Source organism: Grampus griseus (assembly GCF_964374135.1).
Source record: "Grampus griseus genome assembly, chromosome: 14".
NCBI classification, from domain to species: domain Eukaryota; kingdom Metazoa; phylum Chordata; class Mammalia; order Artiodactyla; family Delphinidae; genus Grampus; species Grampus griseus.
In genome coordinates this window covers 19495256-19567344 of record NC_139008.1, presented here as the reverse complement: position 1 = coordinate 19567344, position 72089 = coordinate 19495256, and the positions used below count along the sequence as shown (strand labels likewise).

The 72089-nt window shown below is 39.4% G+C and overlaps 1 protein-coding gene across 4 annotated transcripts; it reads left to right on the top strand.

Moving 5' to 3' along the window:
* The first annotated feature begins 35217 nt into the window (after window positions 1-35217).
* RBBP6 (RB binding protein 6, ubiquitin ligase) lies at window positions 35218-67394 on the top strand. 4 transcript variants are annotated; one of them, XM_082669522.1, is made up of 19 exons: window positions 35218-36450; window positions 41093-41192; window positions 43463-43499; window positions 47897-47941; window positions 50028-50116; window positions 50231-50327; window positions 50680-50819; window positions 52477-52590; window positions 53552-53724; window positions 55159-55262; window positions 55381-55715; window positions 57914-58010; window positions 58110-58188; window positions 58299-58353; window positions 59669-59737; window positions 61795-62157; window positions 62446-62547; window positions 63385-65142; window positions 65444-67394. In XM_082669522.1, the coding sequence occupies exons 1-19, from the start codon at window positions 36285-36287 to the stop codon at window positions 67023-67025; spliced, it is 5505 nt and encodes a 1834-aa protein (XP_082525648.1). In that variant the 5' UTR covers window positions 35218-36284; the 3' UTR covers window positions 67026-67394. The 4 variants fall into 4 exon arrangements, with proteins under 4 accessions (XP_082525648.1, XP_082525650.1, XP_082525649.1 ...); XM_082669524.1 differs by lacking the exon at window positions 52477-52590; XM_082669523.1 differs by lacking the exon at window positions 62446-62547.
* The last annotated feature ends 4695 nt before the right edge of the window (window positions 67395-72089 follow it).

The following is a 72089-nucleotide window of genomic DNA, read 5'->3' as shown; positions in this document are numbered from 1 at the left end:
GGCTGCTCCTTGCCTGTCCATTCAGAGAAGAGCTCAGACTGGACCCAGCCTGCCCACGGCCCTCTCTCCAGCGCAGCCTCAGAGACGCTCCCGGTTCTTGACATTTCATGGCACCTGCTGAAACTGTCCAGCCCTAGTGCTACTCTTCCCTTAACCAAAGAGACAACTGATGAGTTCTGCTTCTAAGTGGGCGAGGGTCAATACACAGGAAATGTCTAAGGATGGTGGATCCAACAGGGGACTGGACTGCAGAGACCTGGACTCATAATCGCCAGCTTGTCTCATCCTGAACTTGAAGCTCTCAAGAGTAGGCAACTTATGCGTCTCTGTAGTCCCAGAACTTGTCAGGAGAGAAGCACACGTGTTTGCGAATGAATGAATGAATGGCTTTAACAGTCATTAGGAAATTATTGATGTCCTGTTGTCTCAGTGGGAATATAGAAAGGGGGGAATACTCCCACTTCCAGGGACATCCAGTGGGAAGAGTCAAGCAAATATCAGTAAGTATTTCTTGAGCACCTACTATGTGCCAGGCACTGTTCCAAGCATTAGAAAGAATGTACTAAACAAGGAGTCTTCCCTCCAGGAACTCACATTCCAGCAGAGACAGAAGAGGAGTCAGAGAGGTTGGAGGGTGACCTGTGAGGAAGGTTCTACACTTGACAGAGGGGAAAACTGAGGCCCAGCGAGGTCCTACTTGCCCAGGCCACATAGCTGGCAAGCTGCAGGGTCAGGATTGGAACCTATGTCCGTGTGATCCCCAAAAAGCCACAGACAGGAAAGGAGGAGGGAGCGATCAAGGGCCCTGTCTGGTCCAACACGCCTGAAAGATTTGGCCCAAAGATGGGAAGAATCAGCACCTGGAAATTGCTCAGAGCCTTTAGTGGTTCATAGCTCCAGGCCTGAAATAAGTTAGCTGGCTCTTCATGGCAGTAAGTCCTGGGCTCAGGCCAATCTCAGTCGTTTATGTCCCTATGCCAGCTTTACATGTGTAAAATGAAACTAACCATACCCACCCCATAGACTTTTATAGGCATTAAATCAGTTAATATGTGTAAAATTCTTTTAAAAGTTCCCCACACATAGTTAGACTCAGAAATTACCCCTGCACCCGCACCTCGCGGCATGTGGGATCTCATTTCCCCGAGCAGGGATCCAACCGGCGCCCCCTGAAGTAGAAGCACAGAGTCTTAGCCACTGGATCGCCAGGGAAATCCCTTTTTTTTTTTCCCTAAAGACTCAGAAATTATTATGACTTCCAGCTTTCTCTTTCTTTTGTCTCCTTTTTACCCTGATGATTTCTCAAAAGTAACTCAACTCATTTGCCCCGTTTGGCCGTCTCCATCCTCTTAGCCTAGGGATGAAATCCAAGCGCTGGTTGCGGGGGACACAGGCACACCTGGGAAGGCGCATGTGTACACTTTGCACAGGCCAAGTCCGCTTTTGCCTCTGGACACAGTTAAGGTGCTTTGAACTTTGGGGTTAGCCTGACCTCTAGTGGTCAAACAGAGAACTGAGCAGAAAGCTCGTAGGAGAGGTTCAAATGTCCAAACACGAAGGGGACCCAGCAAGGTGCTTTTTGGGTAGCTTTTTCCGAGAGCTTACTAAATGCTGAATTGTGCTAATCCACAGAAAAGTTACTCCTCGTGGTGACGTCCACACAGTTTATAAGTGGAAGTGGAGGGAAGTTTCACCTAATCCCGTCTGGCTTGAGAACCCTCTTGTTTATCCAGGACGCAGAGTACCTGGCCATAAAGGGTCATCGTCTCGTATTCAGAGACATAATCCCACTTATAAAGCCCTTCACTAACATCACTGGAACAACGCAAACATCCTGTGAAGAAGGCTTTTACACCTATTTTTCACGCCTAGAAGCTGCAGTTCTAAGGGGCCTGCCCCCCAATTTATAGGCATATGTATGCATCCATGTGGGGCTCTATGCTGGACTCTGGCGATAAATGGAAAGCCAAAGACAGGATCCGGGTCCTCGAACTTAGAGGCTACCGCGTAGGTACCAGAACGGAGATCCCCGCTCACCCTCCAAATGCTCTTTTGTCTGGGACATAAGAAAACCCGCCATGGAAAGCCAACTCGTTTCAGGGCACCTGGCTTCCCACCCGGACTAGCAACTCAGCAAAGACAGGGATGCCACAGTTTTATTTCCTTTTACCCCAGCCATGGAGCTCCGCGTAGGACCTGGCCTGCAGTCGTCCCAGAGCTCAGGCTGCCCTCCAGTTACGTGGGTTAGAGGGACTTAGGTGTCATGAACACCATCACTACTAGGATTAGCTGCTGCTGGTTAAGTGTGGACCCTCCTGGCAGGCGCTAAGCATGCCTGACATGCCTCCTCTCAGGCCATCCTCCCAGCACCCCAGCGAGGCAGATACTACGGTATCATCATTTTACAGAAGAGGAAACAGGCTTAGAGAGGTTAAGCGACCGGTCCAAGAGACTGTAGAGCCAGGATGTGAGCCCAGTTCTGTCTGATTCTAAATCCCACACATTTTTTGTTTTTTTTTTGGCCGCACAGCACAGCATGCGGGACCTTAATTCCCCGACCAGGGATGAAACCCCTGTGCCCGCTGCAGTGGAAGTGTGGAGTCTTAACCACTGGACCGCCAGGGAAATCCTAAGAAGTTACCTCCACCCCGTTTCTTTTTTTAATTGAAGTAGAGTTGATTTACAATGTTGTGTTAATTGCTGCTGTACAGCAAAGTGACTCAGTTACACACATATAGACATTCTTTTTTTATATTCTTTTCCATTATGGTTTATAACAGGATATTGAGTTCCCTGTGCTATACAGTAGGACATTGTTTTTTATCCATTCTAAATGTAATAGTTTGCATCTACTAACCCCAAACTTGTTGCCATTTGTTTTTAAGCTCCCCTTCCATCAAAACCAAACTCCCAGTCCGTCCCTCTCCCTCCCCCTCCCCCCAACCACAAGTCTGTTCTCTATGTCTATGAGTCTGTTTTTGTTTTGTAGATAGGTTCATTTGCGCCATATTTTAGATTCCACATCCCTTTCTTTTAAACAAAAAAATTTATTTAAGCCACACCGCGCAGCATGCAGGATCTTAGTTCCTGGACCAAGCGTGGAACCCGTGGCCCCTGCAGTGGAAGGGCAGAGTCCTAACCACTGGACCACCAGGTAATTCTCCCCAAATCCACACTTAACCCCTGTACTCTATTGCCCCTGGACACAGTTAAGGTACTTAACTGTGCTTAATAATTTCCTAATGACTGTTAAAGCCATTCATTCATTCATTCGTGCCCCTGACTTCTGAGCATTGCAGCTTGATCTATAAAGCTCCGTACACTCAAGGACCTTCTCATCACTGGTCTGAGAGTTGGGTACCTGAGACAAAGATTTGAGTGCAAATTATCTATTTGGGAAGTGGTCCCAGGAGGCACTGGGAGAGGGCTGGGGGAATGTATTAGTCTGCCGGGGCCGCCATAACCACATTCCACGCACTGGGGGGCGTAAACAACAGAAATTTATTTTCTCACAGTTCTGGAGGCTGGAAGTTCAAGATCACGGTGCCAGCAGGGTTGAATTCCTCAGAGGCCTTCGCTTTCTTGTTTCATTTTCATATGGTTGTCCTTCTGTGTACACCCCTGCTGTCTCTCTGTATGACCTAACTTTTCTTATAAGAACATCAGTCAGATTGGTTTAGGGCACACCCTAGTGGCCTCATTTTTTTTTTTCTAAATTGAAGTACAGTTGATTTACAATGCTGTTTTAGTTTCTGGTGTACAGCAAAGTGATTCAGTTATATATATGTACATATTCTTTTTCAGATTCTTTTCCATTATAGGTTATTACAAGATATTGAATATAGTTCCTTGTGCTATACAGTAGGTCCTTGTTTTTATCTATTTTTATATACAGTAGTGTGTATCTGTTAACCCCAAATCGCTAATTATCCCTCCCCCCCTTTCCCCTTTGGTAACCATAAGTTTGTTTTCTATGTCTGTGAGTCTATTTCTGGGTTTTGTTTTGTTTTGTTTTTTTACTTATTCCTTTATTTTCTGTGTGTGTGTTTATTTTTTATTTTTTTAACATCTTTATTGGAGTATAATTGCTTTACAATGGTGTGTTAGTTTCTGCTTTATAACACAGTGAATCAGCTATACATATACATATATCCCCATATCTCCTCCCTCTTGCGTCTCCCTCCCACTCTCCCTATCCTACCCCTCTAGGTGGTCACAAAGCACTGAGCTGATCTCCCTGTGCTATGCAGCTGCTTCCCACTAGCTATCTATTTTACATTTGGTAGTGTATATATGTCAGTGCTACTCTCTCACTTCATCCCAGCTTACCCTTCCCCCTCCCCGTGTCCTTAACAGTATACATTGTGAAAGTCCTTCTAGATCAGTTGATATCATTTTTTTCATGAGAAAATGGAAAATTTTAGTATTTTTTTCTCTTCCTATGCCACACATCATAACATAGAGGAAATTAAAGGAAAATATCATTGTATACATAAACTTTAAAAGTAACAACTCTATAAGTGTGAATATGTAGGTGTGTCTGTTTTTTTAATTAATTAATTTTAACTTTTTATTTTATATTGGGGTATAGCCGATTATTAATGGTGTGATAGTTTCAGGTGCACAGCAAAGCAACTCAGCCATACATATACATGTATCCATTCTCCCCCAAACTCCCCTCCCATCCAGGCTGCCACATAACATTGAACAGAGCTCCCTATGCTATACAGTAGGTCCTTGTTGTTTATCTATTTTATATATAGTAGTGTGTATCTGTTAATCCCAAATTCCCAATTTATCCCTCTCCCTCTTTTCCCCTTTTGTAACCATAAGTCTGTTTTCTATGTTCATGAGTCTATTTCCATTTTGTAAATAACTTCATTTGTATCATTTTTTTAGATTCCACATATAAGTGATATCATATGATATTTATTTTTCTCTGTCTGTCCTACTTCACTTAGTATGATAATGTCTAGGTCCATCCGTGTTGCTGCAAATGGCATTATTTCATTCTTTTTAATGGCTGAGTAACATTCCATTGTGTATATGTGCCAAACCTTCTTCCATTCCTCTGTCAATGGACATTTAGTCCATCAATAGATAAATGGATAGAGAAGATGTGGCACATATATACAATGGAATATTACTCAGCCATAAAAAGAAACAAAATTGAGTTATTTGTAGTGAGGTGGATGGACCTAGAGTCTGTCATACAGAGTGAAGTAAGTCAGAAAGAGAAAAACAAATACTGTATGATAACGCATATATATGGAATCTAAAAAAAATGGTCATGAAGAACCTAGGGGCAAGATGGGAATAAAGACACAGACCTACTAGAGAATGGACTTGAGCATACGGGGAGGGGGAAGGGGAAGCTGGGACAAAGTGAGAGAGTGACATGGACATATATACACTACCAAACGTAAAATAGATAGCTAGTGGGAAGCGGCCACATAGCACAGGAAGATCAGCTCGGTGCTTTGTGACCACCTACAGGGTGGGATAGGAAGGGTGGGAGGGAGGGAGACGCAAGGGGAAAGAGATATGGGGACATATGTATATGTATAACTGATTCACTTTGTTATAAAGCAGAAACTAACATACCATTGTAAAGCAATTATACTCCAATAAAGATGTTAAAAAAAATAAAAATGGACATTTAGGTTGCTTCCATGTCTTAGCTATTGTAAAGAGTGGTGCTATGAACATTGGGGTACATGTATCTTTTCAAATTAGAGTTTTTGTCTTTTCTAATGGCTTCATTTGAACTTAATCACCTCCTTAAAGGCCTTATCTCCAAATAAATACAGTCACATTCTGAGGTACTGGGGTTAGGGCTTCAGCATAGGAATTGAAGGGGGCACAATTCAATCCATAAGTAAGTAAGTACAGGAAGTGAGACAGGGAGAAGGAAAGAAGCAAATGAGGGGAACTCTGGTTGCTGCTGTGGGTGACTGGGGACAGTGGGAGACAGTGTAAAACGCTCAGAGTTACTCCCAGGCACTGACTCTCCAGCACTCCTAGTCCACCAGGAAGTACTCAGACTGAGCTGCAACCGCGTGCAGTTAGATGCAGTCAACATGCAATGGAATGGAGTGTGCCAGGGGCATGTGGGTGGGCGCTGAATGTCCACTGTGCCATCCCCCATCTGCTCCTAAGTCCGTCAGATTCTTATGTTACAGTACTTGGCTCCAACCCAACTCTAGTTGGTTTCAACAGCCAATCTCAAAATGATCTTTATGTTTACAAATGGCAAAGTCAAGTTAGAGCCCTTCCATCAGAGCCTGCTCAGTTTCTACTTTCTGCTGCTCGTCCCATCCCATGGCGGGAACCATTGCATTTTCACGCCTTCTGGTTCAACCTTGTAAGAGTCGGGACTCTTGCATTGCAAATGGCAGAAACTCAGTTCAAATTGGCTTAAAAATAAGGAGGGAAGGGGGTTAGTTAATAGGCTCATGTAACTGAACATGCCAGCACTGCTGATTCAGGAGTTCAAAAAATAACCTTGGGAGCTAACACAACATTGTAAACCAACTACACTCCGATAAAATTAAAAAAAGAAAATAGCCTTGGGAATTTGTCTTTCTGAACCTTTTGGCTCGGTTTTTCTGTGTTGGCTTCTCTTGAAGGTAGGTTCTCTCTATGTCATGGCACAAGTGACCTCGAGCAGCTCCAGGGCTACATCCTACCAGTAGCTTTATCCATTAAGATGCTTTTGGCTACTAGTAACAGAAAAACTGGCTCACGAATAAGGACAGCACCCAGGGTCCAGAGGCGGGCTGGGCGTTCACTATTTCACTTAGCTGTTCAGCGAATACCGCCAAGTCCACCAGGCGACAACTCCAGATATGCAAAGGGCACAAAACATGAGCTCTGACTGCATCTATTCCTGCCCCTCTCCTCCAATCTATTCCCTATACAGAATCCCAAGTGACCCTTTACAGTGCAAATACAACTATATCACTCCCCTGATCAACACCCTTCTGTGGCTGCCTCTTGCTCTTTGGAAATCTTCACCAGCAGAGGTGAATGCAGCCTCTGCACTGGGTGCATCTTTGACCTGGCAGATGAGTTCTTTTCAATCCTCATCAGAAAGGAGGACCCTGAGGAGTTCCATCCACTTGTTCACGTTCGTGGTCTTGTCCAGAGTGATACCAACCCTCCCGCTCTTTGTGGCAATGTAGTCCCAAGTGATCTCAATCTTTTGGACATCCCACTGGTCTACTATACCTCTCACTCCGGTTCACTATACTGATGACACCATGCTCATCAGACCTAGTGAGCAGGAAGTGGACGATATCTGGCCATTCTGGCGTACAACAGGAGAGGAGGTAAACTCTACAGAGATTCAGGAGCCTGCCACGTTGGTGAGGTTTACCTTCCAACCTTGTGGTCTGGGGCACAGCAAGACATCGCCTCCAAGATAAAGGGAAGGATACTGCATCTTGCATTTCATATTACTAAGAAGACAGCACAAGGTTGGCCTCGGGCTTTTAGAGACAATTCATACTTACTTGGGGATGCTGCTTCTTGCTAACTTAGAAAGCTACTGATTTTGAATTAGGCCCAGAGCAAAACAGGGTTTTATAGTAGCATTTGCACATTACAGGGGGTCCTGCAACTTAAGCCATATAACATGGCAGATCCCATGGCAGAGAGGTACCCATGGTGGAAAATGACATTGCGTAAAATCTCTGGCAAGACTTGGTAGGAGAATTGCAACACAGACCCCTAGGGTTCTGGACAAAGGCCATGCCACCTGCATCAGAGAACTCCTCAATATTTGAAAAATCAGCTCCTGGAATGCTACTGGGCTCTGGTAGAGACTCTAGTAGAGACTACCTAACCATGGGACACCCGTTATGAGCTGGGTATTGTTAGACCCACCAAGTCATAAGATTGGGCAAGTGCCTTAGAAACCCATAGTACACTGGAAATGGCACATTCGGGATCAGTCTTGAGCAGATCCAGAGGGCTTCCTTAAGTTATACAAACATGTGGCCCAGACCTCCCCGTTATCTACCTCTGTTGTTCTGATACTCTTCCTCAGCTCATACCTATGTCCTGATGAAGGGTTTCCTACATACCTGTTGGAGAAGGAGAAAAGCCAAGCCAAGTTCATGGATGGTTTGGCTCAATATTTTGGTGTGATCTGAAAACGCACTGTTCCTGCATGACTTCCCCACTCAGGGGCAGCTTTGAAAGACTGGACAGAGCTTTGGGCAGTGTATTTTGTGAAAAAGGAAAGTGGCCTGAGTTAAGGATCTACACTGACTTCTTGGCAGTGGTGAGTGGCTTCAATGATTGGTCAGGAGCCTTGATGAAGGAAGATTAGAAGATCACAGATCTTAAAGCAGAAGTGTGTGGATGGATCTGTGAGAGAGGCACAAAGTATGTAGATCCTTGTGTCTTGTGTTAATAATCATCAGAAGGAGAACAACTGAAAAACTGGGTGCGCAGGGCGACTTGTTCAGTGGAGATTGGCCAGCCTTTTTTTTTTTTTTTTGTGGTACGCGGGCCTCTCACTGTTGTGGCCTCTCCCGTTGCGGAGCACAGGCTCCGGACGCACAGGCTCAGCGGCCATGGCTCACGGGCCCAGCCGCTCCGCGGCATGTGGGGTCCTCCCGGACCGGGGCACGAACCCGTGTCCCCTGCATCGGCAGGCGGACTCTCAACCACTGCGCCACCAGGGAAGCCCCAGCCTTTTTATTCAGCTGTAACTGTGTCATAACTGTGAGCCCTTGAATGGAATAAGCACAGCAGAGTTAGAGGCTCAGCAAGGACCCAACAGTGTGGGCTCCCTCCCACCAAGGCTGGTCCAGTCACGGCTGCTGCTGGACATTTAGCCTGTCAGCATCACCTGTTGACACTAAACCCTCAGTATAGTGCCATCCCTGGAGGAACCCAACCTGCTCACTGGTGGCAAGGTGATTGATTGCATTGGACCATTTATACCCTGGAGGGGCTAGTGGTTTGTCTCTACTGGAGTTCATCTGGATTCCAAGTATGGGTTTGTTTACCTTTCCTGTCCACCCAGTACCTTGGCCAGCACCACTATCAGAAGACTCACAAAGTGTCTGACTTTCCATCATGGGATCCTGTGTAACAAAGTCTTAGACCGAGGGCCTCCCTTTATGATGAAGGACGTGGACATGATATTCCACATCACTCAGAAGCTGCCTGTCTGAAAGAATGCTCAAATGGCCTCTTAAAAGCACGGCTAAGACACCAGCTCCAGGATGATACCGTAGGGGGTTAGGATGCAGTCCCTCAAGACGCAATATATAATTTGAACCAACAGCCATTATATGATGGTGTGTCCCTAAAAGTTATAATGCATGGATCTGAGGACCAGAGACATCACTACCCCTCCACCATCACTCCCAGCAACGCACTTAGGGAATCTGTATTTCCTCTCCCTGCAACTTTAAGCTCTCCTGAACTAAAGGCTCTGGTTCCTAAAGGAGGGTGACACAGTAACCATTCCACTAACCTAAATCTAAGCTGCTATCTGGTCACTTTGGACTCCTTATGCAGGCAAAAAAAAAAAAGAAAGAAAGAAAGAAAAGAAGAAGCAGTTACTATATTAGCAGAGTAATTGACTCTCACTATCACAAGGACATAGGATTGCTGCTATATAATGAGGACAGAGAAGAGGATTCTGAAACTCAGAGGATTTCCTGGGGTGCCCCTTGGTCTCCTATGCCCAACTTTAACTGTGAAGAGGCAATTACAGCAACCCCAGCCTCCTTCTGGTGTGGAAACAGGGGGCTCAGAGCCCTCAGGGATGAAGTTCTAGGCTAAATCATCACACCAGCAGAATTGGTAGCCAAAATAAGTCCAGGAAAATATGCTCAACGTCATCCGTCATTAGGGAAATACAAATACAAACCGCAATGAAATATCACTTCACACCCACTGGGAGGTCCACAGCCAAAAAGAAGAACAAGTGTTGGTGAGGAAGTGAAAAAATTGGAACCCTCATCATTGCTGGTGGGAAAGTAAAATAGTACAGCTGCTTTGGAAACAGTGTGGCAGTTTCTCAAAAAGTTAAGCTTTGAGTTACCATATGACCAAGCAATTCCACTCCTAGGTATATACCCAAGAGAAATAAAAACATGTCCACACAAAGACTGTACATAAATGTTCATAGCAACACTGTTCATCACAGCCAAAAAGCAGAAACAACCCAAATGCCCACCTTGAATGGACAAAGAAAATGGTATATTCATGCAATAGAATAGTATTCAGCCATCAAAGGAATGATGTACTGATACATGCTGCGACGTGGATGAACCTTGAAAATACTATGTTACTATGGAGAACAGCATGGAGGTTCCTTAAAAAACTAAAAATAGAGTTACCATATGATCCAGCAATCCCACTCCTGGGCATATATCTGGAAAAGATGAAAATTCTAATTCGAAAAGATACATGTACCCCAATGTTCATAGCAGCCCTATCTACAATAGCCAAGACATGGAAGCAACCTAAAAGTCCATCAACAGATGAATGAATAAAGAAGATGTGGTATATATACACAATGGAATACTACTCAGCCATAAAAAAGAATGAAATCATGCCATTTGCAGCAACATGGATGGACCTAGAGATTATCATACTAAGTGAAGTCAGAGAAAGACAAATATCCTGATATCACTTATGTGGAATCTAAAATATGACACAAATGAACTTATTTACAAAACAGAAATAGACTCACAGACATAGAAAACAAATTTATGGTTACCAAAGAGGAAAGGAGGGGAGGAATAAATTGGGAATTCGGGATTAACAGATACACCCTACTATATATAAAATAGATAAAAAATAAGGAGCTACTATATAGCACAGGGAACTATATTCAATATCTTGTAATAACCTATAATGGAAAAGAATCTGATCTGTACATGTATATATACATATATATTATATATATATGTATATATATATAATATATATATATATGAATCACTTTGCTGTACACCAGAAACTAACACATTGTAAATCAACTATACTTCAATTTTTAAAAATTAAAAATTTTAAAAAAGAAAATACTGTGATAAGGAAAAGAGGCAAGGTGGAAAAGACAACATATTATATGATTGCATTCATAGGAAATGTCCAGAACAAGCAAGTCCACAGAGACAGAAAGTAGATTGGTGGTTGCCAGGGGTTGGATGGGGCGGGGCGGGGGGGGAGGGGTTGGCGGTGAAGGGAGTGGGGCGTGGCTGCTAATGGCTATGGAGGGGTGAAAGTGACCTGAAATTAGATAGTGGTGATGACTGAACAAATTTGTGAGGATACTAAAAACCACCGCACTGCCCACTTTACAAGAGTGAATGTTATGGTTTGTGGATTTTATCTCAATAAAAAGAAAGGTATGAGAAAAAAAATTGCTGGCCAAAGTTGAGGAGAGTTGAGAATGGTGATTGGAGATAAATGACGGCCTCAGGACCAAATGAAAGAGCAGAGATGGAGCTTATACCACGGACCCTCCTTTTGGCAATCTTTTTTTAAAGAAATTGTCATGATAGGCCACCACCCAGAAGGATCGGTGACAGGACAGAGGGAAGAACACAACGTGAAGCATGAGGGAATCCAAGCACACACCCTTCGCTGTAGCTTCGGCAGCAGCTAGTTTGGCCTCAGGGCTCTCTCTGGCCACAGGCAAGGAAGCCCACTATGTCCACCTGCAAGGAAAGCCTGGAGTGCCCTTAACAAATGCTGGTAAGAACTGATGGGGGACTTCCGTGGTGGTCCAGTGGTTCAGAGTTCCCTCTTCCACTGCAGAGGGCATGGGTTCGAGCCCTGGTCGTGGAACTAGGATCCCGCATGCCGCGCGGCGCAGCCAAAAACGAAACAAAAAACTGATGGATTACCCAGCAATTACATTTATAATACTTTATACTATGAGACATTCTGATATGGTGTGTACAAAGATACAGTGTGTGTAGGATGCTAATAATAGCAGTGACGACAGCAACAAAAAAGGAAAACAACCAAATGTCCATAATAAAGGATGTAATAAATATACAGTAAAAAAAAAAAAAAAAAAAGAATTGATAGATTAGCAGCCCATCTCTCTCTTTGGGTTGCCTTAACTCTGTGGTGCGTGTTCTATACTATCTCCCCGAGTTCCCCAGTGGGGCTTGCACCCCAGTTGCCCACAGCAGTAACTTGTTGCACAAAACATTTTTAATTGGCTTCCTTCCCTTCCCTGTCTTGTGACTCTAATGCCCTACTGAGGCTTCCTGGGATCAACTGCCCAACAACCTACTTGCATTCACACCCTTGTCGCAGGATCTGCTTCTAGGAAAACTCCACTGGTGACAACTCCATTCCAGGCAGGGTCTCCCCAGTTGCCATCAGTACATTCAAGTTTATATTTTATCCTTTCCTCAAACTAAACTGGGAGGAGGGGTGTAGGGTGGAGATAGATTGTTTCTCCTGAATTACTTTATGGCCCTGGGAGGAGGGTAAAGTGAGGATCTCTGAGAGCACTAGGCATTTTCAAGGAAAAGTGACAACTTTTTTTTTTAACACCTTTATTGGAGTATAATTGCTTTACAATGGTGTGTTAGTTTCTGCTTTGTAACAAAGTGAATCAGCTATACATATACATATATCCCCATATCTCCTCCCTCTTGCCTCTCCCTCCCACCCCTCTAGGTGGTCACAAAGCACCGAGCTGATCTCCCTGTGATATGCGGCTGCTTCCCGCTTGCTATCTGTTTTACATTTGGTATATAAGTCCATGCCACTTTCTCACTGCGTCCCAGCTTACCCTTCCCCCTCCCTGTGTCCTCAAGTCCATTCTCTACATCTGCGTCTTTATTCCTGTCCTGCCCCTAGGTTCTTCAGAACCATTTGTGTTGGGGTTTTTTTTAAGATTCCACATATATGTGTTAGCATACAGTATTTGTTTTTCTCTTTCTGACTTACTTCACTCTGTATGACAGACTCTAGGTCCATCCACCTCACTACAGAAAACTTACTTTCGTTTCTTTTTATGGCTGAGTAATATTCCATTGTATATATGTGCCTCATCTTCTTTATCCATTCATCTGTTGATGGACACTTAGGTTCTTCCATGTCCTGGCTATTGTAAATAGAGCTGCAATGAACATTTTGGTACATGACTCTTTCTGAATTATGGTTTTCTCAGGGTATATGCCCAGTAGTGGGATTGCTGGGTTGTATGGTAATTCTATTTTTAGTTTTTTAAGGACCCTCCATACTGTTCTCCATAGTGGCTGTATCAATTTACATTCCCACCAACAGTGCAAGAGGGTTCCCTTTTCTCCACACCCTCTCCAGCATTTATTGTTTGTAGATTTTTTGATGATGGCCATTTTGACCAGTGTAGTTTTGATTTGCATTTCTCTAATGATTAATGATGTTGAGCATCCTTTTATGTGTTTGTTGGCCATCTGTATATCTTCTTTGGAGAAATGTCTATTTAGGTCTTCTTCCCATTTTTGGATTGGGTTTTTTTGTTTTTTGATATTAAGCTGCATGAGCTGCTTGTAAATTTTGGAGATTAATCCTTTGTCACTTGCTTCATTTGCAAATATTTTCTCCCATTCTGAGGGTTGTCTTTTCGTCTTTTATATGGTTTCCTTTGCTGTGCAAAAGCTTTTAAGTTTCATTAGGTCCCGTTTGTTTATTTTTGTTTTTATTTCCATTTCTCTAGGAGGTGGGTCAAAAAGGACCTTGCTATGATTTATGAAGAGTGACAACTCTTTGAGATTTCCAGGATTCCCTTGGACCCCAGCAAATTTTCAACAGTTGCCAGTGTTCCCTATTTTGTCATATTAGAAGCTACTCCCACTGTCTTGAAAGAATCTTGGTGATCCTTTCCACTGGAGTGGAATCATGCCCTGTGAAATTTCCTTAAGCTTTTCTTTCACGGGAACATTTTAAGATGTCTCTGCACGCTGACAAGTGTTTCTAGATGTAGGCACGGCACTTTCACTAGCACAATATACGTGATCTAAAAGAGGTACTTCAGGAATTCCCTGGCGGTCCAGTGGTTAGGACTCCACGCTTCCACTGCCGGGACCCGGGTTCCATCCCTGGTCGGGAAATTAAGATCCCTGCAAGCCGCACAACTCGACCAAAACAAGGGTGGGGGTGGGGGGTAGTATTTTAAGTGGAGGAGCAAAGTAAGCCTTTGCATGCCACCCCAGAAGCTTAGATTTTCAATGGTCCCACGAGGTTCATCTGGGATGTAGGGCTCAGGGGACCTGAAAGCAGACTTGATGGAGGCTGCTATGAGGCTATACAGGTCCTGGTGGACAGAGAGTCCTGCTATTTTTCTTTCTTTCTTTCTTTTTCTGTTTTTAAGTGGGGTGGGTGGGAGAGAGGTGCATGAACAGTGTCTCTGTTGGGAGAGGAAGCACTTAATAAACCAACTCTAATTTGCTGGGTAGGGTTTGTGGCAGCGTAAGTAAAGGATTAATTAGCTTCAGGCCTGGGCTGGGGCAGGTCTACCTGAGAATGACCCCAGGTCTCTGAGTTCTCACAGTGCAGTTTCCTTGGAAAACAAAGAGTTAGGGTGAATATGGAACGTCCTGAGTTTTTTCTGCTGTGTGGGAATGCAGGAATGCACCTGTATTGGAGGCTCTCTGAATCTGCATGTGAGCCTTAGGGCCGTGTGACTAACATGGTATAAAAGATGGGTAATAAGTCAAGGCTGAGGCTTCTCTGTATAAAGGTGATGTATACACACTTTGGCTCTTGTCAGGGCAACTGGACACAGGTGTTGGATGTCACAACTAGGAGAAGGATGCTACTGGTATCTAGTGAGTAGAGGCCAAGGATGTTGTTAAATATCCTACAATACACATGACAGCCCCACAACAGGAGATTATCGAGCCCAAAATGTCAATATAGTGCTGAGGGTGGGAAACTAGTAAAGTCTGTGATGCCTCGAAAGTCTGATAAATAGCCAACCCAAACTTGTAACCAAAGCTGTGATGCTACAGGGTGACCTCGATCTTGGTCCCCAAAAGTGTGCTCATGCTGCAGGGGTAAGAATGTTACTTCTTTACACCCTGGCCACACTGAGGATTATCAGTTTGTTTACTCTCTCCTGGAAGCAGAATGCTAGTACAGAACAGAGACCTGACTTTCATCAGGAGAGTGGTGAGGGACCCAAAGGGGGTTTCTTACCCTCCAGTGGGAGCAGTTTTGAAAATTTCCACTAGGGGGCAGCTATCAGCAGCATCCCCTCTTAAAGGTGGCTTAAAATTAAATCAAAATAAAACAAAACAAGAAAAGACCTGCTACCTGTCACCATGCTCTCCTAAAGAGAAGTGAAAGAGCCTGGAATAAGAGAGACACATGGCTTAAAATCCCAGCTCTTCCATTTACCCATATTTGCCCCAAAAATAAGAGATGCTGATGAATAGCACATTCTGTTTTTCCAAGGAAATTTTTCAGTGAAAAATATATGTAAGCACTCTCAACATATTTGTATGGAAAGTTATTTTTTAAATGACTTTATAAAGACAAATTTGCTTTTAAAAATATATAGTAAAAAAATATATAGTGTAACTTCTATAGTTGAACATACACATGGAACAAATGTCAAAATGTGCAAAAGAATACACAACGGAAAGTAGATCTCTATCATGCTTTTTATTTTATGCCATATCATTAAATTGGCAAAAAATTAAGAGTGTTGTCAAAAATAAATTTTAAGTGGATCAAAGACATGAATGTAAGGCCATACACTATAAACTCTTAGAGGAAAAGCTAGGCAGATCACTCTTTGACATAAATTGCAGCAATGTCTTTTTGATCCACTTCCTAGAGTAATGAAAATAAAAACAAAAATAAACAAATGGGACCTAATTAAACTTAAAAGCTTCTGCACAGCAAAGGAAACCATAAACAAAATGAAAAGACGGCCCACAGAATGGGAGAAAATATTTGCAAACGAAGCAACTGACAAGGGGTTAATCTCCAAAATATAAAAACAGCTCATGCACCTCTATATCGAAAAAACAACCCAATCAAAAAAAATGGGCAGAAGACCTAAATAGACATTTCTCCAAAGAAGACATACAGATGGCCAAGAAGCACATGAAAAGATGCTCAACATCACTAATTATCAGAGAAATGCAAATCAAAACTACAATGAGGTATTACCTCACACCGGTCAGAATGGCCATCATCAAAAATCTACAAATAATACATGCTGGAGAGGGTGTGGAGGAAAGGAAGCCCTCCTACACTGTTGGTGGGAATGTAAATTGGTACAACCATTATGGAGAACAGTACAGAGATTTCTTAAAAAACTAAAAATAGAACTACCATGTGATCCAGCAATCCCACTCCTGGGCATATATGCAGAAAAGACGAAAACTCTAATTCAAAAAGATACATGCACCCCAGTGTTCATAGCAGCACTGTTTACAGTAGCCAAGACATGGAAGGAATCTAAATGTCCATTGACAGATGAATGGATAAAGAAGATGTGGTACATATACACAACGGAATATTACTCAGCCATAAAAAGAATGAAGTAATGCCATTTGCAGCAACAGGGATGGACCTAGAGATTATCATATTAAGTGAAGTAAGTCAGTCAAAGAAAGACAAATATCATATGATATCACTTATATGTGGAATCTAAAAAAATGATATAAATGAACTTATTTACAAAACAGAAATAGAGTCACAGATGTAGAAAACAAACCTATGGTTACCAAGGGGTAAAGGGGGGGGAAGGGATAAATTGGGAGATTGGGATTGACATATACACACTACTATATATAAAATAGATAACTAATAAGGACCTACTGTATAGCACAGGGAACTCTACTCAATACTCTGTAATGACCTATATGGGAAAAGAGTCTAAAAAGGAGTGATTACGTGTATATGTATAACTGATTCACTTTGCTATACAGCAGAAACGAACATGTTGTAAATCAACTATATTCCAATAAAAAAAATTTAAAAATTAAAAGTGTTGTGATTCTATGTGTTGGTATGAATGGAGATTCATAGACACTCCTTTACTGCTGGTGGAAATATGAGTGGGTACAACCACTTCGGAAAACAGTACGACATTATTAAAGTTAAAGATGTATAATTCCTCTCCTCGTGTATATATGCAATACATGTATACATCTGAGAACATTCATAAGATCATTGTTCATAATGCTGTTGGGAACATCCCATATGTCCATCTATGGTAGAATGCATAAATAAATTATGGTATATTCATGCAATTGATACTATACAGAAGTAATTATCTTTTTGATCTCAGGACTCCTTTACACTCTTAAAAACTACTAACCACCCCAAAGAGCTTTTGTTTACATTTATACCTATACGTATTTACCATGTGGGAAGTTTGAACTGAGAAACTTTTTAAATGTTTGTTAATTCAGTTAAAAATAATAAATATATACCATAACATAAATAATATTGTTACGAAAAATAACTTTTTTTAAAGCCTAGCAAAAATGGCGACATTACATATATGCAAATCTCTTTAATGTCTGCCTTAATAGAAGGCAACTGCATTCTCATATCTACTTCTGCATTCATTTGTTGCAATATCTCACCTCACGTAGTTCCTGGAAAGCTCCACAGTACATTTTTTTTCTAGAAAGCTACACAGTACTCATGAGAGAATAAAGATAAAAAAGGCAAATCTCTTCTTACTATTTATATGCTATGTGTGTATACTTGGTACTATGAAAACAGTTTTGACCTCTTGGATGGTCTGATTTTAAGAAGCACCACTATATAGCGATGAAAATGAATGAGCTACATCATAATATGCCTCGTCATAGAGAGTTCTCACAAACATATGGAACAAAGGAAGCAAGACACAAAAGAATACGCTCAGGGGAAGGGGGAGAATGGGGAGTTAGTGTTTAGTGGGTACAGAGTTTCAGTTTTCAGTTTTGCGAGAGTAAAAATGTTCTAGAGATGAGTGGTGGTGATGGTTGCACAATATTGTGGATGCACTTAGTATCAGTGAAATGTACACTCAAAGCTGGTTAAGATGGTGAATTTTATGTTACATGCTGTTTTCCCCCATGGTTCCTTAGATATGACACCAAAAGAAAAATTTGATACATTGCACTTTATCAAAATTATAAACTTTTCTGCTTCAAAGGACATCATCAATAAAGGGAAAAGGCAAACCATATAATGGGAGAAAATATTTTAAAATTATATACCTGATAAGGGAACTATATCCAGACTATATAAAGAACTCTTAAAACTCAACAACAAAAAGACAAATAACCCAATTTTTAAATGTTCAAGGACTTGAATACATATTTCTCCAAAGAAGATATACAAATGGCCAATAAGCACATGAAAAGATGCTCAACATCATTAGTCATTCAGAAAATACAGGGACTTCCCTGGTAGTCCAGTGGATAAGACTCTGCGCTCCCAATGCAGAGGGCATGGGTTTGATCCCTGGTCAGGGAACCAGATCCCACATGCCACAACTAAGAGCCCACATGCTGCAACTAAAGATCCTGCACATGGCAACGAAGATCCCGTGTGCCACAACTAAGACCCGGCACAGCCAAATAAATAAATAAATATTTTTAAAAAAGAAAATACAAATCAAAACCACAATAAGATACCACTTTATATCCACTTGATGGCTGTAATAAAAAAAGAGGCAATAACAAGCCTTGGTGAGGATGTGGAGAAACAGGGACCCTCATACATTGTTGATGGGAATGTAAAATGGAATAGCTATCAACTGTACTTCAATTAAAACAAAATTAAAAAAATAAAAATAGGGACTTCCTTGGTGGTCCAGTGATTAAGACTTCGCACTTCCAATGCAGGGGGCGTGGGTTCAATCCCTGGGCGGGGAACTAAGATCCCACATGCCGTGTGGCATGGCCAAAAATATTTGTTAATTTTAAAAAATAAAAAATAAAAATAAATAAAATGGAATAGCTGCTATGGAAAATATTTTGGTGGTTCCTCAAGAAGTTAAACATAGAATTATCATATGACCTTGCAATTCCATTTCTATACTCAAGAGAATGGAAAGCTCTGTCCACACAAACACTTGTGCATGAACATTCATACAGCATTATTCATAATAGCCCCAAAGTGGAAACAATCTAAATGTTCATCAGTTGATGAATGGGTAAACAAAACTATACAATGGTGTACTATTCAGCCATAAAAAAGCTGGACAGGGGACTTCCTTGGTGGTGCAGTGGTTAAGAATCCGCCTGCCAATGCAGGGGACACGGGTTTGAGCCCTGATCCAGGAAGATCCCACATGCTGCAGAGCAACTAAGCCCGTCATGTGCCACAACTACTGAGCCTGCGCTCTAGAGCCCGCGAGCCACAACTACCGAGCCCGCATGCCACAACTACTGAGCCCGCGTGCCACAACTACTGAAGCCCCCATGCCTAGAGCCCGTGCTCCCCAACAAGAGAAGCCACCGCAATGGGAAGCCCACGCACCGCAATGAAGAGTAGCCCCCGCTGGCCACAACTAGAGAAAGCCCGCACGCAGCAACGAAGACCCAAGGCCGCCAAAAATAAATAAATAAATTTATTTTTAAAAAAGTTACAGAAATTACTCCAGCCTCAATTTTTATAACACATTGTCTTAGAGACTTCTTTTTTGTTTTTGCGTTACGCGGGCCTCTCACTGCTGTGGCCTCTCCCGTTGCGGAGCACAGGCTCCGGACGCGCAGGCTCAGCGGCCATGGCTCACGGGCCCAGCCGCTCCGCGGCATGTGGGATCTTCCCGGACCGGGGCACGAACCCGCGCCCCCTGCATTAGCAGGCGGACTCCCAACCACTGCGCCACCAGGGAAGCCCGAGACTTCTTTTAAGAATGATTAGCTTCTGTGTCACAGAAATATTTTTATTAAAGTATATTAATTCCTTTCAGTTTTTCTTTGTTAGTAAGTCCAAGTAAAATTAAATGTAAAACTTGTATTAAAAAACAAAAAAGAGAGAAGCCACTGCAAAGAGAAGCCCACGCACTGCAACGAAGAGTAGCCCCTGCTCGCTGCAACTAGAGAAAGCCCGCGCGCGGCAACGAAGACCCAACGCAGACAAAAATAAATAAATAAATCTATTAGGAAAAAAAAAACAAAACTGGACAATTATTTGGCAAAAAGTACTAATACATGCTACAACACGATGAACCTTAAAAACATGAGCTAAGTGAAAGATGCCAGACACCAAAGAGCACGTGTTGCATGATTTCATCTATGTGAAATGTCCAAAATAGGCAAATCCTTGAAGACAAACTATGGTTTGGGGCAGGGCTGGGGGAGGGGAGGTGGGGTCAGGCAGGCATGCATGGGGAGTGACTGCTAATGGGTTTCTTGTGGAGGTGACAGCAAATGTTCTAAAATTAGTGGTGATGGCTGCATAACTCTGTGAATATACTTAAAGCCACTGAATTTATATGTTTAAAAGGTAAATCTTATGGTATGTGGATTATACCTCAATAATGCTGTTATAAAGATATATGGTGGCAAACAAGCATGTGAAAAGATGTTCCTCATTGTTAACTATTAGGGACATATATATGAGATACTCCCACATATCTGTTAGAATGGCCAAAAAGAGGAAAAAGACGGACAATATCAAGAACTGACAAGGCTGTGGACACACTGGAAATCTCATACATTGCTGGTGGGAATGCAAGATGGAGCCACTTTGGAAAACGGTTTGGCAGTTTTTTTGTAAAGTTACACATACACGTACCATAAGGCTCAATAACCTATTCCTAGGTGTTTACCAAAGAGAAATGAACACATGTTCATACAAAAACCTAAACATGAATTTTATAGCAGTGTCATTACCAGAACAAGAAAACCCAAGGACTTCCCTGGCGGTCCAGTGGTTAAGATTCTGTGTTTCCAATGCAGGGGGCGTGAGTTTGATCCCTGGTCAGGGAACTAAGATCCCGCATGCCGCACAGCACAGCCAAAAAAAGGAAGGGAGGAAGGAAGAAAGGAAAAAAAGAAAGAAAGGGATGACCCAAATATTCAAATGATGAATAACCAACCGTGGTTCATCCATGCAATGCAAGAGGAGTCCGCAACAGAAAGGAATGAACTGTGGCTATAACAGCGTGGATGAATGTCAAATTAAATAGGTTAAATGAAAGAAGCCAGCCCCAGAGGGCAACATACAGTATGATTCCATTTATAGGATGAGCTGGAAAAGGTAAAACTGTAGGGATAGGAGACAGGTCGATGGTTGGCAGGGGCTGGAAGTAGAGGGAGGGGTTGACTGCAGAGGAGCACGCGGGAATTTGGGAGACGACGGAAATAGCCTACATCTTGACTGTGGTGGTTGGTACGTGATTGTATGTGTCTGTCAAAATTTGGAAAACTGTAAACTAAAAAGAGTGAATTTTTATGTATGGAAATTATACTTCAGTGATTCTGACTCAGAAAAAAAACAAAACCAAAGGGGGAAAGAAAGTGGTTCTTACTCTCATATGGTTGGACCAATCTAATTCCATTTTCCCTTCCGAGAAAGCAATCACTGTTACCAGTTTGTGTATCCTCTCAGCTTCTCAGAAATACTCTAGATATATACAAGTGCATATGTATATATGCATGTATATATATATATATGCATGTATATATATATATACATGCACAGATATGTATACACACAATTTTAGAAGCCTATTATACACTGGTTTTTACTGTGCTTTGCACTTTATATATTTTGAATATCCTTCCATATCAGTACAGAGCAGGCTGTCTCATTCCTTTATTTATTTTTTTAAATTAATTTATTTATTTTTATTGGGTTGTGCTGGGTCTTAGTTGTGGGCAGGCTCCTTAGTTGTGGCATGCGAACACTTAGTTGGGGCACGCAAGCGGCATGTGGGATCTAGTTCCCTGACCAGGGATTGAAGCTGGGCCCCCTGCACTGGGAGCGCAGAGTGTTAACCACTGCACCACCAGGCAAGTCTTTTTTTTGAAGCAGGCAGATAACTTGACTGAACTCAAGCTACAGGCTGCCCCCCGCCTCACCCCGGGTCTTAGCTGAAGTATATCCGTTCACTTTGTTTAACCGCAGCTGGAGTTGCCCTGTATACAAGTGTTCTGCTAGAGATTGGAGCAGGGCTCACGTATAGAATGGGGGGGGGGGGTTCCTCTTCTCTGGATCTCCCTTTCCAGGATTGCCCCCTCAATTTCCAGAGGCCGTGTTCATGCACACTTAGCTCTCTGATTCTTCAAGCCAGTAAACCAGGCATTCTGGCAGAGATGCAGCCACCCCCACCCCCACCCCCTTTGCCCTGCCTTTGAAAATGGGACATACACCCGGGTCCTGTCCCTTTCTTCTACGTGACAACACCCCTTCAGCAACGGTCTGTTTTTGGTCATTCTCCAGTGCCCTCAGGTAGTTAAGTTTTTTACATTTTATCCAGCATTTACAGCTGTTAACTGCACAGGATTGCTCTGGGGAGGTGCTCGGCCATGACTGGGAGAAGGATTTTGCCTCACTCTTTCTAATGGCCACATTGCACCTTCAGGACAACCCTGCAGGAAAGGTAATATTATTGCCCCCTGCCTGCAGAGCAGTGGGTCATATGGGCCCATTAGACCCCAGATCCTTTGAGCATTTTGGGATCGAGTGTGACTCTTTTTCCAAAGATTTTATTTTATTTTTTAACCATCTTTTAAAATTGAAGTAGAGTTAATTTACAATGTTGCATTAGTTTCAAGTGCACAGCAAAGTGATTCAGTCATATATATATTCTTTTTCAGATTCTTTTCCATTATAGGTGATTACAAGATATTGAATATAGTCCCCTGTGCTATACAGTAGGTCCTTGTTGTTTATTTATTTTCTATATAGTAGTGTGTATCTGTTAATCTCAAATTCCCAGTTTATCCCTCTTCCCCCTTTCCCCTTTGGTAACCACAAGATTGTTTTCTATGTCTGTGAGTCTATTTCTGTTTTGTAAATCAGTTCATTTATATCATTTTTGTTTAGATTCCACATATGTGATATCATATTTGTCTTTCTCTGTCTGACTTACTTCACTTAGTATGATAATCTCTAGGTCCATCCATGTGCTGGAAATGGCATTATTTCATTTTTTATGGCTAATATCCCATTGTGTATATATACTACCTCTTCTTTATCCATTCATCTGTTGATGGACACTTAGGTTGTGTCTTGGCTATTGTAAATAGAGCTACTATGAACGTTTGGGTGCATGTATCTTTTCTAATTAGAGTTTTTGTCTTTTCCAGATATATGCCCAAGAGTGGGATTGCAGGATCATATGGTAACTCTATTTTTAGTTTTTTAAGGAACCTCCATATTGTTCTCCATAGTGGCTGCACCAATTTACACTCCCACCAACAGTGTAACAGGGTTCCCTTTTCTCCACATCCTCTCCAGCAATTTTTATTTGTAGACATTTTGATGATGGCCATTCTGACCAGTGTGAGGTGACACCTTGCTGTAGTTCTTTGTGGGTTTTTGTTTTTGTTTTTTGTTTTTTTTTGTTTTTCCCATGCTACGTGGCTTGTGGGATCTTAGTTCCCCAACCAGGGATTGAACCTGGGCCCTTGGCAATGAAAGCACAGAGTCCTAACCACTGGACCACAAGGGAAGTCCTGATGCCTCATTGTAGTTTTGATTTGCATTTCTCTAATAATTAGCGATGTTGAGCATCTTTTCATGTGCTCGTTGGCCATCTGTATGTCTTCTTTGGAGAAATGTCTATTTAGGTCTTCTGCCCATTTTTTGATTGGGTTGTTTTTTTGACAGTGAGCTGAATCAGCTGTTTGTATATTTTGGAAATTAATTTCTTGTCAGTTGCATTGTTTGCAAATATTTTCTCCCAGTCCATAGGTTTTTTCATTTTGTTTATGGTTTCCTTTGCTGTGCAAAAGCTTTTTTTTTTTTTTTTTGATTGACAATGTTTTATTTCTGTTGTGCTGCAAAGTGATTCAGTTATACATATATATATATATATATATATATACATTCTTTTTTACATTCTTTTCCATTATGGTTTATCACAAGATATTGAATATAGTTCCCTGTGCTATACAGTAGGACCATGTTGTTTATCCATTCTATATATACTAGTTTGCATCTGCTAATCCCAAACTCCCATTCCACCCATCCCCCACTCCCCCTTCCCCTTGGCAACCACAAGTCTGTTCTCTGTGTCTGTAAGTCTGTTTCTGTTTCATAGATAGGTTCATTTGTGTCGTATTTTAGATTCCACATATAAGTGATATCACATGGTATTTGTCTTTCTCTTTGACTTACTTCACTTAGTATGATAGTCTATGTCCATCCATGTTGCTGCAAATGGCATTATTTCATCCTTTTTTATGGCTGAGTAGTATTCCATTGTGTATATGTACCACATTTTCTTTATCCATTCATCTGTCGATGGGCATTTAGGTTGTTTCCATGTCTTGGCTATTGTGAATAGTGCTGCTGTGAACATAGGGGTGCATACATCTTTTTGAATTATAGTGTTGTCTGGATATATGCCCAGGAGTGGGATTGCTGAATCCCACTCTATTTTTAATTTTTTGAGGAACCTCCATACTGTTTTCCACAGTGGCTTCACCAACTTATATTCCCACCAACAGTGTAGGAGTTTTCCCTTTTCTCCATACCCTCTTCAGCATTTCTTATCTGTAGACTTTATAATGATGGCCATTCTGACCAGTGTGAGGTGGTACCTTATTGTAGGTTTGATTTGCATTCTCTAACAATTAGTGATGTTGAGCACCTTTTCATGTGCCTGTTGGCCATCTGTATGTCTTCTTTGGAGAAATGTCTATTTAGGTCTTCTGCCCATTTTTCTATTGAATTGTTTGGTTTTTTGTTATTGGGTTGTATGAGCTGTTTGTATATGTTGGAAATTAAGGCTTGTTGGTCATATCATTTGCAAATATTTCCTTCCAGTCTGTAGGTTGTCTTTTCATTTTGTCTATGGTTTCCTTTGCTGTACAAAAGCTTGTAAGTTTGATTAGGTCCCATTTGTTTATTTTTGCTTTTATTTCTATTGCCTTGGGAGACTGTCCTACAAAAACATTGGTATGATTCATAGCATACAGCTCTTAGAGTTTTGATATGCAGTCTGTAACCACCACCATGATCAATGTATAGAACAGTGTCATCACCCACAAAAGTTACCCCATGCCTCTTTGTAGTCACCCCCTCTTCAAACCTCAGCTTTTGGAAAGCACTGAATTTTTTTTTGTCCCTATAGTTTTGCTTTGTAAGAATGTCATATATATATATATTTCTTGACTCTCTATTCTGTTTTATTGATCTAGATATCTACACTATCTCTAGTACAGTGCTTTCTGGACTATTTTTTTTAACATCTTTATTGGAGTATAATTGCTTTACAATGGTGTGTTAGTTTCTGCTGTATAACAAAGTGAGTCAGCTATACATATACATAGGGATATATGTCTGGACTTTTTAGCTTTTATAGTAGGTCAGAAAATCAGGTAATGTGAATCTTCCAACATTGTTCTTCAATTTCAAAATTGTTTTGGCTATTCTAATTCCTTGAATTCTACAAATAAATTTTAGAATCAGCTTGCCAATTTCTACAAAAGTCCTGCAGGGATTTTGGATCAGAATTGCACTGAATCTGTAGATCAGTTTGGAGTGATCAGCTTTAAAACAAAAGCTTTTAAGTTCACTTAGGTCCATTTGTTTATTTTTGCTTTTATTTCCATTATTCTAGAAGATGAATGCTAAATGACCACAATTCATGTCAAAGAGTGTTCTCCTAGGAGTGTTCTCCTAGCATATGTTTTCCTCTTGGAGTTTTATTGTATCTGGTATGACATTTAGTCTCTAACCCATTTTGAGTTTGTTTTTGTATATGCTATTAGAGAATGTTCCAATTTCATTCTTTTATGTGCAGCTGTCCAGTTTTCCCAGCGCCACTTATTGAAGAGACTCTTTTCTCCATTGTGTATTCTTGCCTCCTTTACTGTAGATTAATTGACCATAAGTGCATGGGTTTATTTCTGGGCTTTCTGTCCTTTCCATTGATCTATATGTTTGCTTTTGTGCCAGACCATACTGTTTTGATTACTGTAGCTTTGTAGTATAGTCTGAAGATGGGGAACCTGATTCCTCCAGCTCCGTTTTTCTTTCCCAAGATTGTTTTGGCTATTTGGGGTCTTTTGTGTTTTCCATACAAATTAAAAAATTTTTTGTTCTAGTTCTGTGAAAAATGTCATTGGTAATTTGATAGGGATTGCGAATGTGGTTTTTTGTTTTGTTTTGTCTTTTTATTTTGGCATCTATGCACTTAACCACGTGCAACCTAGAATGTGGTGGTTCTTAATCCTGGCTGTGCATCAGAACCACCTGCATATCCTGCCAAGCCCTGCTGAATCGGACTCTTTGAGCTCTACTTTGGAAAGAAGCTCCATGCCTCAACACAGAGTCAGGGCTCAAATATGGGCATGCCTTTCCCCTCCCGTCTCCCTTTTTCTGCCTCCCTGGGGAAGATTTCTACCGCCAGCCTCTTCCTCAACCAAGTCTCAGACCTAGATAATTAGGGTTACCTTTGACCCATTCCTGCCAGATCTATGTCACCAGCCTGCACAACAGGTGGAACAGGCTCCAGGAGCTGCAGGAAGAAACAGCTATCCTTTGGATCATCCTTCTCCACCTGTCAGAAGCCATAACCCTGATTACGTGACTGCTGGGAAGGATGCTATGAGCCATGGTGTATGTGCCACCCAATCTCTGCCTTTAAGTAAACCACACCTGACAGCCCCATGCTATCCTGAGCCCCTTCAAGTTCCTGGAACCACCCAGATGCTTCTGAAGGTAATTGTAGTTCAGCTGTGGTACCAGCCATACTTAAATTGCCCTGAATGTTAACATGGGAGGGAGTTCTCATACACCTCTAGGACATTCCTCTCTAAGTCAAAATTTGTTCATATGGCTTTTATGGTCCTATGTGATTGGGCCCCTGTGTATGCCTCTGGCCTAAGCCCTGTCACTCCCCATCGTTATCCATACCTCAGCCGTCCCAGCCTTTTGACTGTCCCTAGATCACACCTCAGGACTCTTGCACATGCCACTCACCCCAGCTAGAAACTTCTTCCCTTAGAACCTCACACTCAAATGTCACCTCCTCACAGAGGTCCTTCCTGACCAGCCAGTGTTAAGTCGCCCTCACCCACCGCCCTGTCACTCTCCATCTCCCTAACCCGGTTTAATTTTCTTCATAGTACTTATCACATTCTACTGTTATCCTCTCTCTGCTTGTCTAGTTGCTTATTGTAGCTCTCCCCCACTAGATCGGAAGCTCCAGGAGAGCAAAAGACTTGCGCATCACTGCTGTACCCTGCATGCCTCGAGCAATGCCAGGAACAAGCCGTCACTCAATAAGCAACCGTGAGAGAATGATACCTTTGTCATCAGCAGCAAACCAAAGACAGGTAGACACCTGAGGCAGGCACAGGGGACAGACACAGCGAGGAACCCCACACAGAGTAAGTCAGCTCACCCACTGGGTTTGAATCCCAGCTGCATCACTACTAGCTGTGACCTTGGTCTCACCTCTGGGGGATGTAACCTTGGGCTTCCTTCTCTGATCCTCGGTTTTCCTCCCGCATAAAACCGGGAAAAGAATCAGACCTACCTCACAGTGTCATAGTAAAGGTAAAGGAGACACTACACTTTCAGCATGCAGCACAGAGCCAGGCCCATTGGATCAATAATACTGGATGCAGAGTGGGATAGGGGCACGCACAAAGCCTGAGAGATGGCCTGTGTACCTAAAGGCGCCCCTGTTTGCACTTCCTTAAAAGGCAGATTCAAGGCCACTGCCCTGTGTTAATCTACCAAGCTTGTTACTGCTGGAGAAGCCAGACAGCACCACTTATCAAGCGTCCTTTTGGGGCTCCACAAATAATTATCTGGGGCACCTGCCAGGTGCCTGAGGGAAGACAGATGAAGCAGATGAGGTCTGTGCCCTCTGAGAACTTAATCCAGGAGCAGAGACAAGATAAAACACAGGATCAAAGATAACAGAGGGTAACTGTGAGACGGAAGAAGGCCGGGGACAGTCTGTTGGCAGTGGGTCAGCCTTGCTCCTGGTACACGAAGATAGGATGCCCCTCCCCGTGGGCCCCTCCATAGGATGCCTCTGCTGTCAAATAGAGTCGTGGTTAGGAGACCGTCCTCCCCAGCCAGGCACACCCTGTTTTAAATCGTGGATCCTGTGTGACCTCAAGCACATGACTTCACCTCTCTGAACCTCATCGCCTCGTTTATAAAATGGGGATAATATTAGGACCTATTTGCAGGGTTCTTGGGAGAATTTAAGGAGCTTTGCATTAAAAATACTTGGCATGGGGCGTGGTGAATAGGAAAGGGGTGGCAAATGCCAGCCAGAGTTGTGGTGGTGGTGTTATGTTTATCCAAATGGGAAGCGCGTCAAAGAAACATCTCTAGCGTGTGCCACTTGAATTTATTTACATGGTGCTTGTGTGCTAGACAATGTCAGGGAATTGTCTTGACAAACATACGAGGAAGGTACTATGGTTTTCATCTTTTTTTTTTTTTACGCATAACATAAAATGTATCATCTTAACCATTTCTAAGCGTACAGCTTAGTAGTGTTAAGCGTATTTACTTTTGTTGTGCAACAGATCTCTAGAACTTTTTCATCTAGCAAAACTGAAACGCTTCCCATTTCCCCCTCCGCCAACCCCTACTTTCTGTTTCTAGGAAAACACTATTTTAACTCTGTTTCACCAATCAAGAAAACCAAGACCAGCTACATACTTTGTGGGATTCAGGGCCAAATGAAAATGAAACTTTAAAGGAATGTCTAGACCGCAATATCAGAGCATTAAACCGAGCACAGGACCCTTCTGAGTGCAGTCACACAGGGCCCATGAAACAGGTCCCAGAGGAAACCAAGGTCCAGAGAAGTTAAAGTACTTTCCCAAGGTCACACAGCAAGTTTGGGAGCCTCTAAAATTACACGATTTCCCTAACTTATTGTAAACGCCCTGCAGGCAGGGGCTTTGATATGTTCACAGCGGATTGCCCAGCAGCCAGCACGATGCCTGCCACACGCTGGCACTCGTTACAAAGTTCATATCTGGGGAAATGAATGAATAGGTCACATTCATCCTAGAGAGAAGAGGCTTCTCCAAGTTTCTGAGCTCTAACTCAGCTCTGACGCAATAACATTCCCATTCCCACACGTCTTTTTTTTTTTCTTAACATCTTTATTGGAGTATAATTTCTTTACAATGGTGTGTTAGTTTCTGCTGTACAACAAAGTGAATCAGCTATATGTATACATATATCCCCGTATCCCCTCCATCTTGCGTCACCCTCCCATCCTCCCTATCCCACCTCTCTAGGTGGCCACAAAGCATGGAACTACTCATCTTTTGCGTTTACCTAGAGCCCTCGCATTCCTAGGAGAAGCAAGCGTGGCGTGTGTCTGTCTCTACATAATGTCCCCTGGCACTTTTATGAGGCCACACCTGTTCAGAACATTCCTGGTTTTGAGTCCCACTTTTATGACGTGAAGTTAGAGGACACAGGACAACATGAGGTCCCTGGTGGCACGTTCTGGCTCCAGGTCCCTAGGTCACCCAGAGTCTGGTCTGAGGGTCAAGTCGCCTCTCTGATCTGAACCCAAGAAAACTAGAAGAGAAGTATACAAGTCTAAGCAAAACATGAGGTGTTTTTGTTTTGTTTTGTTTTGTTTTTTACAGTTATGGCATTAAGTGCTACAAGAGTTTAGGGAGCTAGCCTAATTTGGGTTTCTTTGAAAGGGACTTCATTTTTCTGTCTGTTTGTGAGATTCTTTGCTGGTAGTGGGAAGAAGGGAGGGATGGAACTTCAGGAGCACATCAGTGGATTAATCATAATCCTGATCTCATGACCTCTTGTCATCATTGCTCTGTGCATGGCTCTCTTGCAGTTTAATTGTTCTTTCTTTCTTTCTTTTCATTAAAATAATGAATACCTGTGAACCTACCCAAGACCAAGATCATTACCAACAACTCTGGGTTCCTCTTCTGTATCTCATCCTTCCTTCTCAGAAGTAATGAGTCTCCTGAATTTTGTGTTTTCCAGTTGTCTTTTTGCCGATGTGTTATATCCGTATGACTTACTAAATAACGCATTGTTTAGTTTTACTAGTTTTTGAAATTCACAGAAAGGGTATTATATAATACGCCATCATCTGAGACTTGCTTTTTTGATTCAAGAACAGCTAAAAAGATTCCCATCACAATATTGTTACATGTAGCTGTATTTTACTTATTTTTCACTGCTGTACAATATTCTAGTGTCTGGATGGAGTTTAATGAATCTATTCTCATGGCATGGGCATTTGGGTTGTTTCAGCTTTTTGTTATTAAAAAGAGAGCCTCCATGAAATTCTTGTGCAAGTACACGAGTTAAATTTTGCCTTGGGTATATAACCAATATAATATGAGAAAGATACTATATATATTTTTTTGTGGGGGTGGGGGTGGGGGAGTGTTGCGTGGCTTCTGGGATCTTGGTTCCCTAACCAGGGATTGAACCCAGGCCCTCAGCAGTGAAAGTACAGAGTCCTAACCACTGGACTGCCAGGGAATTTCTGAGATACTATATTTCTGGTCTTTTTTTTTTTATGTAACACAAAATTTATCATCTTAAACATTTTTAACTGTATGCTTTAGTAGTGTTAGATATATTCACTTTTTTGTGTAACTAGAATTAGAATGTTTTCGTCCTGCAAAACTGAAAGTCTATACGCATTGAACATCTCCTCCTCATTTTCCCCCTCCCCCAACCCCTACTTTCTGTTTCTAGGAAAGTAGCATTTTAACTCTGTTTCACAAATCAAGGAGTGGAATTACTGATTCATGGGGTATAGGAATGCTCAATTTTGCAAGAGAATCCCAAACTGTTTCTCCAAATGACTGTTCCAATGCACACCCCACAATGATCACAGGGGATCCCACTGTTCCCCATCTCCCCACACATGGTATTATCTTTTTTTTTTTTTTTTTGCCACACCACATGACTTACGGGGATCTTAGGTCTGGGACCAGGGGTTGAACCTTCGCCCTCAGCAGTGAAAGCACCAAGTCCTAACCACTGGACTGCCAGGGAATTCCCAGTCAAACTTCTTACTTTTGCCAATTGAATGAGTGTTGAGTGAATACATGAATTAACGGTGGAGGGAAAATAGGTTGCTCATATCAATTTTCAAAAACTCAGTTCATATGAGGACTTAAATAATCAATGACCTTCAGCTTTCAGCAAATTAAATGTGCCTTAAAATGCTGCTAAGAAGGCAAAATGGAAGGAGTCAAACATAAGGTTGCAAAAATATTCTAAAAACTAAAATCACCTATTATAAATAGATGTAAGATAAAAATAGTTTAAAAACAAAGTCCCTTTATAGATCATATTGTAGTTTGCATCAAATCATAATATATATATTTATGCTTTTTTCTTTGTTAACAATATATTTTACAATTTTATTTTATTTTTTATTTTTTTTTTAGAAATGGGTTTTTTTTTAAACAAGTTATTTATTTATTTTCAGCTGCATTGGGTCTTCGTTGTTGTGCGCGGGCTTTCTCTAGTTGCAGAGAGCGCGGGGGCTACTCTTCATTGTGGTGTACGGGCTTCTCATTGCGGTGGCTTCTCATTGCAGAGCACGGGCTCTAGGCACGTGGGCTTCAGTAGTTGCGGCATGTGGGCTCAGTAGTTGTGGCTCACGGGCTCTAGATCACAGGCTCAGTAGATGTAGTGCACAGGCTTAGTTGTTCTGCGGCATGTGGGATCTTCCCAGACCAGGGATCGAACACGTGTCCCCTGCATTGGCAGGCAGATTCTCAACCACTGCGCTACCACGGAAGCCCCGCAATTTTAAAAGGGATAAAATCATCTTTGCTCTGTGTATCCTATACACAGAAATATTCAAATAGATTACAGAGTTTAATTTAAACTCAGGAAACTCATACATAAACTAGAAGGACACATAAGCAGATAAATATCTAAAGTGGGTACTGAATGGCCAGGAACTACCTTTTTAAGTATACAAATAAAGGTAAAAACCATGAAGGAGGGAATTCCCTGGTGGTCTAGTGGTTAGGACTTGGCACTTTCATTGTCGAGAGCACGGGTTCAGTCCCTGGTTAGGGAACTAAGTTCCTGTAAGCTGAGTGGTTCGGCCAAAAAAAAATGTGAAGGGAAAAAGACTGATGGATTCTATTAAAAATGCAAAAATTTTTGTAGGCCCCAATATTAAATAAATATAAAGGTAATATAAGGGCAATCAATCAACCATCTGGGGAAGATACATTGGTGGTATGGGGATATATGTATCTACCTTTGATGAATTTGGCCTCAGAGTGTGCAGGCCAGAGTAAGAATCTGGTGATGTCACTGCTACTGGGGCACTTGGGGGATTGGATTATAAATGTATATAAATACAGTCTCCGCGGGGGCAGGCCTCACTCTAACTTCTGGAGCCTGGGTAGTAGTCCAAGTCCCCTTCAGTGGACAGGCAGAGCTTCTTCAGTCTCCCAATTAGGACATTTTAGCAAAAGGAAATAAGGTAGGAGATCTACTAAATGTATGTGTTTGGTGGAGGTGTGAGGGTACAGTGGGTTTGAGAATGACAAAGGTATAAGATCCTAGATGTGAGAGCCCCAAAATTGCTACAGAGGAGGAGCTTGGAAAGGGATGCTTCATTCACCATAGGTATAGCACAAAAGGCTCTTCAAGGGTTTACAAAAATATTGGGGAGGTAGGTACAGCAGTGGCAGGGAATGTAGTTCCATATAACCAAAAGAAATTTACAAAATTGATATTAGTAAAGGAATCTAATGAAATGGACCAGATGTAACATTTTGTCAATTAGTCAGGCAGCTCAGTTACATCTCATCAGGGACTTCCCTGGTGGTGCAGTGGTTAAGAATCCGCCTGCCAATGCGGGTTCGATCCCTGTTCCGGGAAGATCCCACATGCTGCGGAGCAACTAAGCCCCGTGCGTCACAACTACTGAGCCTGCAAGCCACAACTGCTGAAGCCTGCCTGCCTAGAGCCTGGCTGCTCCTCAACAAGAGAAGACACCGCAGTGAGAAACCCGCGCGCCGCAAGGAAGAGTTGCCCCCGCTCACCGCAACTAGAGAAAGCCCACGCACAGCAACAAAGACCCAACGCAGCCAAAAATAAATAAATTAATTAATTTAAAAAAATCTCATCAAAAGTATATTTAATGTGGGTTGTGAGTACATTTTGACCTGTTTGATGTGCTAAGGCGTGAGCTCTCCATAAATGAGTGCCGAGGGTGAGCAAAGCTTTGTAAAGGGCTCTTGGCTGACGAGAACGGTTGGACCAAGTCATACCACTGACTGTATTCTTTCAAAGTACACTTACTCCTCTTCTGGCAGGGGTCTGATCTACTCTACCCTAAGGGTGTGGCCTCCTTTGAATCCCATCAGGTTGATTAATTAAATTGGGTGTGGAGGAATTAACCAAAGACCACTTTGGAGGCAGGGATACCAAGACGATTCACCATTCTCTTGTCCAGTTTTTCTTTCATTAGATGTGATTTTCCCCCTTTCGTTCACACAGAGATTTTTTTCAAGAAAAGCAGCTGTTCTACAGTGGACCCAAGAGCAAGAAAATTTTAGTGAGTTACCAAAGATAAAGGAGAGAGAAATTTGTTACATGTGAAAAGCACTGATGATGTGGTTGAATTAAATTGTATTTGTGTCTCTGGGACTGCCCTTGATTTGCCAAAATCTTATCGCCATGGTATTTCTATAGGTTACATAAAAATGTATTTAGTTATTCAACAGATATTTCTTGAGTGCCTACTATGTCCAAGCAGTGTTCTAAGATCTGGGGATACAGTATAAGCAAAAGAGACAAAAATCCCTTTTCTCAGCTGAAGGGGAGACAGAGGATTTAAAAGTAAACATACACCCTGTAAGTAATGATGAGTGAGTGCTTGGAATAAAATTAAGAGTAAAGGAATGGAGAATGATGACGGTGCTATTTAGATAAGGTGGCCTCAGGAGACTTTTACAATAAGATAATTGATTTAAACCGAGTTCAGTAAGAATTTGGTGTGTGTATTTAGGAAGTCCCTGGCAAACTTTGCCACATCTTGGCTGTGTGACCTTGCTCCCAGTGACCAACTTCTCTGAGCCCAGCCTGTAAAATTCAGAGGATGCGGAAAATGCATTTGTAAATAATAGTGATTATTGCAGTTTATGAACACAATTTTATTACATTATGAATTTTATGAATGTAATAATAACTTCCCCATGCACCAAGGAAAAAATATTCCAATCTACTGAGGGGGTTCTTGGTACAGTTCCCGGCATGTATAATTAGCGATGGAATTTCGGACCCCGCCACTGAGCAGACATTCCCCTGATTCTGCGAATTCAGAAAGTGCATGATCGCTCACTAGCTTCAGTTCCCTCATCTATAAATTGGAGATAACGGTAGTGCTGACCACCTCGGGTTTTTTGTTGATGTTGTTAAACTAACATTTATTGAGCCACATTGAACCATGTGCCAGGGACGGTCCTAAACAATGGATATGTATTCATTAATTTAATCTCTAACAACCCAGTAAACCAAATACGATTTTTTAAACAACATTTTATAATAAAACCGAGGAAACTAAGGCACAGAGGAGCAAAATCTAGAGTCCCCACAGCTAGGATTCCAACCCAGACAACGAGGCTCCCGGGCGTGAAAATACTGTAAAGCGCTTACCCCCATGCTTAATATATCAAGCATATACTTAAAGAGCTCAATATATCTTTACAGTAGTGGTTGTTATCAGTTCAAGCCCGGGGCTGCTCCAGAATTTCTCCTTAGGAAGAACTTTCGGTAACCAGTTTGTTGTAAGAGGAAGCTAGGGGGTGCTTGCATAGCAACCATAGTTTACTGCATTTCAACCATAATGCTTATTTAAACTGGGGAGAGGAATCGGTGGTTCCCCCCCGCCCTTTGAGGCAGATGGTTTCTTCCATTCTCCCGGATGGTTTAGGTTACGCGCTCGGGAGTCACAAAGCACGGGGTCACGTGGGCGGGCCGGTGCGCTTTGTGACGCCGCAGGCCCCGCCCTTCGTCCCGCCTATGCGCGCACGTCAGGCCCGCCCCGCGCGCGCCGCCCGTGCAATCCCTGCTTAAGAGACCCCGGAGTGGGGCGCTCGTCCGAAGCCAGGCCGCGTCCGCCATAGTGGTTGGCTTGGAGGTGTCGCCGGCACCTGGCGAGAACCCGAGAGCGGCAGGGGGGGCAAAACAAAAAGGGAGCCGGCGGAGCCCTCGCCGTTGCCCGGCGGTTTCCGGGCCTAATCTTTCGGTACTGGGCCGAAAGGCGACGGAAGCGAAAGGCGAGAGAAGCGCGGAGCACTCGGCGAGAGGAAGCGTCGGGGAGCCTCGGCGGTGTCGCCAGGGTCAGCCGAAGCCCCCCGGCCGCTGGCTGGGGCCCGGGGTGGTGAGGAGGCGCTGCAAGGCCTAGCCGAGGCCTAGTACCGGCTTTGTGTCTGAGGCGGCGTTGGCGGCGGCGGCGGCGGGGGGGAGGCGGAGCTGGGGGCGGCCTGCGGGAAGGCCTCTCCTCCGCCGACCGCGCGTTTCGGCCTAGGCCGCGGGGCCGCCCGTGGCCTCCGGGGAGCAGGCGAAAGGGGTCTGTGTGTGGTGGGGGCCTGGGCCTGGGGCAGCCGACGCCGGTCGTCCGGAAGCCAGGAGGAGGCGAGAGGCCGCTCGTGGACTCCGGGCCTAGGCCCTCTCCCCTCAACCTTCTCCCGGGGCCTGGGTCACCCCCGTCCACGGAGAGAGAGACCAACCGGGAGGTGCGGCCGCGCTATGGACCCCTGACCCCGCGGGGTCGCTCGGACTTTAACGTGTGGACTGACCGCTACTGACTGCACCGCCTGCCCCCGTCTCCTGCCGGCCCTTAGCATGAGCGAGGGGGACCCAGCGGGGTGACATTGTGCCCGTTGGCGGATTCTCGCTTGCCCCCTGCCCCGTCCTCGTCCTCCTCCTCCCACATGAAGCGATTTTGAATATCCGGGGGGGGGGTGTTCTGGATTATTGTTTTTACGAACCCCCGCTTGTGGCTGGGGGGGTTATTTAATCTGAGGCCTTAGGGTCCTTCGGTGTCTCTTGAGTGTTCTGTGTGTGTACATATTTTGCTCTTAAGTTTATAAATATACATACATTGAGCGTGTCCACGTCTCCTCGCTGAACCTTAGGAATCCTTGGGCACCATGTCCTGTGTGCATTATAAATTTTCCTCTAAACTCAACTATGATACCGTCACCTTTGATGGGCTCCATATCTCCCTCTGCGATTTAAAGAAGCAGATTATGGGGAGAGAGAAGCTGAAAGCTGCCGACTGCGACCTGCAGATCACCAACGCGCAGACGAAAGAAGGTAAGAGCCACAGGGGCTCCAGATCCTCGCTGGTGGAAGAGAGATGCTGGTGGCGAGGTGCCTGGCAGGAGACTAACCGCCATGATGTCTCTTGTGGGACTGTTCGTTCAAACACTTTGCGGACGACTTTCATTGATAGCCAAGGGTTGCAGCAGTCGGCCCTGGAGTTTGACTTATTTGATTTCTACGTACTTGGATCATCTGGAACAGGCTGATCCCCAGTCGTGCAAAGTCTGATGATTCCTCCCAAATGATTTTTTAAAACGAGGATTTCCGTGGCACAGGATGGGGGTGTCGTCCAGGTTCTCTGAGTGCTTGCCCTGGGGCGTTTTCTAACCTGTTTTTCTTCAGAAGGAGGAGAGGAGCGCATAAGCCAGGCTGCTTATTAGTTAAAGCAGCACTAGAGATACTTTTCTACCTTTCTAACCTAACCACGTTTGGGGGTTTAATGGCAAATTCTATGTTCTCTTCTCCCTCTCCTGATTTATTTAGTTAGTTTTAAATTTTGGAGTTGCCTGCGTTGTGGTGAAAGATCCTCACTTTAATGTTTTAGAGGATTTAATCCAGCCAGTCTTTAATGTTGGAATTGCTTTTGGAACTTGGTATATTCCGGTGTGACCACTTTTGTCTTGTGTGTAAATTCCAGAATTAGTAATGCAGTAATTAGGTAGTTGAACTCTTAGTTCATCACATTACTCTCAAACTTTAGCAATTTCGTAAAGATCAAAAGTACAGGTTTTTCTTTTTTTTTGAATAGTAATTGCTAGACTTTACATGATTATGTTGATACTAGGATACTGAAAAATAGTCGGCTGCTACCATATGAGTAGCTTATTTATAGAAGCCACTCATTGGAATCTTTAAGTTCTTTCTCCTTTTTAAAAGCAGTTTATACAATATTGAGAATGTAGCATAGGTATGAGAATGAGACAAAATGGCCTTTTCAGGTTCTGGCTTTAAGCTTGTTTTGGTTTCTTTTTCGCATTACTGTAATGCTGATGTGTAGTTTTTAGTAGGTCAGTCTTTTGAGTTTTACTGATGGGATGAGAAGTAAAGTGAAGTGCTAGTTAGGGTATTTCATTGATCACTACATTTGACTTAAGGTGGAACATGGGTTCTTTTAGTTGAAATTTGGGGTGGGGGGCCCACATCTAGCATATAGTTTGGTAGGTAGAGTAACTCTTGTCATGTACAAGAGCTGTTTTCCATTTATCAGTACATCCAGACATAACTAATTGTGTTATGTTAAGAAACTACTACTGGCATATCACAACTCAAAAATACTCAATAAGGAAGAACTTTACATACTCACTTGATAACACGTGAAAGAATAGTCTCCACTCCCCCCCCCCAACTTTTTTCAGTGTATCAGACCTAAGGGACACTTCATGTGAGGCTTTAGTAATTGTAATTACGTGGGAAAATTACTGGGGATCATGAACAGTTGAGAAACAGCTTTTAAAAATATTATTCAAGAAAATACCTTAAAGAAGATATTCTTTAAGGCCACAAAAGCATCCCTTAAGCATTATAGTCACGCTTAACAGAACAGATGGATTTACACGAATTTTAGGCCATCTTTATATGTTAGTAATACTTAAAGAATGAGAGGAAAGAAAATATAAATGATATTAGAGAATATTAAGGCAATTTTAATCACATACTACGCAATTGCATATTTTACTGGAGTATAACAGGATTTAATCATTTAAGGCTAGACTTTGTCCATCTTTTCCACCTAATAATTGATAACAATTATCAATTGATAACAATTGATAATTGTCCATCTTTTCCACCTAATAATTGATATCAATTATTGGAGTCAATTATCAATTATTGGAGTAAATTATTGTTGATGGAATTCTTGTCCATGAATTTAAGAGTTTTGTCATGTGTTGTGTTTTTTTCTAAGCCAGGAAATTATATGATACGTTATTTTTACAAACGCTGAAAGCAGGGAAGTGCTTTGCCCAGCAGCATATTTTTTATGTATTTGTGAACTGTCATTATTGGAGAAAGCTTTGCTATTAGATTGGTTAAGAGAAGAGAAAATTTGCATCTTATGCAGTCCTCAAATTAGGAGAGAAAAAGATACCTAGGCACTTAATGAGTTTTATGAGAAATAGCATCCAGTGTCACAAGGTAGCTGAGTAAGAATGCCACTTGGTTTTAGCACCATCCAGTGAATTAAAGAGGACGGAATAAATATAGCTTCCTAGTTAGGAGATTGCCTAGGAAAGAATGCCAAACTGGATCACTTTCGTTTGTTTGAATTAATATTTCTATCATGTTTCTATAAAACATTGCTTACAGTTTTGGAAATCTGTCCATGTTTAGGACTCTTACATCTTAATTAGACTAAAATGCTTGGATCAGAATTTCATGTTTTAGATTTAAGAATTCTTCTTTATTTCTAGACTGTATTTCAAAATGAATCTCAGATTATCTTTTTTAATGTTTTTCCTGAATAAACTTGTTTTCCTAATTTTCTGCTTATTTGCAATCCCCCTCCAAAAAAAACACACACACACACACAACAAAACAACCTTTATCCTGAACTTAGTGTGAAAGATTTGGAAGCTGAGGATGAAGTATTTTCAAGACTGTTTCTCCATTTCTTAAATTCATCTTGTTTTTCATTTCATCCATAGTCTTCATGTTTTGGATCTGAAATGACAGTGTTGCATAGAAAGGGTCTTTTGAAGTTAACAGACTACTTATTAAGGAGGTATTTAAAGGGTAAGAAATCATCAGTGTAACTCAGATACTTTAAAAGATCAATTAGAAAGCATGTGGCATCAGGGCACCAGACTTCAAGCTTGACAGAGCACTGTGTTGATCAAATGAATAAGTTGGAGTGGAGAGCTCATGAACATATTTGCTATTTGTTCCCACAGTGAACTCTTTTGAGGGTTGTTACATAGGTAGAAGCTTAACTGTCCTGTGTTTGACACCAAGTTTTGGTTCCAGAATTTTTTAAAGATACCCCACCTCCCCTGCTCCCAGTTTTTCTTACTCAGATCTTGCTTGGAATTTGGGACTATCCTGAACTATCCAAAGGGTAATGATTGTAGTCTTACATTGGTATGCGAAATCTAGGAAATTGCATCACTCTAATTGGATACTTGTGAAGATACAGCTTACTACCTGAAATATACTGAAAAGAGCCCTTTCCTGAACACTTCAGTTTATAACAGGAAATAGTAATAGTGTGATTAAAAATAATAGAGCTGATACATATATAAAAGCTTAAAATGCTTACATATGTGATAAACTTAAAATAATTAGAACAGTGGTAGTCAGCCCCTAGGTGCTGAGTAACATTAGTGAATCAGGTAAACTCAGTAATCTTAAAAGAGTGAACCCTGATACCTGATTGTATGATTAAGGGAGATGGGTACATTTTTACATCTGTCTCCCTGTAGTGGATTATTTTTCTTTTTGGTAATTTTACAGATTCCTTTCATAGCAAATTTTTTTTTTTAACCATAGTTGAATTCATTGGTCCAGCTTCTTTTTTAATTTCGTTCTTAGGAAAGTATTGCAAGCAATAGTCCAAAGAGTAGAAAAATTCTTCCTCCCTGTTTGTCTTCTGAGAAAGTGACATCCTTGTTCATCCAGTTGCTTAAGCCAGGAACCCAGGAATTCATACCTGATTCCTCTTTCACCTTCATCTCTGCCCCCCGCATCCATCCGAAAGCCTTCGTTCTACCTCAAAACACTGACTCTTGATTTCTCTGTCACATTCCAGAACAGATCATTATTCTCTCTTACCTAAACTACACAGCAATCTTCATATTAGTCACCCTGTTTCTATTCTTGTTCCCATGCAGGTTCATTCTCCACTTAGATACCAGAGTTATCTTTGTTTTTAATATTGTTTTTAAAATTATCATTTTTATTTAAAATCCTTCAGTGGCTTCCTGTTGTACTTAGAAACAAGATATGAAGCAGTATATATAATGTGTACCTTTCTACCTGTATTTCAATTCATTCTTTCATTTTCATCAGCTCTTCTGGCCTTTTTGTGTCATTTTTTCACATGCTTTTCCCTCTATCTGAAACATTCTTTGTCCGGTGTTTTTGCACATCTTGCTGGCTTCTTAGTCTCACACGTCAGTTCCTCAGAGGGGCCTTCCTTGAATCAACATACTATCCAAAGTTGCATCCACTTTTAATTCTTTATTACAAAGCCCTTTATTCTGTATTTGAAATGTGTCATATTTTAATTTTTTACTGTGTCTTCCCCAGTAATACTGTGTTTAGGGCCTAGGAGAGATAGAATGTTTGCATTCTAAATAACAGCTTTTTCTCATGTAGTTCAGATGTTCTGCATTACTGGCTAAATAGAGAATGACTTAGTCTTACTGAGATTTGGGGTTCCACAAAAGTAGAGGTGCCAGAGCCAAGAACTTGCTGATACTATTGGGTGTCCTTTTAAGAGAAACCTCTTATGGCTTTGGATATTTGTTCTGACAATTTCAGTAATCTAGATGTAAGGAGCATGTAGTTACTAATGCTCCTTTATATTTAAGATCATTTCCCGTAACATATATGTCTGGTTGAAGTTTTCTATTTCTTGAGGACTATGAATTATCCAAATCCCAAATAGAAATTCAAATCTTTATCTTTTTATTTACAGAATATACTGATGATAATGCTCTAATTCCTAAGAATTCATCTGTAATTGTTAGAAGAATTCCTATTGGAGGTGTTAAATCTACAAGCAAGACATACGTTATGTAAGTATTTATTAAATCCCATGTTTAAGTTCTCAAAATAGACTTTTTTTGTGAGAAAGAACAAGTATATTTTAGAACTGAACTCATTACTTTACCCTGATAAGTATGTCTTCTTAATCCTTAAAATTGTGAGGATGAGTTTGTTTTTTCCTGATTTCTTCCCCCAGCTAACTTAACCTCTAGTTAGGAGTAAGAGCTAATTAGAAAGATTTTTTGCTCTGTATAGGTAATATTTACAAAGACAAGAAAATGATGTTCAAATTAGTGAATAAATATTTCTGAACCCTTCTTTGGTTTTTGTTTGCCTGTACACTTTTTCCCCCTACCATTTTTTCACTACAGAAATGTATATTAAGTGTCTTAAGAGATCTGTCCTAAATGTTTTGTCAGCATCAAGAGTATTCAGTAATGCTAACATTTGTTCCTAATCAGTACGGGGCTTTTGTTGGGAAGCAACCACAGACACTGGAATCAGGCTTAGGTTTGACTCCATTTACTACTTCCCACCAGTTGTGTGAAGTTGTATTTGGGTAAGTTACCTGAAGTTTGTGACTCAGATTCCTCAAAATAAAATAGGGATATGAGTATTTAACTCCAGGGAGTTGTAGGAATTAAAGAGTGCCTGGCACATGGTAAATGCCCTTTATTGGAGTAAGAATGTGGTAATATCCTAGGAGTGGTCTAGAGCTTAAGAAATGCACTAAAGGGGCAGGATTAAAACTTTATATCTAACTTTCTCTGCTTTCTTGAAATTTCAATGGTGATAACAATTAAAATATGTGAAAAGGGTAGCAACTTGAGCTATTTAAAGCGTAGAGATTTTTACCTTACTTGAAATTCTGGCAAATTCTGCTTTTGGTCAATGAAACATTCTGGAATTTGCCAGTCCTAGGAAATGGAATGTGTTCTTGGAATTGAGGGAAAATAGTCATTTCCTGGAGCTTTACCTCATGTGGACAAGTTTTCTAAGAATATTCTCATTAGTTTAGTGTAAAGTTATATTCCATACGTTAATGTTTGGAGGTTCTTTTGTGTAATATCTTCTGTATAGCAACAACTTAAAAAGCTGAATACTTTTATTTTTCCTATAAATACCAAGTGAACTATGTGCCTTTTACTTTACATAATTTTGAGACATGGTAAGAGAAGAATTAATTCCTAGAATCTAGTGTGAAGTTATTCCTTAATTTACCAAATGCTTTTTAAAAATAGCAAGCATTCGATTTCAGTAGGTTTTTTTGATATTCAGAGACTTTGAGGAGAGAATTGTTCAAAGTATCAATACTAGGGAAAATAGTTGCCCCTTAAAGAATTAAATGTGAATTCACTGTGTATATGATTTCCTTTGTAATGTACTTGCCTCGTGAAGTGCCTTTGAATTTGTTGAGCAAGTACTAGTAAATTAAAACTTCATTTTTATCTCAGGACTTCCAAATCATGCACAGATTTAGAAACTCCATTCATACGCTGTCTGACATTTCTTTGTAGTCAGGATAGTGTAAACTTAAAACTAAAACTAAGCCTTTAAAGGCTGTATTTTAGCAACTTGACTCTTGTCCCCTTTTCTGTGTGGACTTTTAAAGGAATTTCTCCTTGAGCTTATTTGTGTATGTACTTTAAAAATCAATTTGTTCAGTTCTCCATAACCAACTTATTTAACTTATTCTTTTAACCAAAATACTCTGTCAGACTGTTGATTTTTTTGGAACTTAGAATTCTTATTTAGTCTTTGGTCATTGTCTTGAGACTTTTTTAAAAAATTAAACTGCCAACCTTTCTGGATTTCAAATTTAGTTTTTGGAGCACAGCAATTTCTCAGGGATCCAAATTTAAAAATGTTAACAACAGTGGTCTTGCTTTAAGGAAATCCGATGTATGAAAATTCACGTCTGTACCTATTAAGAAACTGAGGAATAATATTATTGTTCAATCTATTAAGAAATAACGACAAAGTTTCTTAAATAACAAAAAACTCATACTACCTTTCAGAAAACATTTATTGTATAAGTGGCAAGATACACATCTATTCTAGAATTCCCCAGTATGGATTTTTTTTTTAAAACCAGAAATGCATCTTAAACTGTTCAAAGATAGTAAAGATTAATCAAGGTAATGTGTTTATTACTTCTGAAATTGGCTGTTTTAAAATCTTTATGCCAAGGAAAAATTGTGTTCCTAAAAATGTGTGATTAGAGAGATGTTTTTATCACAAAAATTCATTAATAGCTACTCACAGAGAGCTAATGCTGATTTTCTTTTTGTCGTTTTAGAAGTCGAACTGAACCAGTGATGGGAACTTCAAAAGCAGTATGTAAAAACACAATCTCACACTTTTTCTACACATTGCTTTTACCTTTATAATGTAGCAGTGAAGTAAATCATTTTAGAACTTAATATCCAACTGATCATAGTACATATTGTAAATAAAATGTATTTGATTACAGCTCAGTTGAATATGGATATATGTGGCATAACTTGCACACTTTATTTTGTAGAAATGGGTAGTTTGTGCCCAAAAAACACTGTTTCATATTAAATATGATAGCATTCTTCCTGTATGACGCTGTGTTGTACAGTTAATGTATGATCTTTTTTTAGATCATGTAGGTTTTACACTAATGAACATGGTAACATGTTCTACATCTGTCTGTCTATAGTTAGTATTTTGTATGTATGTACAGGCTGTTGTGTGCTTTTTGTTTCTTGCAATAAAAAAATGTTTGGAGTGTATATTTTGCCATTTTCACGTTGTATCACTTAGTTTTTCTTTTTTTGGTTTTTGGTTTTTTTTGGTTTTTGGTTTTTTTTCTGCCTGATTGATGGCTTTGAAAAATGCATTAGCAACATCCAAAGCATATATTTAAGGTTTGATTCTTTCTCCAGTTTCAGACACGTCATAGAAAAGAGCTTTCCAGAGACCATTGATGCAGCTTTTATTATTTACTTTTGCTTTATTTGGCAATTTTGAGCTCCTATTCTTTGTTTATATCTGTACTGTAAAGTGAAACCTGGAATTGGGCCCCCTACAAGTATATCAGTGTCTCGTCGATGATTTTGATGATTTTATACAATTGAGTACACCGTTCTCAAGTTTTAACAGAGGTCTTCTACTTCTCTAGTCTGCTCAGTTGTCCAAATTAAAATATTTCCTGTTTCTCATAAGATATTAAAATGCTGCATTAATTGTAAGCCAGCTGAAAGCTGTAGCTTATCAAAGGTAACTCCCCTTAACCAGGGTAACATCTTAACCTTAAGTATGACACCATTTTGACTTCGAGCTTTTAAGTGAAAGGTAGCAGCATTCCTAAGTTGTGGGGTGAAACATCCATTTCAGAACAGAGATCTGTAGTAATTGGGTTCTGTAAACTTGATGGTGCTCTAAACATTTGACTGCTCAGGCTTGATTTGTACACAATACAAGATGTCTGAAATCTTCACGTAGAATTTAAGGGTATTGCTTGCTGTTTCAACTTTATCCTTTTAAAATGCTACTGATCTTTTAATTGTGTATCAGGCATTTCACTAACCTTGGATCATTGGATCTTAAACATGATAACATAGAATATCTGAACTTTGGACTTGTTCTCTATAAAGTATATGGCCTTTAGTTCTCATGGAACTAAATATAGTGATTCAAAAATCACAACTCTTAGTGTTTTGGGGTTTTTTTTCCCCTCTTTGGGGTATATGGGTTTTTTTGGGGAGGTTAAAGCGTAATGCTGTAAAGACTGTCCACAGTTTCTGTTTTGCTGGTGATTGGTTTAAAACTGATTTTTATGTATCCAAATGCTAGCACAAATCAGATTGACTATACTGGTGACTGTAGTAGTTGTAACACATTTTGTATAAAGTACATTTTATATAGTATTTAAACTAATTCAGATGAAGTTTTATTTCTTGAAAACAATTATTTCCTTTTTGTTTATTAGCATGTGTATGAACACAGATCACATGTTCATAAATAAAGTTAACGTTCTTTTAGCCTTGTGTGTTCCCTGGCATGTCTGTATTACACTTACAAGAAGCAGTTTATTTTATGCTTATTTAGGTTTCTCTTTTCTTTCTTCTTTTTTTAAAAAATAACTTTAAAACTGACTTTGATTTTTAGGTAGAACAATTTTAAATGGAGATATTAAGTAACTTAATATCCCCATCATTTATTTGCTTGGGGTACACTTGCTGACATTTAAGATTTGAGAGAATATATTCATAAAGTGTAATTAGTGCCCATCTTAGGAGACTTACGTGCATTGTGCAAATTCACAAAAGCCAATTAAGACAGAATCACTAAAGCAGATTTTTAAATTCTAATTAGTAAATGTATGTACAGTTTTGATAATTTAAGCCAGCTCTAATCAAGGATGACTGTTTCTATCTATATTCCACAACTTTTGTTTGTAGTCATCCTTCTATGTTGGTACTCCAAAGCTGCGGGTTCTTCCTGCTTACATTTTGTAAGATCCTTTAATTTCAAGCAAATATAGTTGGCATAAAAGATTTCAGATTCTTGCTTCCAGATGCAAGACCACAAATTAGATGTGAGAATGTGGGTTAATTTTGATGTCTATAGTGTGCATTAATCAGTGTTTTTGGAGACTATTTTTTTTAAGTAGGGTTTTTTTTTTAAATCTGAAAGTTACTGTATTTATTGATGTTTAGTACGTATAAATTCCTAGTTTCTAAAGCATTTCTTGTCAGCATTTTACACTTATTTCTTAGTACCGTGCTATATGTAGAAAACAATTGGATGCCTTTCTAAATTTGTGGTAAATTTGACTTGTGAATTATAAGGTATTAAAGTGTTATAGGGATTATTTGGTGGAAAAAAGTGATTTAGATGCTGTTGAATATCTGAAACCACTTTTAACCAGATAAATATATACTAATAATAACAAGCTGGCAGAAATCTAAAAGAAACGATAGGAAAGCCCAGCATAATAACAAAAAGACAGCTATATCTTAGGAGTGGGAAGAACAAAAAAATGTTAGTTTTTTAGTTCCAACAATAAAAAAGAGTGATATAACTGATTGCTTTCTTTCTAAGGAAATGATCAGTATGCATATTCTAGACAGTAATAGGCTATTTTTAAAGGCTATTAATTTCATGGATTGACAGCAGTTTGTTCAGTCCTTGTTTCTTAAAATTCAGGTAATTCCTGGTTGATATATCAATAAAATATTACCCTCTTCAAAATAGATTGAATAGGTCAGAATTTGTTCTGGATAAAAATAGTCTATTTATGTGTTCTTTCAATTTTTCTTTTTTAAATTTACCTCCTGAGATACTCGTTCTTTAAGGAAAGAACACTTCAAAGCTGCACGAGAGTGAGAACCCACTGGTGGGTTATATGGCTAGGAATGTATGTGGGATTAGTGCATTATGGACTCTGTAGTCCCTCGAAGTGGAGCTAAGAACCTTTTGTTTAAATAAACATCCCAGTAATAATATCCATCAAACTAACATTTAAAACTCTTAAGATATTTATAAGATGTATTTTAAATTTAGCCAACATCAGTTTTGTTTCCATTTATTGAATTACTGCTGTGGTGGGCATTGGGCTAAGAACTTCATATCGAAACTGATTACATTTCTGTTTGGGGCTCTAAGTCATGCTGCTTTTATTTTAATACTTAGTTCTCTGGAATACCTGAAAAATACATGATGAAGACTCACTTTTTTTTCTTTGATGCAGACAACTTGTTACATTCTCTCCATTTTAAAGAAGAGTTCTGACCAATAATGCATGAGAAATGTATAACATGTCGAATAAGCTGCCCACTTACTGCATAGGAAGCTAATAATGTTTTCATTTTGGTACACTTGTAGGGAAATCATATCTTTAGAGTTAGAGGCTGAAGGTGTGTGCATACACACATACATAAACATTTTTTTTAAACTGATATTAACATATTCAGGGGAACAATAAGAAGTTTTAAATGTCACATTTGAAAAAAAATGTTTTTTAAAGCCCTTTTATATCCATGTTTAATACTTGCTCTGTTTGATTAAATTAACTTTCTTTTCTCTGCATATTAAAGTCCATTCTGTAACTGCTCTGTTTGCCCTGCCCCGGGGTACCTTTTGTTTCCCTTTATTTGGCTTAACATCTTTGCCCTGATAAAGCTGTGGTTTCTTTGGCAAGATTAGCTATTGTTACTCTTTGTATGGGAGAATAAATGAACTTATTCAGACTGAGCAGTACATACTCAAAGAAGAAAAAGTAGCAATTATCTGGAACCTGTTTTATTAAAGCAATTATCTGAGCCTTTAAAGAGCTGCTTGTTTTTACAGTGTTATGTAATGGCATTATGGGAAAGTTCGAAAGATTTCTTATTCTCTCTTCTAGTGTACATTGTCTTGAGCATTATCAAATTTAGAGACCATTGATAGACATGGGACTCTTTCTTAGTATTAAACCACCACTCTGAACAGGTTTCCTATGTGATATAGTGTTCTTTACCCTGTTTTCTCATTGTAATTGAGTCCCTATCAACGGTTAGCCTTTATTTACTGTATGTGGGATGTGTGGAGAAGGATAAGTGGGGTGAGTTACATTTCAGCTTTAAAACAAGATAACATTCTTTAGAAAACGTCTAAGAAAAATGCCCAGTATTTGAACATTAAGTGGCAGTAGGGACTAAATGATCACTTTCAGATGTTTTCAGTGTGGAACTTGAATGTGTGTTTAATTTTTTGTGAACAGATTGATGACTCTTCTGCATCTATTTCTCTGGCCCAGCTTACGAAGGTATATATATATATATATTCTTGAAAATATAAATCTTTTTCTAACATCGTATTTTTTTTGTTGTTGTTTAATGTGGAACAGTGTTTTAAGAGGGTTGGGGGAGGAGATATTTTGCAGACACATTGTACGTACTATTACTATCCTGTAAAGAGTAGTTGCTGTTTTGAGAAGATAGGGGGAGTATTTTGAAATCAGCTTCACCATAATGTTGGAGTATTGTTCATCTTCAAGACAGAAGAAACACATGAAGCTACACTTACTCGCTTTTTTCCCCTCATACATTTTGTTTAATTATACATTGGAAACTAGCAAATTTCTGGAGGAATTCCCTGGTTTTGGCTGTAAATTATGTGGACTTTACGCAGCCAAAATAGAAGCTTTCCTTTACACGGACGATTGCGTGGTTATTTCTTGAATATTTGAATTGATCCCTTGAAGGTCAACATTTTAAATGTGATACAATTGTTTCTTTATGCTATAGACTTGTAGTCTGTCTGCATTAGAAAAAGTTTTAAACAACCTAATTTGTTTGAACACAGACTACATGAATTGTGTAAATGTATAAAGTTGTTTGCAGGAATATACCAATGTGTATGTTTGGCAGAGGGGAAAATTGTTACCTCCTGAAATCATTGTATATGCCATGTTTTGCGATAAGATTGCTTGCAATTTTCTGCTCAACAATGTGTACCTTTTGTTTGGGAAAGCACTAGTGATGGATTAATTTTTAAAACAATAGACTTAGTTTGCAAATTGTACCTTTAGGGGAAAAAAGGCAAATATTACAGATCAGGCAGATTTTTGAGGGCCAAGAAGGAAGTTTTCCAGTTTTCCGAAAATCATTTTTTCCCTATCAGAAATGTAAAACCAAATTTATCAACCGAGGTTAATGAGTTAGATGAGTTTTCCATTAGTGCTGTCCCTATCTTGTCTTTGGCTTTGTTATAGGTTTTGTCCTTATCCCCTAGAATGTATCCCCCAAAATGTCCTAGTAACAAATACAGCTTTTTAAGTTCCTGTTGTGGGAAAAGTAAACATTAAAGTTGATGATTCTAAAACATGAAGTGGGCTAAAACCAATCTATAATTTTTTAATGCAAAGTGGTTTAGCATAGAGTTAACATCTTTAGCAATTTATAGTTCACTGTTTTAATTCATGTGTACTGTAAGGACCATATTTGAGTTTTGGTCTATTCCTACCATTGTTTCTTTGTGGGAAGCAGTTGCGGAGTTTTGGAGGTTTGGGGGTTTTTTTTTTTTTTTTAAACTATCTGTAAGTTACTGTTTGGGTTCAAACAAATTAGTTGTTCAACATCTGTAATCCAGTTTTCTGTAAATGTTGCTGTTGTTCTAAGCTCTGTTAATGTTAAGCATTCTTTGTATATAAAATTACAATAAAGTGTTAAAACTGGTTGCTTGTTTTGTGGATGAATGTAAAGCTAAAACCTAATGAATGGCTGATATGAGTGCTAGATGCTTGAAGATTCAAGTTATTAGGACTCACTCCCTTAGACCCTGCTTATATCTAGACTATTGTATGTAATACCTTAAAGTTCATAAATCTTTGGAGAGTTGGATTTAAAATTTGAATGCTCAATGCATGTGCTTTGCACTTAGTTTGAAATTTGACACCACTACCTAAAGAGCCTTCTGACTTGTAGTATCTGCTGCATAATATGTTCAATTGTTCTACCCCCAACCCTACCTCCAAGTTATATGCTTGACATTTGATGCTTAATGCTGTGACACTTGAACTATTTTTAAGACTTAAAAACATCAAGTGTTTCTCTCCTAGCTTAATCTCAGTTTTTAACTCTTAGAAGAGTAGTATGCAAATCTTAAATGTAAGGTACAAACAGGGTCTAAGGTTTGAGTGCCCCCAGAAAGACTTTCTTCAGCACCATAGACACCCAAACATCATGTAATGACCTAATGAACTCCCAGTGCGTCTTCTAGGTTATACTTGTAAATAACTGTTTTTATGCAAGATTAGATACTGCTCTTTACAGGATGAGTGGTGTTGTCTTTGGCTGTGTGGTCTTAAATGTGTTTCTAATGTGTGTGTCAAATAATTACCTGTTAAACAGACTGCCAATCTGGCTGAAGCCAATGCTTCTGAAGAAGATAAAATTAAAGCAATGATGTCGCAATCTGGCCATGAATACGACCCAGTCAAGTAAGTTCATAAATACTTTATACTAATAGGTACTTTGGGGTGGGGTCTCCCCCCCATATCAAAAGCATTTTTTTCAAGTCTTTGTGTACATGTAATTTTTTTTTCCCCTTTCAGTTACATGAAGAAACCTCTAGGTCCACCACCTCCATCTTATACTTGTTTCCGTTGTGGTAAACCTGGCCATTATATTAAGAATTGCCCAACAAATGGGGTAAGTTCAAAGTAGAAGCTATGATACACCTTATTTTTCTTAAAATCTTTTCTTAGCTATATTATTTTTCTTGGTAAATACTGCCTTCTCTATTACAACGGCAAATGAGCATAGCTTTTAGAGCCAAACTGCCAGGCTTCAAATCTTGACACTGCCACTGAGTGAGCAAGTTACTTGATTTCTCCAAGCCTGTTATTTCTTCTCTGTGAAATGGAGGTAATAATAGTACTTACCTCACATGGCTGTTGTGAGGATTAAATGAGATCATATATGATAGCACTGCGTGTTAGCTAATATTAAATAAAGGTAACTGCTTTTTCTCTTCCTCCTCTCTCCTTTCCCATACATATAGGATAAGAACTTTGAATCTGGTCCTAGGATTAAAAAGAGCACTGGAATTCCCAGAAGTTTTATGATGGAGGTGAAAGATCCTAACATGAAAGGTGCAATGCTTACCAACACTGGAAAATATGCAATACCAACTATAGATGCGTAAGTATTCAAATTAGGTATGATCTATGGAGACTACAGTCAGTCCAGGTGATAGTGTTTTATTTAATCTTGGGCTTGTGAGTTGGCTACTTGGATTCCTTATGAACGTTGTATACCAAGACTTAGTCTCCACATGTTGCATTTCTGTGTTAAGAATGAGAGGCTGCAGTCTGCTCCATTTAAAGCAAATTTAAAATGGATTTGGGGTTTTTTTGCTGCCAGTGAGTGCCACTTCCCTTGTGATCTTCTAATTTTTCTTTTTCTGTCATTCCCTGCTTTCTTCCTCATTCACATACATACTCCCACATAGTCTTATATGCTGTCTGCATCCTTTAAAAGAACAAGACAAGTATCTTAAACTTTCTGAGAAGCAGGACGGTTAAGAATAAAAGTTCTGCAAGATATCAAGGCAAATTTAAGTGCCAAGATTAAAGGAAATGCTGAGGTATCTTGAATAAGTTTGGATATACTGTGTGAGTCTTAAGATTCTGAAGTGTGGTTTATTTTATAAACCATTAGTTCAGATCAGCTATAGCTCTATAAGCTATACCTTAATGCTTATTTTTAATGTGTTTTCAGATTTTATTTTATGAGCCAATTTTTAATGAAATGAATAGACAGTAAACCTAGAGGCATAGTTCAACTAGGTAACTTCCCATTTTATATGCTTTTATTAATACATTTAATTACCTTTTTGATTACCATCAACAGTTGTAAAGTCTCACAATATAAAACACAATATTAAGTGTTCTTTGGAATATGGTTCGCTAACTTAATCGTGCATAAGAATCTCTTACAAAACTATGTTAAATAACCTAGGTACCCTGCCCCGCCCCCAGGGATTATATGATGAGACTCTGAGTCTGCATTTTTTAACAAGTCCTCGAGGAGATTATGAGTTTAGGGGATCCTTAGGGCATACCTTGAGAAACATCAATTTAGAGAGTAGATGTCCATGTTCTTAGTGACAAAATGTATATTAAGAACAGTTCTCCTCAGCTTCATGCTATATTGTCAGATGTGGTGAGCAGGTAAGGATGATGAAAATGGCTATGCTTACAGAATGATACTGAAAAAAGATTGTGTTTTTGAGTAGGTAAATACATTGTTTTTGAGTAAATACATTGTTGTAGTTCACAGATAAGAATTAATGTTTTCCTAAACTCCCAGCCCTACTCACTTTCTCAACTTCACTCCCATCTATTTTTTATCAGTCTACCATCCTGTGTTTTTGTGGTTCATCTTAGAGCAATTTGTTGTTACGCTGTTTCTAATTCAGACATTTCATACATGATTCCAAACAGCTTTAGGTTGAAATTGATGACTTTTACAGACACAATTTAAGAGCAGACGGCTACATATTAATATAATATGTAGATATTAAAGTATTTAAATAGAAATTTGTGTTGGAAAAATTAACATCACCTGTGAACCCCTACTAATAATTAACTTCATTGCTTTTGAATACTGAAATACAGAAGCCCATTTGTGCCAAACACACAGCAAATACTGGGGAAAATGGGAACCCAAATATTTTAAATGAAACTTTCACCTTCTCCACTAACACCACTGATAAGCAACTTAGACTCTTCTTCTGTTTCTTTTTCTATCCTCTCTTCTCCTCTTTTTTTTTTTTTCTTTTCTCTCTTTTGGGCAGTGGGAGACTCCTCTTTCACAAATTGGGAACAATGGGGCATAAGCAAATTGATACATATTTCTGGAATCGTGGTGATGTCTATGGAGCAACTGCAACACAAATAACACACCTAAGGTACCCTGCTCTGTGCAGATGAGATTCTTTCATTTTAGCATTTGAGATGAACACACTCTGTTCCTGAATGAAACAGAAAGGATTTCTCTAGGAATTCCTGTGTTTTACAAATGTGCCTGATTACAAAGATGAGGGTGTTGGAAGCACTGGTGATAAGTCTGAGAATAGAATATTTTGGTTTTTTATTTTTAATATATTTAATACCCAACATTTCTGCAAAGTACATTTCTACGAAAAATGGACCTCCAAATATCTAATGAGGTGTTCCTTTAAATTTTTTACACATATTTTTAATATCTAAGTCATGAATATTTCTTAATTGACTATAAATAGATTAATCTCTCTTAAAATGTTAAGTATAGTAGACCACTGTTTTGAAGTCTAATTCTGGCTATTAATTACTGGTGTGATTAGTGACATATTTCCCTTGAATTATCCCCCTTAATTGTGTAATGTCAGTTCCAATTTTAGTTTCCCATATTGTGGTATTCACATTAGTACCTTCACAGGTTTTGGGGACTGTTAGATTATGGAGGAAGAAAAAACAATTTTTTCCCCCAAGAAACATGGTAGTACAGAAAATAGTGATTAGGGTGTTGTCATAGCTTAAGCTCAAATCCCGTCTCTGCCACCCATATAAATATAACTTTGTGGCACTGATTGTGTCGCTTTACTTCTCTGGCTCTCAGTTCTTAGAGTTACAGATTCGAAGATCCTTTTAGCCACTTTCATAGCATTTTTTTTCTTTTTTGTTATACTTGTTTAGGATTTTGTTTTATATCTTTTTGTTCAGGGGGGGATGTTCATAACTGCTCCCTTATTTTGGGAGGTACACACTTATATAAACTGATTTGACATTGTACTGAATTATAAGTATCCATTATGGTATAGTAGAATATATAAATTTTTTTGGAAATACTTTGCCTTAACAATGTTAAAACACTAAAACTTTCTTTTACAGAGAAGCATATGCAATTGGGAAAAAAGAAAAACCACCTTTTTTACCAGAGGAACCATCATCATCTTCAGAAGAAGATGATCCTATCCCAGATGAATTGTTGTGTCTCATCTGCAAAGATATTATGACTGATGCTGTTGTCATTCCATGCTGTGGAAATAGTTATTGTGATGAATGTAAGAAATGTTGAATCTTTGACAATACATAATTTAGAGTATGTGTATTTCCTTGGAAAGGCTGTTAGCAATATTGTATATTTTAATAATATGAATTATTGATAAATTAATCAATGAGCATTTAATAACTTTTTGTTGCTACTTTTTTTAAAAAAAAACAACCACCTCCTTGTCCTTTTAAATATTAGAATTGACCACATTCTTTACCTTCATCAAGGTGACTTTACTGAGGTTTTATAAAATGTAGGATTTTTATTTCCTCTGTGTTTTAAATGGTATACAGAAATTTAAAAGCCTTTTGGGCTTTAGATATTCCAGAAGTACTTTTAAATGATATCTAAGTCCCTTTCTAGGAATGTGAAAAATAGCTTATTCTAAAATTCTTAAGTGTGATTGAGAACTACTCTGTAAAGATATTACCCAACATTTGCCAGGGGGTTACTTGTGAATCATTTATATTCTATTAGCACTTGATTTTTTTTCTGCCACTTATCTTAAGTTTGTCCCTTCTTACGTCATCTGAAAATTTCATTGCTCAGTCCTGCTCTGGTCTTCATCATTTCTAAAGATGGTTTGGGGGGACTTCCCTGGCAGTCCAGTGGTTAGGATTCCACACTTCTACTGCAGGGGACGCAGGTTTGATCCCTGGTCTCACGGCCACAAAATAAAGGTAGTTTTGGAATACAAATCTTTTTTATGGGGCCTCTTCAGTGAAGACCAAAGTCAAGAAGAGGTCACTTAAAAGTTGTTTCAGAGTGTGTCTTGAATTTAACAGACCACTTGTGATTGGATTTTTTGCAACACTGAAGCATAGTCAGTGCATCTATAATTTAGTGTTGGTTCTTACCTGCTGTGCTATAGATGTCTCTGATTTCCTTGCCTGAACAATGCTTCTGTTATTTATAATGCCCTTTTCTAGTGATGCTTTTTTTCTTAGCACCACATACCTTGTGGGATCTTAGTTCCCCTACCAGGGATTGAACCCAGGCCCTCAGCAGTGAAAGTGCGGAGTCCTAACCACTGGACCACCAGGGAATTCCCAAGTGATGCTTTTTTAAAAGCCCTATATTAGCCATATAATGTTTTTGTCTCTCTGTAGACTATTTCTTTTCTTTTTTTTTTCCCTATAATATTCCGATTACTAGCTAAACAAAGAGAATAGTATTTGGGAAAGAGCATCTTTTCTCTCAGTTTAAATGTTTGTTTAGCTTATATCCATTACTTCTGTTTTTAAGATAGAGATTAGAGCAGAGGAGTGCTATCAGGCGAGAAATTTTACTTTTAAATTTCTTAATCTAAGAATAGAAATGGTTAGTGATGTGTGCTTAAAAAACAGTAATGTAACTGAACACATGTAAACTGTCTTTTTAATTCATTCAGTAAAAACTGGGTTCCTAACTATGCTTTTGTTAATATTTAAAATCTTATACATAGGTATAAGGACAGCTCTCTTGGAATCAGATGAACATACATGTCCAACATGTCATCAGAATGATGTCTCTCCTGATGCTTTAATTGCCAATAAGTTCTTACGACAGGTAGCTATATTTGTATCACTTTTTATGAAAAAATTTTAAAAATCTTTTAATTGATTTAACCGTACTTGAGTAAATACTACATTACATTTTTCTGCATTTTTATGATTGGTGTCTGTAGGCTGTTAATAACTTCAAAAATGAAACTGGTTATACGAAAAGACTAAGAAAACAGTTACCTCCACCCCCACCCCAACTACCACCTCCAAGACCACTCATTCAACGGAACCTACAACCTCTGATGAGGTCTCCAATATCAAGACAACAAGATCCTCTGATGATTCCAGTGACATCATCAACTCACCCGGCTCCATCCATATCTTCATTAACCTCTAATCAGTCTTCCTTGGCCCCTCCTGTGCCTGGAAATCCATCTTCTACCCCAGCCCCTGTACCTGATATAACTGCAACAGTCTCCATATCAGTCCACTCAGAAAAATCAGATGGACCTTTTCGGTAAGTCTATGTATTTCTCGCTGTTAGGAAACAAGTGAGATCAGTGATGTAGTTTTTTTTATTGTATATTGCTTTAACAGTTGTTTTAGTGACCTTCAGTCTGTTGCATCCCACTGTGCTCAGTAAGGTGGATGACTTGTAAGAAATGACCTAGTCTTTGGGAATTCACTGGTAGTCCAGTGGTTAGGACTTGGCACTTGCACAGCTGGGGCCCAGGTTCGATCCCTGGTTGGGGAGCTAAGATCCCACAAGCCACACGATACAGCCAAATTTAAAAAAAAAAAAAAAAAGAAAGAAATGGCTAAGTTTTACTGGAGGAACAGACAAATGAAGGAGATTCATTTGCAAATTATTAAGCATCCCAAGGTCAAAAACTATATACATTGCCAGCAAGTCACATTAAATGTTGAATAATATCCCATGACAGTCAGCTCTGCAGTTCACAAGAGGGAGAGGTCACTTGTGGTCACCTCTTATGGTGTTATTAGAAAACAGTAGATTTGAGCAGAACTGAGAACAATTTGGATAAATAGAGAAAGAGGGGATGAAATACTGGTAGAAGTAGAGAGGTCAAGAAATGATTGTTTTGGAGCATAATTATGTAGGAGAGTAGTGAAAACTCATTTAAATCCTACCACTCCTGAAATGAAAGGGACCTTTATAGTCCAATGGCTCATAAAGACTTAAAAACTCAACCAGCTTTTAAAAAATAGATGCCAGGGGTTTGTTCCCAGAAACCAAATCTTTAGGAGTAGGACCTTTACAAGTATATTTAAGAAATCCCTGCAAAGTATTATACATAGGATGGATAAACAAGGTCCTGCTGTATAGCACAGGGAACTGTATATTCAATATCGTGTAATAAACCATAATGGAAATGAATGTGAAAAAGGATGTATATATATGTATAACTGAATCATTTTGCTGTACAGCAGAAATTAACAGAACATTATAAATCAGCTATACGTGAATAAAATAAAAATTTTTTTTAAATCCCACTTAACCTATTTCAGCCTTTTATTTGATTAATAGTGGGAATAAGGCCCAGAGAGTTCATTGACTTATCTAAGGTTACCCTTTGATTTAGTGGTAGAGGTGGAAGTAGAATTTACTCTTAATCCTTTATTTATTTATTTTGTCTCTCAAGTGTTTTTTTTTTTTTTTTAGCTTTACTAGTCTTAAAACTGAACCAATTTCTATCATATCTATCATAAATTATACTTCTTTTTTTTTTTGCGGTACGCGGGCCCCTCACCACCGCAGCCCCTCCCATTGCGAAGCACAGGCCCTGGGCGCACAAGCCCAGCGGCCATGGCCCACGGGCCCAGCCGCTCTGCGGCACACGGGATCCTCCCGGACCAGGGCACGAACCCGCGTCCCCTGCATCGGCAGGTGGACCCCCAACCACTGCGCCACCAGGGAAGCCCGATTGTACTTCTTAAGGAGGCTTCTTCATTTTACATTTCACTTACATATGAAGAACTCTTCAAAAGTCCAGTCAAAGTCCAGTCCTCTCTCACTTTCCCCAGACGTTTTCATCATCTTTGATGTAACTCATCTTAATGGAAGTGTGATGGATGAACAGTAACAAGATGTGACTTTTACTCTTTATTTTCCTTTGATAATTTTTACTCATTACATGCAGAAGTAAACTTTATAATCCTATTATCACAGATTATGTATTCCTGAAATAAGAATATTTGTGTAATGCAGACATTTCCTTCAGGTCTATTATTTTTCAAACTTTACAAGTATTATATATAGAGGCCTCTTAAATATGACTCACATCCTTGTAACATGGAATTTTTTTTCAAAAATATGGAAAATATTGCCTATTTTTTTCCAGTTTTATCGAGAAATAATTGACATACATCACTGTATAAGTTTAAGGCATACAGTACAGTGATTTGACTTACATATATTGTGAAATAATTATCACAGTAGGTTCAGCTAACATCCGTCTTCTCATGTGTAAATACAATAAAAAGGAAAAAAAATTTTTTTCTCTTGTGGTGAGAACTCAGGATCTATGCTCTCTTAACAGCTTTCCTATATACCATACAGCTGTGTTAGCTATAGTCATCATGTTGTACATTACGTCTCAAGTACTTATTTATCTTATATAACTGGAAGTTTGTAACTTTAATCCTCCATTTCTGGTGACTTTTTAATGTATTGTAAATTATATTATTATCTAGGGATTCTGATAATAAAATACTGCCAGCTGCAGCACTTGCATCTGAACATTCAAAGGGAGCCTCTTCAATTGCAATTACTGCCCTTATGGAAGAGAAGGTAAGTTTCACTGGCTTTTAAATTTGGAGATTTATTATTATTACAGTAGAGTTTTTTGTTTTGTTTTTTTAACTATACCTTTTTGGTTTTTTCCTAAAGGGTTACCAGGTGCCTGTACTTGGAACCCCATCTTTGCTTGGACAGTCATTATTGCATGGACAATTGATCCCCACAACTGGTGAGTAAAATCATTTTGGTTTGAACTTTTTTCCTTAAAAAATAATTTTAACTTTATTTAACCTGTAATTTTATATTTACTTATTGGTTTTGTTTATTTTTGTTTCCAAGGTCCAGTAAGAATAAACACTGCTCGTCCAGGTGGTGGTCGACCAGGTTGGGAACAGTAAGTATATGTCTCAAATAATCTTCAGATGATTGCTTTCTAACCGGATGATGGAAATTACAATCTCAGCAGTGTGTGCTGAGTGTCTTTTACTGTGAACTCCTCTTTTATATGCCATGTTAACACAGTTTTTATGTAAAATGTCACAAATTCAAGACTATATGAAGAATTCTTCCTAAAAAATTAGTAATTCTTTTCTATAATAATAAGATGTAAACTCATGTAAATTCTTTTTACTTTTATGGCTTAACAAATGGTGATCTTGGCAGAATCTCAGTTAATGAACAGATAAGAATTACTTGAAAGAATATTTTAAATACTGAGTCAGTTATTATGCTGGTAGATTAAACTTTCCTCTTTAATTTGGATGTTTTTGATTTGAGTAAATAAACACATAATAAGATTAAAGTCTGTCAAACACAAAATTTCTCATTTTGACTAGCTATGTTAATGAAATTTTATTGCGTATTAAAATCTGTAGGGTGTGGGAGACACTGCTTTGTGAATGATCCCTGGTGTTCTCCTTACTGCTGCAAGTAATAAATCCTTCCGTCTCCCAGAAGAAAAAACAAAAAATTTTTTAGGGTATGATTTTCTACCCTGGAGTACTAAGAACTTTGATCTTCTATAGGATGTTCTATGGCATTAAAAATCAGATTTATTTATTGTTTTTATATAATTATTTATGTGACCTATATAAATGGGCTCATATATTTATGTAAACTGGCTTATATTCTAAAACTTTAATCTTTTTGTTTGAAAGATAAACCAAACTTCTTATAGAAAAAGTATGTTAGAAAAAGTATGTTAGTTGAGAGACTAGCAGAATATATCAGTAGAAAGAACACGGGATTTGGAGACAGACCTGGGTTTGAGTCCCATCTCCTGCATTTGCTAGCTATGTGACAAGGGTATGTGATTCTACTTCTCAGCCTCCATTGCCTCATCTGTAGAATTGGAATGGTGCTACTTACCTCACATGTCAAATGCCTCTGCATAGTGTCCAGCAGATAAAAGAGCTCTTTTCCTTTTCTGTAACAATAAGTTCATAGAGAAACTTATAGAATGCTAATTAAAATACAATATTACATAAAATATATATTGAAGCTTAATTGTTTATAATATGTTAATCAGAAAGAATATTTCATTTTAAGTAAATATAACACTTGCTCATATCTCTGTCTGAAACAAGTTTAAGAATCAGGATCAGGGAGTAAGGAAAAGTTTTCAGAATAGTTAAAATAGGTATATTAAAGTCTACACACGAAAAGGTGTGTATAATACTCAAGCCTATTTTATCCTTCTTTCCACACAGTTCCAACAAGCTTGGATATCTGGTTTCTCCACCACAGCAAATTAGAAGAGGGGAGAGAAGCTGCTACAGGTAGGCTTGCTAAAAATCTTGAAAAACAGTAATCTGATGACACACTGAAAAATATAACACAAATTAAAGCACAGTAGTGGTAGGGGGAGTGGGTTCATTTGGTTTATACTTTCCTCACTTATATCTTAAGTAGTTGCCCTTAAGAGGCCTATAAAAGAATAGATTACATTTAATATTTTATATATATATAAATTTATTTATTTTTGTCTGCGTTGGGTCTTCATTGCTGCACGCAGGCTTTTTCTAGCTGCGGCGAGCAGGGGCTACTCTTCGTTGCCATGCGCGGGCTTCTCATTGCTGTGGCTTCTCTTGTGGAGCACGGGCTCTAGGCACACGGGCATCAGTAGTTGTGGCACATGGGCTCTAGTGCGCAGGCTCAGTAGTTGTGGCGCACGGGCTTAGTTGCTCCACGGCATGTGGGATCTTCCTGGACCAGGGCTTGAATCCATGTCCCCTGCATTGGCAGGCGGATTCTTAACGAGTGCGCCACCAGGGAAGTCCCTACATTTAGTGTTTTAAATGGGTTTTTAAAATTTTTATTTATTTATTTATTTTTAAATGGTTTTTTAAGGCTACATCTTTACTACTCCTTCCCAAGGACTGCTTTCTCCCTGTCAGCACACAGCAGAATATTGGCTTACATTTACTCTGTTGAGTGTAGAGGGTGGTCAGTAAGGCCCAGACAAACTAAGGTGTCGATTTAATTTAAGATGGATGTTAACGAGCTCAGCTCCCAAATGTGAAGAAGACTTGGATTTATTTCTCCCCTAGACTCAGTTATCCCCATCTTCTACCATCTTCTCTTCCAAAAGTTTAGACAGAGATTGTTAGGGGCCCTTGCCCAGAAGATGCACAAGCAGTGTTAATCTAAGAAGTAAGCCATATAGTTCTTACTATCTAGGTCATACTTAAGGGTATCTTCTAGTGCTCCAAAGAGAATTGCTAAGCTTATGAAAGATAACTACTGTTTTGTTGCTAGAGCACATATTTAATAAGAAGATAACATTCACTAATCAGACTCTGAGAAGAGACCTGAAATCTAAATCCCCCTGCTGCTATTGTATACCAGTTACCTATAATTTAAAGATCCTTTTAGCTTAACAGAAATAAGCCCACTTTTTTTGAAGAAGCCACTGTTTGTTTGATGAGGCAGAATTTAGAAACTTTGGCTAGCACCGTTAATTTTAATCTAACCCTTTGAGAGAAAAAGTGAGATTTTCAGTTGTTAATTACAAATGTTAAAACTAGTATTTATTCTACTTTGTTTTTAAATAAATTTGTTTGTTTGTTTTTGGCTGTGTTGGGTCTTTGTTGCTTGCACGCGGGCTTTCTCTAGTTGAGGCGAGCAGGGGCTACTCTTTTTTTTGGGGGGGGGCTACTCTTCGTTGCAGTGCATGGGCTTCTTATCGCGGTGGCTTCTCTTGTTTGCGGAGCACGGGCTCTAGGCGCGCGGGCTTCAGTAGTTGTGGAATGCAGGCTCAGTAGTTGTGGTGCATGAGCTTAGTCGCTCCACAGCATGTGGTATCTTCCCAGACGAGTGATCAAACCCGTGTCCCCTGCACTGGCAGGTGGATTCTTAACCACCATGCCAGCAAGGAAGTCCCATGTTTATTCTACTTTGAAGGGTCTTATTTCCTCAAAAATATTATAGGAGGTGGGTTTTCTTCATTTAAACTTTTGGTCTTGGAAGGCATTTTGGGGAGAAATAGGTCACAGAGACATTAACCTGTCAGTTCCTTTAAATGACAGATTAGGAAGTAATGAGATCATTGTGGAGTGATATTTGGACTTCACAAAAGATAACTTTTATCAAAAGATAAAAGTATGGCATCTCCATATAAAGAAGACCTTGTAAACTTATCTCAATCCCTAACTGGCCTTAAATGTTGTTTTTAACATATAAATGATGTTACTTTTACATATAAACAATATCAGTGTCCCTGTGCTTATTTGAATAGTTGATTCTTTTCCTTGTTTGTGGATTGAAAAGATTATGAGTAGAAAAGATAAGGTTACTTGTCTCAGATGCTTTAATATCTTGGAATTTATTTTTCCAGAAGTATAAACCGTGGACGACACCACAGCGAAAGATCACAGAGAACTCAAGGCCCATCACTACCAGCAAATCCAGTTTTTGTACCTGTCCCACCCCCTCCCTTGTATCCTCCTCCTCCCCACACGCTTCCTCTCCCTCCAGGTGTTCCTCCTCCACAGTTTTCTCCTCAGTTTCCTCCTGGCCAGCCACCACCTGCTGGGTATAGTGTTCCCCCTCCAGGGTTTCCTCCAGCTCCGGCCAATTTATCAACACCTTGGGTATCATCAGGAGTACAGACAGCTCATTCAAATACCATCCCAACAACACAAGCACCACCTTTGTCCAGGGAAGAATTCTATAGAGAGCAACGACGACTAAAAGAAGAGTAAGTGTTTGAATTTGAAATTACTCTACACTTTCATTTTCTGATGTAACGTTAAATAGGTATCTTTGGAAGCATTTTCCAGTGTTTCCAGTTAGTATAAGAAAAATCACCTAAAAATTAAACCAAGCCATACAAGCAGCTTCCTCAGGGATTCCTAGTTATTTATAGTTTTAAAGTGGAAAACTAATGACAATTTCATTCATTTCATTCATGATCTAATTACATTTGTCTTGTTAGTTTTCTTAAATGGTTTTTGTTAACTTTCGCTCTTTAACTTTATTTTACTAGGGAAAAGAAAAAGTCCAAGCTAGATGAGTTTACAAATGATTTTGCTAAGGAATTGATGGAATACAAAAAGATTCAAAAGGAGCGTAGGCGCTCATTTTCCAGGTTAGTGTTTTGCAAGCCTTCACAACAGAATTACAAATGGGACTTTGAATATCCAGGGATTAGCTATGGATATAAATAACATTGCAGTGATGGAATTTTTCTGATTCGGTCTAGGTTTATAAAAATGGAAATGTAGCTTATTTCCCAATATCTGTTTATTGAAATATCTCACTGTAAATTCTATTGTGTAGAACTAGCAGTTATGGGGATTAAATTGCCCTTGTCCCTTGAAGTTATTTATAGTGCGAAATAATTGGGAAATGTTTGTGGAAGGAAAAAAATAGTGGACTAGCCAAAGATTACATTTCTGAGGCCCCTTTTACCTAAGGCTACAGCTTTCTGCTGGAACATTAACCTGTGTGATTATGAACTAATAGTAGAATACAAGTTGCTTTATTGATAGAAAAACTGAATTATAAATATTCCCAGGAAATTTGTTTAAAAGACTTATTTTTTATGCTTGAGATGTTCCTTTTAAAGCTAGACTATTGGCCAACGTAGGACAAAAAAAGTTACTCCTACTTAGTAATCAGATAGGAAGTAATGTTTAAATTTAATTGGCATTTTATTTAATGCTAGGTCATATAACTCACGGTACATTAATGCACTTCACTCTAATTGTTAAGATTTCACTCTTGTTTTATAACAAGTGATTGCTCCGATCTTTGTGTACTTTATTCCATTCCAGTAGAGGTCACTGTGCCTCTTTAATCATCTAAGATGAAATGATATAAATAAATAATGAACCATGAGGAGAACATACTGAAATCTGAGAGTCTGTGTTTTATTTTGTATATATTTCTCAACTATCAACTATTGTTTTATTTTTGCTTTTAGGTCCAAATCTCCCTATAGTGGTTCATCCTATTCAAGAAGTTCATATACTTATTCTAAATCAAGATCTGGTTCAACACGATCACGTTCTTATTCTCGATCATTTAGCCGCTCACATTCTCGTTCCTATTCACGATCACCTCCATACCCCAGAAGAGGCAGAGGAAAAAGTCGAAATTACCGTTCACGGTCTAGATCGCACGGGTATCATCGATCTAGGTCAAGGTCACCCCCATATAGACGGTATCATTCACGATCAAGATCTCCTCAAGCATTTAGGGGACAATCTCCTAATAAACGTAATGTACCTCAAGGAGAAACAGAACGTGAATATTTTAACAGGTACAGAGAAGTTCCACCACCTTATGACATGAAAGCTTATTACGGGAGGAGTGTTGACTTCAGAGACCCATTTGAAAAAGAACGTTATCGAGAATGGGAGAGAAAATATAGAGAGTGGTATGAAAAATATTATAAAGGCTATGCTGCTGGAGCACAGCCTAGACCTTCAGCAAATAGAGAGAACTTTTCTCCAGAGAGATTTTTACCACTTAATATCAGGAATTCTCCCTTCACAAGAGGCCGCAGAGAGGAGTACTCTGGTGGACAGAGTCATAGAAGTCGAAACATAGGTGGCAACTATCCAGAAAAGCTTTCATCAAGAGACAGTCACAATCAGAAGGATAATACAAAGTCAAAAGAGAAGGAGAGTGAAAATGTTTCAGGAGATGGTAAAGGAAATAAACATAAGAAACACAGAAAAAGAAGAAAGGGGGAAGAAAGTGAAGGCTTTCTAAACCCAGAGTTATTAGAAACTTCTAGGAAATCAAGAGAGCCAACAAGTGGTGAAGAAAATAAAACAGACTCATTGTTTGTTCTCCCAAGTAGAGATGATGCTACACCTGTTAGAGATGAACCAATGGATGCTGAATCCATTACTTTTAAATCAGTGTCTGAAAAAGACAAGAGAGAAAAAGATAAACCTAAAGCAAAAGGTGACAAGACCAAACGGAAAAATGATGGATCTGCTGTGTCCAAAAAAGAAACTGTTGCAAAACCTGCTAAAGGACCTCAAGAAAAACTAGATGGAGAGCGTGAAAAATCTCCTCGATCTGAACCTCCACTTAAAAAAGCCAAAGAGGAGACTCCAAAGACTGACAATGTGAAATCATCATCTTCCTCTCAAAAAGATGAAAAGATCATTGGTACCCCCAGAAAAGCTCACTCTAAGTCAGTAAAGGAACACCAGGAGACAAAACCAGTCAAAGAGGAAAAAGTGAAGAAGGACTACTCCAAAGACGTCAAGTCAGAGAAGCTAACTAGTAAGGAAGAAAAGACCAAGAAGCCTAATGATAAGAGTAAACCACTTGATAGCAAGGGAGAAAAAAGAAAAAGAAAAACTGAAGAGAAAGGTGGAGATAAAGATTTTGAGTCATCTTCAATGAAAATCTCTAAATTAGAAGTAACTGAAATAGTGAAACCATCACCAAAGCGCAAAATGGAACTTGATATTGAAAAGCTGGATAGGACGCCTGAAAAAGACAAAATTTCATCATCAACTGCTCCAGCCAAAAAAATCAAGCTTAACAGAGAAACTGGTAAAAAAATTGGAAGTACAGAAAATATATCTAATACAAAAGAACCCTCTGAAAAATTGGAGTCAACATCTGGCAAAGTTAAACAAGAAAAAATCAAAGGAAAGGTCAGGCGAAAAGTGACTGGAACTGAAGGATCCAGCTCAACACTCGTGGATTATACCAGGTATCTGATAATGGGTGGGTGGAAAAAGTGGAATATGATAATTAAGAATGTATTGATGTTGGGGGTTAGCTGGTTACCCTTGTCTTTGAAGAAAGGAATTGTTAAAAGATAAGTAGATTTTGGGGGTGAGCCACATTTGTTTTTATATAATCATACACTTAAATCTTTATATCTCAGCAAAATAAGTGGCTTTTGAAAGTTAAAAGGACATTTATCATGTTTAAGTTGGTCTTTTTATACTTATCAATGTTTAATAACTGTAAGTTCTTCATGAATTAAAAAATATTTTAATTCTTTTTAGTACCAGTTCGACTGGAGGCAGTCCTGTGCGGAAATCTGAAGAAAAAACAGATACAAAGCGAACTGTCATTAAAACAATGGAAGAATATAATAATGATAACACAGCTCCTGCTGAAGATGTTATTATTATGATTCAGGTTCCTCAATCCAAATGGGATAAAGATGACTTTGAATCTGAAGAAGAAGATGTTAAATCCACCACACAGCCTATATCAAGTGTAGGAAAACCTGCCAGTGTTATAAAAAATGTTAGCACTAAACCATCAAATGCAGTCAAATATACTGAAAAAGAAAATGAGTCGTCAGAGAAAATTCAGAAACTCACCAAGGAAGTGAGCCATGAAATTACACAGCATGAGGTCAAAAGTTCAAAAAACTCTGCATCTAGTGAAAAAGGGAAAACCAAAGATCGAGATCATTCAGTGTTGGAAAAGGAAAACCCAGAAAAGAGGAAGAACAGCACTCAGCCAGAGAAAGATAGTAATCTGGACCGTCTGAATGAGCAAGGAAATTTTAAAAGTCTGTCTCAATCTTCCAAAGAGACTAGAACTGCTGGCAAAGAAGATAAGCATGATTCCATTCGAGGTTCCTCAAATAAAGACTTCACTCCCAACAGAGACAAAAAAACTGATTATGACAACAGAGAGTATTCAAGTTCCAAACGTAGAGATGAAAGGAATGAATTAACAAGAAGAAAAGACTCTCCTTCTCGCAGTAAAGACTCTGCAGCTGGACAAAAAACTAAGCCAAGGGAGGAGAGAGATTTGCCTAAAAAAGGAACAGGAGATTCCAAAAAAAGTAACTCTAGTCCCTCAAGAGACAAAAAACCTCATGATCATAAATCCACTTATGATACTAAACGTTCAAGTGAAGAGACGAAATCTGTAGATAAAAATCCCTGTAAAGATCGTGAGAAACATGTGTTAGAGGCAAAGAACAATAAAGAGTCAAGTGGCAATAAATCACTGTATATACTTAACCCACCGGACCCACAGATTGAGAAGGAGCAAGTTACTGGGCAAATTGATAAGAACACCATCAAGCCTAAACCCCAGTTAAGTCATTCCTCTCGACTGTCCTCTGACTTAACTAGAGAAACTGATGAAGCTGCTTTTGAACCAGATTACAATGAAAGTGACAGTGAAAGCAATGTATCTGTAAAAGAGGAAGAAACTTCAGGGAAAATTTCTAAGGAACTGAAAGATAAAGTAATGGAGAAAGCAAAAGAGAGCCTGGACATGGCATCAGTCAGCCAGGTAGGTGTAACCAGGAGCCAGAGTCAAAGCAGCCCTAGTGTCAGTCCAAGTAGAAGTCATAGCCCTTCTGGAAGCCAAACCCGAAGCCACAGTAGCAGTGCTAGCTCTGCAGAAAGTCAGGACAGCAAGAAGAAGAAGAAAAAGAAAGAAAAGAAAAAGCACAAGAAACATAAAAAACATAAGAAGCATAAGAAACATGCAGGCACTGAAGTAGAATTGGAAAAAAGCCAAAAACACAAACATAAGAAAAAGAAGTCAAAGAAGAGCAAAGATAAAGAAAAGGAGAAGGAGAAGGATGACCAAAAAGTGAAATCTGTCACTGTGTAAAAGGGCAGATTTTAAAAATTGACTTAATTACTAAGTCATCTGTATTAAATTTTGTTATAATGTAAAGAGATTCAAGCCTTGTAAATAATGATATGGAAGACCCTGTGCTGCACTTAAAATATTGCTGCTTGATTATTTGATTTTTACATCAGAGCTTTATAACACGAACTTTTGTACAGAATTGTGAGTTGTGACCATGTAACATGAGAGGTTTTGCTAGGGCCTATTATTTTTAACCACCATAATTAGTTGGGGTGGAGTTTACTGTACTGTGAAATTTTCACATTGAATTTTTTTAATTGCCTGGCAAAAGCTGATATCAGTTCTAAAATATCAGCAGAATGATTTGCTGAATTCATTACAACTCCGTTATGTCACTTTTTGATTACAATAAAAGTTTTCAGTAAACTTTTCAGATGTTGAATATCTGCCTTATTTGAAGGAAAGTGTGTCATGTCTCTTCCCCCTTCCATTTTCATATTTAAAATATCCTTTGAGGCTTTAGTATAAGCTGAACTGTATATGTAAAATTCTGAAGTAAACATGGAAAATATACTTTATTAGTGGGCTGGTAATAGGTAGCCAGAAATAAGAAATCATGGTTAATTGGAGATCTGGTTGAATAAATCTGGAAGGGTCTTAAATATAGTAATTAGAAGTTTGGACATGAATTTTAGAGATGAGGAATTTTGATTTGTTTATGGTTATGCATTTTTCTTGAAACCCTGATAAATGAGTATTAAATTCCTTGATAAAGTGCTAAGTAACACAACAGTCTGTGGCCTACCCAATCTGTCCAGGTGACAGAAGCAAGCAGCAATAGGAGGCAAGAAGCACTAGGTAAGGCTACAATGGATTTCCTTAATGGCTCTGGTTTAGGAAGTTTATTGTAAGCAATAAAAAGCTATTGAAAGGATGTCGGGAAGTAGGATAAGAATGGTACATTAGAAGCATAGCTGTATAAATGCAGATTAAGAAGACAATGGCTAAAAGCAGGAAAAGACCAGTTCTAGTGTGAGGTAGTGGTCCTAAAGTACTTTGGCAGGGGGCATTGGACTATGGTAGTAGAAGAGGAAAGGGTTTACATTAGCAGCAACTTTTATTAACTTCCTGTCTTGCCTTGATTCATTATTTCCAGAGCGTACAGTACAATATTTACAGTATTGTATACCATTGTTGGTACTCGGTTTTAGATGGTATACAAACATACTTAAATGTGTGTAATGCAGCATTTAATATTTAAGGAAAAAGTGATTTAAAGAAAAATTGTAAGGGTGATAGTAAGAATGCTATTAGCCTTATGAAAGCCATTCAGGACTGAGTTAAGTTTGGGAAATGTTAAGTTTGGGAAATGCTGGGAAAAGTTTGGGAAATGTTAAGTTTGGGAAATGCTGCCTTTAAATGAAACCGACTTGACTTTCTGAAGTCACATTTTTTTATTCCTAGACATCTCCATCACTGGGGATGGGATGCCTGTTCTACCCACTGCCAACCTCACCCCACCCTACCCACAACACATACCACTTGTATTTTCAGATACTCCAGCAAGACTACACTTTTTTAAAATTATTTGTTTATTTTTTGGCTGAGATGGGTCTTTGTTGCTGCACGTGGGCTTTCTCTAGTTAACGGCAAGTGGGGCCCACTCTTTGTTGTGGTGCACAGGCTTTTCATTGCGGTGGCTTCTCTTGATCACAGGCTCTAGGTGCGTGGGCTTAGTTGCTCCGCAGCATGTGGGATCTTCCTGGACCAGGGCTCAAACCCGTGTCCCCTGCCTTGGCAGGTGGATTCTTAACCACTGCGCCACCAGGGAAGCCCAAGACTACACTCTTAATACTTAACTAATCTCGACCCAAAATCTAAACTATATCTCGCACGTTCACCGAGGATTTTGGCATCTAGAACTCACTTTTTATCATAAATTCTGTCATGTGAGGTCAGTTTCATTACCTAGGTGCATTGTTATTTCAAGCTCAACTCACCTTCACTTTAATTGCAGTCCACTCCTACGACAATTTTCCAGAGTTGTTAATCACCTGTCACCATTCCCATCTTAAATTAAAACTCCATTATGTCATCTGCAACTTGGTTTTTCAGCTCCATTCTCTATTGGCCTGAGGTTTCAACTCATCCCGTAGTTATTCTTCTATTGTCCTTCCTTCTATAGTTGCCTATATCCCATCATTTCAGCCACATGCCAACACTCCCCAAACCTGCTCCCCCTTGTCCATCTTGCTGTATCTGAACAGATTAAACCCCAAATCTAGATACAGGTGCTGCATGCTGCTTAACAAAATTAAAAGGCTTGAAAGAAAATTTAAGAAATAAGTGTCGGGTACTGTACTAGGTGCAGTACTTGATCCTTAAAAATCCTGATGGCTCATGTTGTCTAATGCTGGTTTGAGCACGCAACTCCACTGCCTCTGAAGGTTCAGTCCAGCCTTGGGTACTCCAACTAGTGCCTAACTTGTCCACCTCACCCCTGCCATTTGGTGTTGGACATGTGAAACCTCTCCCAAAAGACAAGGTTATATCTGAACTCAATTGGCTGTTTCACCTGGCTGGAATTTCCTTCCTCCTCTGCCTGTCTTCACAAGTTCCTACCCATTGTTTGAGAGTTAGCTTGATTGTTTTGAGTTCTCTCAGTGCTGTCTGCCGTCCTCAATATACATACTCAAGATGCAGTAGAATCACTGAATATGCTATAGTAACACCAAAGTGCTTACTAACAAGCTCTGTTTGGTTGTCTCCCTCAATGGATCATGGAAACCAGGAATATGTCAACTTTTTAAAGACAGGAAAAAACTTTTGCGCTACTATAGACTTGGGTGATAGTATCCTTCCAATGACTAGCTGCTTCAGTGTGCCAGGGAAACTCCAAAGCCTTACAATTAGGAATCTAAAAATAACTCCTTTGCTAGTTTCAGCATGCCAAATGAAGAAAGCAGATGCCCTCCAAAATGTTTAGGACAGGGATTCAGAGAGGTAGAAAGCTAGTTAATGGTTTATGCATCCTGATTTGTGCAAGTGTCTTCATCTATGTCTTGTCCACTTTTTCCTGCCTTTAATTCCTTTAATGAGCACTGTTCTTAGTGTACAAAACTACATAGAACAGAACCTCTGATTTGGAACTTCCTTCTGAGTGCTTTTACACCACTGCCATTTACTTAAGCTAGCTTCAGTGGGTCTCTTAACAACAAAGGCCTCTCTAATACATGTATATAGTGTACCCTGCTTTTTCTTTTTATATGTCATAATCACATCCTTTTGACATTAACATTTTTCACATTTTTTAAGAATTGAGAATGATCATGAAAAGAGAACTGAATAAAAGTAAACCATTTAACTCCTTGATAAAGGGTAATGTAGAGCTGCCAGAAGTGAATAACAGGCATACAATGTGAAAGAAATGGGGTTAACAGGAATATTCAAAGATTTCACATGAATTTTTTCAGTAACCTCAAGTATAAACAGTTTATCAAGTCTTTGTTGCCTTTGAGATTATTTTTAAGATCATGGTAAAAGGACCTTTTTAGGGCTTCCCTGGTGGTACAGTGGTTAAGAATCCCCAGTGCAGGGGACAAGGGTTCGAGCCCTGGTCCGGGAAGATCCCACATGCTGCAGAGCACCTAAGCCCGTGCGCCACAACTACTGAGCCCGTGCGCCTAGAGCCCATGCTCCGCAACAAGAGAAGCCACCACATGAGAAGCCTGTGCACCGCAAGGAAGAGTAGCCCCCGCTCACCTCAACTAGAGAAAGCCCCCGTGCAGCAACGAAGACCCAGTGCAGCCAAAAATAAAATAAATTTATTTAAAAAAAATTTTTTAAGACTTTTTAAAAATAGCTATTGATAATTTCATTATGCACTTAAAGCTGGAGGGTGAACGGTGATCTTTTATTAAAGCCAACACCAACATGAATCTTTTCCATTTGCAATGTGGCTGTTTAGTAATTTGCTATGAAGTTGGCTTGGCCAGTGTGAATCTTTCTCAATTTAATTGTTAAAGTCTTTAGTAGTAAAAGATACTAATACAAGAGTGGACATACATTTAGGATTTAAAAGAAAATATTCTTTTGTAGAGATGTTAGCACCTTAAAATTATAATAATTGCTTATAAATGTTTTTACCTAGGCTTAATGATATATGAATAAAGCTGGTAGACTGATTCTTTTTCATGTCCTAAAAATTAATAAATTTAATGAAAAATGAACATGAGGGGGGCTTCCCTGGGGGCGCAGTGGTTGAGAGTCCGCCTGCCGATGCATCAGGGGACGCGGGTTTGTGCCCCGGTCTGGGAAGATGCCACATGCCGCGGAGCGGCTGGGCCCGTGAGCCATGGCCGCTGAGCCTGCGCGTCCGGAGCCTGTGCTTCGCAACAGGAGAGGCCGCAACAATGAGAGGCCCACGTACCGGGAAAAAAAAAAAAAAAAAATGAACATGAGGCAAACTATATCAGTGCTAGATACCAGGTAAAGCATAGGAGGGGCAGACATAGAAGTGTGTAATTTCTGCCACAATACCACATTTTTAAGGTTTTTTGGGGTTTTTTGGTCACTCGGTGGTGGGTGGTCATCTGGTGATTATTACTGTTGGAAATATGCTAAGAATAACAGTAGCAGTTCATCAGTTAGTAGCAATTTTTCTATTAAGAAAAGGTTGAAACTGACAATTCATGAAATTTTGAACCCCCTGGATTGAACTGATATTTTGGAAGGATTTCAATTTGACTTCATCAAATTAATTCAGATTCAAAAAGAATCCAATCCAAGAATCCAAAGAATCTTGGCTTTACTGGAGTCAGAATCTCAGGCTAAAGAATAGACTTCCTGTGATGCAATCAATCATTACCTCTTGTAATTACTCTGGGAAATGTTATTTTTCTATATCTAGTGTGTATTTCTTAATATATATTTAATAATTATCTTAAATATTAATTGGCTTTGGAAATATAAATTTAATAAATATCAATTTACAAAATCACAGATGATTAATTTTATTTATTTATATATATATATATTTTTTTGGCTGCATTGGGTCTTCGTTACTGCGCACGGGCTTTCTCA

Coding starts and splice junctions, on each gene's coding strand:
- RBBP6 (XM_082669522.1), top strand. CDS start 36,285: ATGTCCTGTGTGCATTATAAATTTTCCTCTAAACTCAACTATGATACC. Junction 41,193..43,462: donor ACAAGCAAGACATACGTTAT/GTAAGTATTTAT, acceptor TTGTCGTTTTAG/AAGTCGAACTGAACCAGTGA. Junction 58,011..58,109: donor CTGCCCTTATGGAAGAGAAG/GTAAGTTTCACT, acceptor TTTTTCCTAAAG/GGTTACCAGGTGCCTGTACT.